The following is a 72,089-nucleotide window of genomic DNA, read 5'->3' on the forward strand; positions in this document are numbered from 1 at the left end:
TCAAATATTGTTTCAAAAAACTAGATGAAGTGAACAGGATATAAAAGGCAAGAGAGTATTTATGCAAAATGTGCAGAGTGAGTTGCAGCCCTTCTAGGCAGTGGTGAGAGAGAATGATATCAGTAAACAGATTAGATGCCCAGGTGGACAAAGCTTTCAGCCAGATGGATGGAGCACAGCTGCTGGGGCAGCAACTGTGCATTTATGACAAACTTTTAAAAGGATGTGAGCAGAATTTAATAATGATGAGCATGGATAATATGAGAGATTGAGACAGGAACACAAGACACTCTGCAAAAGATCAGTGAGGAGCAAGATCAACACATGAAGAGAAATTAAGGTTGTTACAACAGCTGTCCATGCCTCAGAAAGAACTCTCCTTAGCAAAAGTGGAGTCTAGTTAGGCTCAGGAGATGGCAGAGCTGGATCTGCTTCATGTGCAGGGCAGGAAGCTGGAAAAAACCCATTTTGTTATTTCAGAGACAGCAGAGAAAGGCCTACATGTCTGTATCCTCACCAGTAGTACCACATAACTTAAACATTGTATGAAATATAAAAGGAATTCTTTTGGATATTCTTCAAAGTCTAAAAGCAATTTTAAAAGTAGAGTTGCAAAAAAATAAATAGAATATAAGATAGGGCTTCACAATTTGCAAAATAATGTAGTGAGCTATTTGTAAATATATTTAGTTTTTCCATAAAGTATACCAATTTTAGGTAAAACAGATGACCAAGGACTTAAACTATGAATATGCACAATGCCAATATAGTATTCTTCTCTGACACCACTAGAACTGAAATGACAAGACAGCTGTAATTTCACAGTGTCTCCCGACACACCTAGTGTCTTGCTGAGCTGTTTCCTATTATTTGTTTTAACTCAAACTCTCTCTCTTTCTCTCTCTCCCTCTCTCTCTCTCTGTCTCTCACCTTTGGGCTATTACTTATAACAATATAAGAATGTCAGTGCATGCATTCAATGTGATAAAGTACTTGTTCATCTAGATTTTGATAAAGCATATCTTCATTTTTCATAATTGAAAGAGAAAATAAAGATTGACATAATGTTGTTTGCATTCTGATCTGTGTTTCTATTTCCCTACATGCGTACACATGTAATCTAATTGATGAGTCTGAAACCACCCACATGCTCAGCTATGAGCAGGAAGGTGTGGCTTTCCAGGAAGAACACAGATTGCAATATTTTGTAAACATATGAATTCATTGAAATTTCAAGGTTTTATCTACAAAGAAAGTGTGTAATTTTTAAGCCTGTATTGTAGTAAAATATAAATTTCCTTTAATCTCCCTCAGAATTCTCCCTCACTTTTAAACATGCTCATCATCTCTCCAGTTTCCTGAAGCAGTCCTGGAAGTCCCTTTCTGAGGATGTCTTTAGTTATGCTGCTATGGATCCTCAAGCTCTTGAATCAACTCAAAGTTTTTCCTTTCTTTTCCAGTTTGACCTTGGGGAAAGGTAGAAGCTGTTGCCAGATGCCAGATTCAGTGAACAGTTGAAGAATAAGGTGAAAGGGATACAGAAAGTTAAGTAGCACAGTTTCCCTTACATTCATTTAGGCACTCAAAAGTTCAGTAACTTTAAGACCAAAGTGAAAGATAATGCTATGACATGGGAGGTAGACTTTGTGGAAATGGGAAGTGGACCTGAGCATGGGAAGGAGAGGAGGGGAAGGGGAAGGAAAAGGAATCAATATGTGACACATATGTACTAGTTCCCTTCATGTATGTTATGTATGGCAAGCATATACTAATAAACTTATTAAGAATAAAACCTGGGTCCAGTCATCTCTCTCCTCTCCCACTGCTGCTAACAATCCTGCTCTTTGTCTTTGCCCTGCTCACCACCATTAGGGACCAGCAGAGAGAACCCCCAGAACTTCCTGAACTGCCCTATCCAGTACCAGGGTATTCAGCAGATGGATAAGAAAGCCGAGGACTCCTTTTGAGGGGCTGAGGAGGTGGATCTTGCCAAAGACAATTGGCCTGGGAAGCACTAAGGCCTGATGAGAGATTCTATTTCACATGTCCTGGCTTGCTCTGCTGCCAGCAATGACATAGTCAGTGAGAACCTGGTGGAGCAATTTAGCCAGAAGTTCAAATTACAGAAGCCTACTGTTTTTTTGGCTTCCAAATTGCCATGGAAAACCTCCATTCTGAAATGTACAGCCTCCTTATATTAAAGACTCCAAAGAAAGGGAGTTTCTCTTCAAGGACATCCAGACCATGTCCTGTGTAGAGAAGAAGGTGAACTGGGCCTTGCACTGGAATGGTCCTCAATTTTCTTGCCCAAGAAACCTGGCCTCATGCCCGGCCTCACCTTTTCCAGTGAACTTATTAACAGAGATGATGCTTGCACTGTGATTTCACCTGCCTGATATTCAAGCACCCGGTGCTCAAACCCTGGGAGTAGAGAGTGAAGGAGATCATTGTCAGCACCATCAGGATCCAGTAGGAGTTCTTGCTGAGGCCTTGAGTGTGCACTGTAGTGAAGCAGTACATTGAATTCGAGGCTGAGAGGCTTATGCTGCAACTGGGCTTCAGCAAGTTTTTCTGAGTGGAAAATACTTTCAACTTCATGGAGAATACTTCTCCGGAAGGCAAGACGAACTTCTTTGAGAAGAGAGTAGGTGAGAATTAGAGGATGGGAGTTATGTCCAGTCCCACGGAGAATTCTTTTATTTTGGATGCTGGCTTTTAAATGAGCTGGAAATGGGCTCTTATTTTGCTGAATATTTTTCCCTTTGTCATGAAAAAAAAATCAGCTCAAGTAAATTAACCAGCTACACCACGCATTGTCCACAGTTTTCATTGATGGCACCTGTAGCACTGTGTAGCTACCTCAGTTAGTCCTGTTTAATAGTGCTCTCAGTGTCAACTAGAGAAGGACACTGAAGCCCAGCCCCCTGGATTCTTTGGAAGATGGGGTCCTGCTTTGCTGGCAGCTGGTGGCTGTTATGCCTCTGTAGCCCTATACCCGGGGGACCCCTGCAGCTCACAGTACAATTAAACATGTTCCAGGACAGATGAGGCTGGTGGCCTTGCTGCTTGCATGCAGGCTAAAGTTTGCTGAACTTGTGGTAAATCAGACTGGCACTTTACACACAAATCAGAAACTTTACTGTTGAGGGGAAAGCCTGATAGAAGTACAAAAGTGTTTCATTTCCGATGAATGGTAGCTAAGGCAAAATTTACTAAATGACTGAAAGAAGGTTATTTGTGTTGACTGAACATGTAATTTGGAAGCTTTTTAATGAATTGAAAAACTCTTTACTTTTGAAGTCTGTTCTGGGAAAATCTACACAGAGTGTGCCCAGAGGAGATGGGCTGTGATTTTTGCTAAAGTAGGAGCTCCTAAAAGTATTGCTTATTCCGATTTTGTTTGTGAGTAGGTAATGTTGAGATCTAGTGTATCCATGTCTCTTCAATTAGAATTTTTTTATTACATCCATCCTTTTCAGATATTACACGTAATTTATACTTTGTAAACAGTCACCTGTTATAATCTTAATGAGAAAAATATCTTAAGGAGACATCTTTTTTTTATTAAATTCTTTTATTGGTACATTGTAAGTATACAACACAATTACATTTTTCATTGGGAATTGTACCTTTATATAATGCATCTTGGTTCTTATTTTTTCCCCATTCCTAGCCCTCCCTTCATGCCCTCCACCCTTCCCTATTTACAAAGTCTTTATTTCCATTTTTTCCATTTCTCATCATTTTTCCATTCTCTTCTTTCATTCCCCCTACTCCTCCCACTACCCCTACCACTTTGGACCTTTTCTTCTGATTTTGCATTATCGATTATTCATTCTAATCATTGGTACATTTTAGGTATACAATATAATGACATTCATCATTGGAAATTTGCAACTTTACATAGTCTCTCTTGGTTTTTATTTTTCACCTTTGCCCACCCCTCCCTTCAACCCATCCATTCCTCCCTATTTACAAAGATTTTGTTCTTATTTTTCCACTTCCTCATATTAATCCCATTCCCATCTATCCTTTCCCCTAGCCCTCCCACTTCCTTCCCTTTTGCCCCTTTTCTTCCTATTTCACATTACCTATTATACACTTTAGTCCTTATATACACTTTCAGTTTCTCACACCAGAGAAACTATTCAGCAATTATACATGTGCGTCTTATTTATTTCACTTAAGAGTATCACCTCAATGTGCATCCACTTAGCTATAAATGTCTCTAATTTCTCATTTTTGATGGCTGAGTAGTACTCCATTTTATAAAATCCCCACATTTTCTTTATCCAGTCTCCAGTTGATGTGCATTTGGGCTATTTCCAAGTTATAGCTATCACAAACTGTGCTGCTATGAACATGGGTGCACATATATCACTGTGGTATGATTCTTTTAATTCTTTGGGAAAGATCCCCAGCAGTGGAATAGGGGGGTCAAATGGGACTTCCAGTCCTAGTTCTTTGAGGTATCTTCATACTGATTTCTACAGTGGTTGCACCAGTCTACAGTACCACCAGCCATGGAGCAGGGTTCATCTTTCCTCACAGCCCTGCCAGCATTTGTTATTGGTTGATTTCATGATAGCAGCCATTCTGTCTGGAGTGAAGTGGAATCTCAGCATTGTTTTCATTTGCATCTCTCAAATGACCAGTGATGTTGAACATTTTTTCATGTATTTATTTGCTATTTCTACTTCTTTGTCTGAGAAATGTCTGTTCATTTCAGATGCCCATTTTTGGATTGGGTCTTTAAATTTGGGAGGTCTGATCTTTTGAAGTCCTTTAAAGATTTGAGATAGTAGACCTTTGTCTGAGGAAGAGCAGGTGAAAATTTTTTCCCAGATTGTGGGTTGTCTCTTCACACTGCTGGTGGTTTCTCTTGCTGTGCAGAAGCCTTTTAACAAGAAGAGATCACACTTGTTGATTGTTTGTGCTAGTTCATGGGCAACTGAGGTTTTGTTCATAAAATCTTTTCCTACACCGATGTCATCAAGAGTTCTACCTAACCTCCATTCCAACTGGTTCAGACTTTCTATTTTAATATTTAGATCTTTAATACAGTTTGATTTTAGTTTAGTGCATGGTGAGAGATATAGCTGTAGTTTTAATCTTTGGGAAGTTGAAGCCCAATTTTTCCAGCACCATTTATTAAAGAGGCCGTCTTTCCTCCAGTGAGGGTGTTTGGCTCCTTTATCAAACATGAGATGGCTGAGTGTGTCTGGTGTTGTTTCTGCATCTTCTAATCTGTTCTACTGGTCCTCAGATCTGTTTCTTTTCCAGCACCATGCTATTTTTATCACAGTAGCTTTGTAGTATAGTTGCAGGTTGGGGACTGTGATACTCCTTGCCATGTCTCTGTTACCTAGAATTGCTTTTGTATTCTGGGTCTCTTCTTGTTCGAAATGAATTTTTGGATTGTTTTCTAGAGGTGTATGAAGTATGCTGCTGGGATCTCAATTGGAATTGCATTAACTTTATATAGCAGTTTTGGAAGTATGGCCATTTTCACTATATTGATCCTTCCTTCCCAGGAGCAGGGGATGTCTGTCCATTTTCTGATATCATCTTCAATCTCTCTTTTCAGAGTGCCATAGTTTTCAAAGAGGCTTTGATTTCTTTTGTTAGGTTGATTCCTAGGTATTTCAGTTTTTTGGATGCTACTGAGAAAGGAAGTATTTGGCCTATTTCTCTCTCAGTGAGTCTGTCATTTGTGTAGAGGAAAGCTATTGATTTTTTTGTTGTTGACCTTGTAACCAGCTACTTGACTGAATTTAGTTATTAAATCTAGAAGACTTTTGGTGGAGTTCTTGGGGTCTTCTATATAGAGTATCATGTCATCTGCAAATAATGACAATTTGACTTCTTCATTTCCTATCTTTATTCCTTTTATTTCTTTCTCTTGTCTAATCACCATGGCTAATGTTTCCAGAACTACATTGAACAAGGGTGGTGATAGTGGACATCCTTGTATTGTTCCTGATTTTAGTGCACCCATAAAATTTGTAATTTGTTTGAGAAACTCTCCAACATTTTTACTAATTTAGGATCAGAAAGGAGGAGGAAGGAGGTAGATGGGATGGGGTGGGGGGAAATGCCTTAATGAAAACATTTACACACAAGGAGAAAAGAGGGATGGAGGGGATACTCCAGGTGTGGGAGGTGGAAGAATAAAGAAAAGAAAAGGGCAATATAAATGAAAAAGGAGAGAAGTAGGGGAGAGTGGATCCAGTTACAGAATTAGCAGACACACATGTGCTAGAATGTTAGAAAGCCTGTGAAACAAGTCTGGCAGGAGAGAACCTAACAAAACAAGGTAAGACCCTCTAGGAGCACACACAATAGCATAATGCTTGCATAATCACACACACAGTGATTCCGCCATCTTGTGGGGGCATCTTTACTGGAGACCAGTATTTCCTGTAGAATTCCACTGTGGGACAAAGCCTAGTAGAAGGAGCAACATGGAAATCCCATTGTCTTTCCCTGTGTCTCCTTCTCAGCCTCTGCCAAGGTGGAAGAGGCCATTTCCTGCAGTCTGCAGCTGAGCTCTACCCTCCATAGTGAGCTACGTGCTCTGCAAGGTTTGCCCTTGGGGATCCTGTACCACAGCTGCCCTCAACCACTCTGCTCTGGGAGCCAGGGTAAGGAGAAAACGTGGGTTCTGCATAATCTGTGGGGAGGTCCTGACCATGGCCCCAGCTCCTCAATTCCCAGGCCTGGGTTCCAGGTGCTTGGATATCCAATGTTTATGTGCTGCCCTGGTTACTCTGACAGCCTCAAAGCATAGCAGAGGGGCTCTGGATTCAGGGTCTTCACTGAGAGAAGGAGCTTCAAACCCCTTGCCTTCCACACCCATCTCCAGCCCTGCTCCCAGCCTCAGATTCCCACCTCCCACAAATCCTTCTGTGCTTGTGCTCTGGCCTACAGCAGTATTCAGATCACCTTGTTTTCTATATCCTGGACTTTTGTGTTCTGTTGTTTCCCTTCACTGAGCTGGATGTGCTCACCACCAGCTGGGCTCAAGCTCTCTGTCTCACTCCACAGAGAATTTCCCACCCTGGCATCTACTCTCCAGCAAGCCAGGCACTAGACAAATTTCCTCTGTCCCTTGATTTCACTCTTTTGTGTCATGGCTGTCTTCCTTTGGGATCCAACCTAACTCTTAAGAATGTCTCATTCTCTGTCTGGAAAGAAGTGGTTGTTTCATTCTGATGACAAGAAAACATGTATGTGTCTGGTTTCCTACTCCATTTACCAAAATGGAGAAAGTTATTCCAGATACCTCTCAGCATGAGTGTTGTTGAGTTTTGTCAAATTCCTTCTCCTGCCTGCTCTACTTAGGCAGAAGGAGAGGGGGCTTCCAAGATGTTGCCAGATCCAAGGTTGTCTCACTGCATAGGAAAATACTGGGAACCATCATTACCTTCCTATGTGCTAGGCTCAACTTAGGTCTCTTTCTCCTCAGGCTCTTTCTCTGGTAACAAATTTTTCACTTGTAATATGGGGAGGTTTCTCTCTTATCAGCATTAGCATAGACAAATTCTCCTCCACAATAAGCAACCATCTATTCTGTGCCTGTGAAGTACTTCAGTTACTTGTCTTTTTAAATACCACATGTCCAAGTTTTACCTGATTGTTACCTCTCTCATGTATGACCCTATGCCTCCCCAATCTCCTCACAGATCTGGTGGACTGGACAAATATCTTTGAATACATGTCTTCTCTTGTATGAGAAAAACAACATGTAAATAATGTGAAGAATAAAGAAAAAAAGAAAGAAAAACTAGGCATAGTGTTGCATTTCTGTAATCGTAGAACAAGAGAAACCAAGGCAGGAGGATAACTGAGTTTTGAGGCCAACCTGGACAGCATAGCAAAGACATTTTGTCAAATGCTTTCCCCATCAAAAAACAAAAGAGGATGAAAACACAGAAACAGGTGTCACAGAGGTAGGTGACATAAAGGTAGGTGACATCAGTCTGTAATCTAAGCATTCAGGAATCTGGGGTAGGAGGGTCATCTCCAGTGGCTTCCATCAGGAGTCTTTGGTCTAAACTAAACTATGTAGTGAGACCCTGTCAGAGGGAGAGAGAGAGAGAAAGAGAGAGAGAGAGAGAGAATAAGACAGAGGAGAGAGGGAGAATGAGAGAGGGAGGACAGAGAGAGGGAGGCAGAGAGAGAGGGATAGAGAGGGAGAGAGAGGGGAGAGAGGTGAGAGTGAAAGGGAGAGAGAGGAGAAAGAGAATATGAAATAACAAAAAAGATCTTTATTGTTCTTTGATGATGGCACAGGGTATCAGGGAGAGGTAAAAAAAGAGAGGGCAGGGCTGAAGATTTACTCAGTGGCTCCAGACTTGCCTGCCAAGTGCAAGGTAATGAGTTCTGTCCCTGGTACAGAAAAAAAAAGAAGCCATGAGGTCTAGGGTGATGAAAATGATCAATAGTTATATGCACCAATTAAAAATCTTCTGAAATGAATTGTCCAGGGTGTTTGCCTTGGACTGTCCATTTTCTAGTCTATTGTCATGCAAAATTTTATGGAATAAATTTGCATACTCACCATAGTTAAATTGTTTTTGTCTTAATGTTTTTACAACTAGCCAGAAATCCTAAGACAATGAGGAAAATTTCTTCCTTTCCAACAGTAATAATGTGGATATCTATGGAGATTATTAGCTACTGGACAGCTTTATTCATGCCTGTACTTTCTGTGGTTATATCTACATGAATTTTTGTACTATTTCATTGTATCCAAAATGAGAAAATCTTATACAAAAATTTTAAATATATGGCTCAATGCCACATAGCTCTATTCAATGATGTCCAAATTATGTTACATTGCCTAGCAACAGAGCTCTGGTTCTTAAATTTACTTTACATAAAGAAATGAAGGAATTGCCTGATATTTTCACTTTATTATTGAAGATCTTCATTAACTCCGTGACAGAAATAACACAGAGAACTAATGCATACAAAATACTTTGTAGAAATGATTTCCATTGGATTTGATAAGTCATTGCTGTCATTACAACATTAAACATTTTGCTTGAGTTAATAGCATATAGTCCCAAAAATATAAGAAAAAGGAAGGAAGAAGGGAGTGAAGGAAGGAAAGACAGAGGGAGGGAAGGAAGGAAGGAAGATGTCATGGAACAGGGACAACAGAGAGATAGAGAGGAAGGAAGGCTAGAGAAAACATGAAAGGATGAATAAAAGAAGGAATGAGCAAAGAAAGAATGTAGCAGCAGAAAAACAGAGTGGATAGGATCAGTTAGAAAAGGGCCGAATTGAGGTACTATTACTTTTTCATTTTCAGAAATTGATAGTGCACTGGTAAATGTGGTGTTATAGACAAAAAAAGATTTTCAAAGTCACAGAATGGATAAGACAGGTTCCATTTGCACATAAGTTGTAACAACCTACAATAAAACTTCCTTTAACCTTGTTTAAAAATCCAGCTAATCTACAAAATCATAATTTTCAGTGAGCCTTTTGCAAGTTTGAATTCACATTCATTCACATAATCTAAATTCCAAAGACAAGTTTCTTCCAAGAATTTGTGGAACCCATTGAATTGCTCACTTTGTGCAAAGTGTGAAGGCAAGTTGTAAGCACTGCAAGCTCAGAGGAATCTCAGCTGCATATTAAACCATAGTTAAAGCCAACCATAAGAAGATGGGGAAACTAGTGAAGCTGTAATTGAGAGAGCTTATATTAGCTCTCCAAGTCTTCTGTGTTCATCACTATCAAACATGTACAAGAATAATTAATATGATCAACTTGTTCAAATACAGCATTCCCAGTAGTATTTGTCTAAAGGCATTCAGAGTCATTTTAAAAAGTATTTTTTGTTGAGAGGAGAAACAACAGGCATGATTTTGTCAGAATTTACAATAGGAAGATAAAAGTTATAGAAAGTATTCAGTATCACGTTGGAAATACACATGCAAACACATGCACATAAGCACTCACACACAAAATCAGATACATGGAATCCCACAGCAGTGGAGTCACTACAGATTAAGAAATAATCATGAAGTTGAAGAAGAGACAATAGAACTTTTCTAAGCAGAATTAATGTTAAGAAAATGGAATGAATAAAAGCATAAAGTAATGATACAAAAAATATCATTGAAGCAAAGAGTTGGTTCTTCAAACAGAATATACAAAATTGACCAACACTTAGAATAAAAGGAAGAAAAATCCAAATCCATGCAATCAGGAATGAAAAGGTAAATTACAACAGACCCAGGAGCAATCAGAGGATCATCAATGCCTATTTCAAAAGTACCTATATGCCAATAAGATGGAAAACAGAAGAAATGGGCAAATTCCTAGATACATATAAATTAACAAAGGTGATAAGATGTGACCTAAAAATTCTAAACAACCCAATATTCAACAGAATTGAAAATGTAGTAAAAAGTGTACCAACTAAGAAAAGCCCAGGTCCTGATTTCTTCACTCCTGGGGCTGGGGATTTAGCTCAGTGGTTCCAGTGCATGCCTCACAAGGACAAGTTCCCAAGTTCAATCCCCTGGTACCTACCAAAAAATTCACTAAATTCACTACTGATTTCTACAAGAGATTTAGAGAAGAACTATTGGCACTACTGTATAAATGCTTCAATGAAATTGAAAGGGAAGCAATACTCCCAAATTCATTCCTGGAAGCAAGTATCATCTTGATTTCCAAAGCAGAGAAAGACCCAACTGAAAAAGAGAACTATAGGCCAATCCCACTAGTGAACATAAATTCAAAAATTCTCAATAAGATACTGGCAAACAGAATGCAGAAAATCATCAAGAAGATCATAAATGCTGACCAAGTGGAATTCACCCCACAGATGCAAGGATGGTTCAACATATGCAAATCAATCAATGTAATACACTATATTAATAGAGCCAGGGACAAAAACCATAAGATCCTCTCAATAGATGAAGAAAAAGCATTCAACAATATCCAGCACATATTCATGATAAAAACCCTACAGGAAATTGGAATAGTTGGTCTCTATCTCAACCTGATAAAAGCCATTAAAAAAGCCAAACCAGCAATATCATACTAAATGGCCAAAAATTGAATTCCTTCATACTATAAGCAAGAACACAACAAGGATGTCCACTATTACCACTCCTGTTCAACATAGTTTTGGAAATATTAGGCACAGCAATTAGACAAGGGAAAGAAATGAAAGAAATAAAAATAGAAAATGAAGAAGTCAAATTATCATTATTTGCAGATGACTTGATACTCAATATAAAAGACCCAAAGAACTCCACCAAAAGTCTTCTAGACTTGATAACCAAATTCAGTAAAGTAGCTGGACACAAGGTAAACATGGAAAAGTCAATAGCTTTCCTACACATGAACAACAGACTCACTAAAAGAGAAACTGGTGAAACAACTTCATTCACAATAGCATTTAAAAAATGAAATTTCTAGGAATCAACCTAATAAAATAAATCAAAGACTTCTACTCTGTAAACTATAACACTCTGAAAATAGAGATTGAAGAGAATATCAGAAAATGGAAAAACATCCCTTGCTGCTGAGTAGAAACACATAATATAGTGAAAATGGCAATAGAAGAAAATGTTCAAAGGGGAAGGGGAACAAGGAAGGATGAGTGGGAGAAAGAAATGAGGGTAAGGAAAAAAGAATAAAAAGGGGGGACAAGGTAAAAATGGAAACCAAGCTAATGTAAATAGGGAGGAGTGGAGGCATTGAAGGGAGGGAAGGGGAATTGGATAAAATAAGAACTGAGATCTAATAATCTGTCCATTTCTTTGGAAAGACATCCCTTGATCCTGGGTAGGAAGAACAAATGTAGTGGAAATGGGCATACTTCCAAAACTTCTACATAGATTCAATGCAATCCCAATTAAAATTCCAACAGCATACTTCACAGAACTTGAGAAAACATTCTAAAAATTCATCTGGGACAAGAAGAGATCTACAATACCAAAAGTAATTCTAGGCAACAAAGACAAGTTAGGGGATATCACAATCACCAACTTGAAACTACACTACAAAGCTATGGTGATTTGAAAAACACCATCATACTGGCAAAGAAACAGAACCAAGGATGAATGGAACAGATTAGAAGATGCAGAAAGAACTCCAGACACACTCAGCCACCTCATCTTTGACAAATGAGCCAAACAACTTCATTGGAGGAAATATAGCCTCTTTTTAAGTGGTACTGGAAACACTGGGTTTCAACTTGCCAAAGATTAAAACTAGTCCTATATCTCTCACCATGCACTAAACTAAAATGGGTTAAAATGGGTTAAAGATCTAAATATTAAAACAGAAACACTCTTCTGGAAGAGAGGTTAGATAGAACTTTTGAAGACAATTTAGTGTAGGAAAAGATTTCATGAACAAAACCTCAATCACACCTGAACTAGCACAAAGAATCAACAAGTGGGATCTCTTGTCATTAAAAAGCTTCTGGTCAGCAACACAAACCACTAACAGCATGAAAGGACAACACACAATGTGGGAAAAAATTTTCCCAGCGCTTCCTCAGACAAAGGTCTACTATCTAAAATATATAAAGAACTTACAAAAATCAAACTTCCTAAATTTAAAGACCCAATCCAAAAATGAGCATCAGAAATGAACAGACTTTTCTCAGACAAAGTTGAAATAGCAAATAAAAATATGAGAAAAGTTTCAACATCACTGATCATTTGAGAGATGCAAATGAAAACAAGGCTGAGATTCTACCTCACCCTGGAAAGAATGGCTGCTATCAAGAAATCAACCAATAACAAATGCTGGTGGGTCTGTGAGGAGAAAGGTACCCTTCTTCTCCACTGCTGGTAGGAGTGTAGACTGGAGCAACCACTGTGGAAATCAGTATGGAGATACCTCAAAGAACTAGGACTAGAGGTCCCATTTGACTCAGCTATTCCCTATCAAGTATGGGGAGGTAGAGATTTGAGGTATAACAGGCCCCATTACCTACTTTGGAGCTAATGATTAATAAACACCTTTCTTTCAAACAAATTAAACCCTCCCCCAATTTGTGAGGGTTAGTGATGGGAGTGAGGGCAGTATGGATGTCTGTCTCGTACCACCTTTTCCTAACTTGATGGGTCAAAATGACATTTCTTCAAAATATTACAGCTTCAAAATATGTATACTGCTTGCAGATTTTGAAACCACCAACTCTATATTCTTGCTTCACATATCTAAATATTATTCATAGTAAGGCCTAAGAGATATGTAAATACAAGATTTCTGATCAAATAACCATTTTTTTTTTTAGGATCCAATCTACTCCAATGTGAAGATTGAAACTTTCTGTGACAAAATGTTGCTGAAAAATAAAACTTCTTCAAGATTATCCAGGGAGAAACTCTTCAAACTCAACTTACTCTGAGAAAGAACACATGAAATCCATACAACCAGCTGAAAATTTCTGATACATTTATTTTTCTTGATACAGCTTGTTGTTAGGATTTAGTGCTTTCATTTTCTTAATGATATAAATTATATCACAGTAGAATATTATTTTCAAGACCTGGTCACATGGAAACTTCACTGGGAAGTCTTGTCTGAAAAGAATGGAGGAAGTAACAGTGAATATACAGTGAAGAGTGTACACCTTCCCTCCCATCTGGTGACCTTAGGGGACCTCATTTAATGGGCACTCAGAACACTGGATCATTTGGTCATCTTCAGGGCACAGTTTCCTAGGAAGGATTACTTGCCCTGGTTCCAAAGACCAGGCCAAGTAAGTAAACAAAAACTTTGCTTATTCCATCAGAAGCCACACCCTGGAAGCCAAAATCACTTCATGTTCTTGAGAAACTCTAAACAGTGGCTGAACTGCATTTTATTGACTTCTTAAAATGATAAACAACTACATTAATTTGCAAAGAATAATGTTTATATTCAAGTGATCAATCTGGAATTTTGTGGATCAGGGTGTTGGAGAATGCATTTCCAGAGACACATTTACTTAATGACAGACTCTAAAGGAGGGAACAATACAATTTTAGCCAGGAAACCTTTTTTCCTTGGAAGCATGACCTGATGTTTGAAGTAAGGCATATTCATTAGAAAAAAACAGAAAACAGAAAATTCATTAGTGACAAGGAATGCAGGACTTGTTAATATTTTGTTTGCATGTCAACTGCATCAACTACAATCTATACATGTGGAATGTGTTTTCTTGTTGTGTGGCACTTGATTTTGTTTTCTATTTTACAAAAGCTAAATGATAAGAAAGAGAAAATCAGCATGGAAGCAAACTTAGATTTTTGTAATGAATTCAGTGGACAAAAACTTCCTTTGGTTATTTATAATCAAGTCATATGTTTTAAAAAGATAAAAATAAATTAAAATACAACAATACAACTGAAATATTTTATTGACTATTATCTGTCCATGAGAGGGAGCAAACGTAGGGTTGGAAAAAGTATGCAGAGAGAATCAAGCAGCATAAACATTGTGAATCTTGCATTAAATCTCATAAAATCAACTGTGATTTACAGAGAAAAGTGACCCTCTCTGGACAAAAGTGTTCTGGAAATTTCAAGAGAATATTTGTCATGGTGAATAAGAGCTACTTCTGTTTAGTATTATAATGTTTATGCACTTATAGAAAGGCAATCCTGTTCATTCACATTTTAACCCTAACAATCTTAATCCCAACTCTAACCCTAACCTTAACAACCCTCACCCTAAACTTAAACCTTAACCCTAACCCCAACCCTAAACCATAACCCCAACCCTAACCCTAACCCTCACCCTAGCCTTAACCTTAAAGTTGAGGCTTAAGCCAAATGAGAGGCTGATGGTGAGTATCTTAGCCAATATCACCTTCATAGGCAAGAGATTGCAAGGTACTATGAGGATTTTTTTACTTAAGATGTTCTAACATTGAGACATATTCAGGACATGTGTAGTGGTGCTTAAGACAGCAGAGCAATTCTTGTAATTTCTGTTTCATAGCAGCAACCAAAGTCACACCAAGGATTTATAATCCCTTTCACTGTAAACATTCGTGTAGTTTAACTTAACTCCAAGTTCATCATAGTTTAAATACCTACTTTGATTAACTTGCTTATTCTTTTCTCTTTCTGTGATTCACTCACTCTCTGTAATATTATCATGGTAGTTTTTCTTTCAGTTTGAACTGGTTAAAGAATCAAATGTTTGTTTATCTTATTTTCATTCCTGAATGACAATATTTGCACAAATTAATGAGGTGGAATGTGGTAAATTGATTTATGCATATGAGTAGCAATGAACTCAACTGTACTAGCATATCCATCAAAATACACACTTATAATTTCTTTGTGGTGAGTAATTTGATATGCTTTTCACTTTCTGATAAAGGCAGTATGTAAGTTTTGGCAAATATTTATGTTCATTGCTCTACATCATTTCCCCAATTTTACTAGGTTTAAATTATTTTTCTTTTTAGCAACTGGTCCTAATAGCTGCTTTTCTTGATTTGTATGTTTCTTGGTACTGAAATACTGCTATTCATTGGGTGCATGTCACTGGATTTTTCACCTATGTGTTTTGGTTTGGCTACTATTCTTGTACATTACCTATGCAAAGTGTGTTTTCCATTTTCATGGCAAATTAGAATATGAAGTTCTTAATTAATTTTTAAAATACTTATTATTTAACTGTTTTTTATCTCTGAAATATTGACTTTATGTTCTATTTCATTGTGGATAGAAAATATGACTCATTGTAATTAAGCTTTGCAAACTTAGAAATCTATGGAACACTTGTCATCAACTGGTATAAATAACTCACATCAGGAAAGGATTTGAAAAGTGATGGTGGGGATCTGGTTTTGACAACCATACTAGTCATAGATGTTAGATTCCCCTCAATGCAGAAAATACAAAAACAAGTGATACAACATATTAGATAATGAAATGTACTACAGTTGAAGAAATAACATGTGAAAGAACACAGTAGTGAAAGGGGTTCAGTAGCTGGAGCAATACAAAGCAATGGACAACAGTGTGATCAAGGTAAAATTCAATGGAAAGGTGTCAAAGAAGCAAACAATTGATAGAGGTGTCTTACAAGTAACTGGGAGGAAGTTGTTCCAGATGGACACCTCTCAGTCAAAAAGACTGCACAGATGTTGGGCTACAGAGTTTGAGGAAATCCAGGGAGGAATATATAGTCAGGGTAAAAGGATCTGGAGTTATGATATTATATGCTATGAAAAAATAAGAAAAAAGAAAAGAGGAGGCAGTACAAAAGTGGAGATATTTGCTTTACTTTTGATATCTCTGTTTCTTAGAAATGGGTGATTGATTGGTGACTCTGCCAGAAAAATAGCATCAGTACATGGGAATCCATGCAAAATTCTTTTTAAGAGTTTATTTCTAAACATTCATTTGCAATTAAACATAATATTTTTTATTTCAATTTCTAATTTCTTCTGGTTGGTTATCCAAAATGGATTCACACATCTTTATTGGAAGAAGCCGTTTGGCAGCAGAATGTATATGCAAAATTTCTATAAAACTAAAACACATTAATTTTCACGTACACAGCATTCACTACATTATAGGCAAAATTTTATGTAATGAAAACAAAGCTAATCACAGTCATAGTTACTTCAAATTCATTTTCCAGATCATAATATTTTTATTCCTTGTTTATTGTTACATTTTAGGTATATATTATGATTTAATTCATCCTTGGGAATTTGAACCTGTACATGATATATCTGGGTTCTTTCCCATTCCCCTTCTCTCCCATTCACCTCTCCACCCTTCCCAATTTACACAAAAAAATTTATTTCGGATTTTTACTTTTTTTCCTCATATTTTTTTCCTTCTTTCCTTTCCCCTTCCCACCTGCCATACTTCCTCTTCCTTTTGAATCTTTTCTTCCTATTTCTCATTGTCTATTATACATCTTTGTCCTCATTTACACTTTCAATTTCTCACAGCAAAGAAACTATTGGGTATTTACAGGTGTGTCCTATTTAATTCAATTATGATTTTGGTCTCAATGTACATCCATTTAGCTATAAATTTCTCTAGTTTATTGTTCTTCATGGCTAAGTAGTACTGTACTTTATAAGAAAAAACACATCTTATTTATCCAGTCACCAGTTGATGGATATTTGTGCTGTTTTCAAGGCAAATGCTGCTGGGATTGTGGGGAAAAATGAACACATCTCCACTGTTGGTAGGAGTGTGGACTGGTGCAATCACTGTGGAGATTCCTCAAAAAAACTAGAATTAGAGTTTCCATCATACTCAGCTATTCCTCTGCTGAGTATCTTCCCCAAAGAATTAAAAGCTTCATACCACAGGGATATATGTGCACCCATGTCTACAGTGACACAATTTGTAATAGCAAAATCTCAGACCATAATAACTTAAAGTTTTCTTCAAGAAAGAAATAAACTAACTGTGCTATATTTCTGCATATTGCTGTATTATGAAATTCAAAAATTGTCCAGCATTCCAGTTTCTTTCTTTAGACTTCTTTCATGGAGCAGTTCAATAAATGTTTTAGTCAAGGTTGTCTTCTTGAACATTAGTGTGTGGTTCTTTGACATTAAGCCTAATAAACATTAGATAATGAGAAGAGAGAATGAGAAACTGTGATAATCTCATTATATTTAAGAATCTGGCTAGCATTAGTAACATTCATCAAGTATTGATGTTCAGTTAACTTGCAATAAAATTCAAGTATCATTTTATATATGTCACTCCCATTGAAATCAAATATTGGAAAAAGCAGTTTCTCATTATCTGTTGTTTTCTAGATCAATATAAAATAATGTAAACAAATGAGTTTATTCAATATTCAGTTTAATAAAGTTTCATTCAAGGCTAAGTCAATTTTCCATTTAAAAAATTATTTGATTTTCACTATTCTTATGCACTTTCTTTCTGATCACTTAACAGCTTTATATTATTATTTTTTTCTTCTTAAATTTTTTTATTGGTACACTTTAAGTGTACAATACAGTTCTGTTAATCATTAGGAACTTGTACCTTTACATGATGTATTTTAGTTCTTATTTTTTCCCCATTCCCCCTCCCTCCCTTCAACCCCTCCACCTCTCCCTATTTATAAAGGCTTTGTTTTCATTTTTCTCTCATATTCTTTCCTTTCCCTTCATTCATTTCTCCTACCCCTCCAATTTCCCCCAGCCATTTGGGCCTTTTCTTCCTATTTCCCACTATCAACTATTCATTTTCATCTTTATTTACATTTTCAGTTTCTCATACCAGAGAAAATATTCAGTATTTACACGTGTCCTATTTATCTCACTTAAGAGTATGTCCTTAATATACATCCATTTAGCTATAAATGTCTCTAATTTCTCATTCTTTATGGCTGAGTAGTACTACATTTTATATAAAAAATATTTTCTTTATCCAGTCTCCAGTTGATGGGCACTTGGGCAGTTTCCAAGCTTTAGCTATTACACACTGTGTGGCTGTAAACATGAGTGTACACATATCTCTGTGATATGATTCTTTTAATTCTTTTGAAAAGATACCCAGCAGGGGAATAGCTGGATCAAATGGGACCTCGAATCCTAGTTTTTTCAGATATCTCCACATTGATTTCCACAGTGATTGCACCAGTCTTTACTTCCACCAACAATGGAGAAGGGTTCCTTTCTGCCAACAACCCCACCAACATTTGTTAATTCTTGATTTCTTGATAGCAGCCATTCTTTCTGGGGTGAGGTGGAATATCAGTGTTGTTTTCATCTGCATCTCTGGAATGACCAGTGATGTTGAACATTTTTCCATATATTTGTTTGCTGCTTTTCTTTGTCTGAGAAATGTCTGTTCATTTCAGATGCCCATTTTTGAATTGGGTCTTTGAATTTGGGATGTCTGATTTTTTTCAATTCTTTGTATATTCTTTTTTTGTTGTTGGGGAGGGATTGAACTCAGGACCTTGCACTTGTGAGGCAGGAGGCAGAATCACTGAGCTAAATCCCTGGCCCAACTTTTTTGTGTATATTCTAGATAGTAATCCTTTGTCTGATGTACAGCTGCTAAAATTTTTCCCACATTGTAGGTTGTCTATTGGCTCTGTTGGTGGTTTCTTTTGCAGTGCAGAAGCTTTTTAATAAGATGAGATCCCAGTTGTTGATTCTTTGTGCTAGTTCCCATGCTACTGAGGTTTTGTTCATGAAGTCTTTTCCTTTGCCAATGTCTTCAAGAGTTCTACCTAATTTATCTTCCAGCTAGCTTAGTTTTTCTGGTTTAATATCTAGATCTTTAATCTACTTCAATTTTATTTTAGTTCATGGTGATAGATATGAGTCTAATTTTAATCTTTGGCAAGATGAAATTCAGTTTTTCCACCACCATTTATTAAATAGGCTATCTTCGCTCCAGTGAGGATGGTTGGCTCCTTTTTCAAAGATGAGGTGGTTCAGTATGTCTACATTTGTTTCTGCATCTTCTAAGCTATTCCACTGATCCTGGGGCCTGTTTCTTTGCCAATACCATGCTCTTTTTCCACAGTGGCTTTGTTTCAAATTGGGGATTGTGCTGCCCCCTGCTATGTCTGTGTTGCTTAGAATAGCTTTTGTTTTCTAGGTCTCTTCTGGTTCCAAATGAATTTTTTGATTGGTTTCTATAGCTCTGTGAAATATAGTGTTGTCTTTTCAATTGCAATTGCGTTGAATCTATATACCAGTTTTGGAAGTATGGCCATTTTCACTATACTTGTTCTTCCTACACAGGAACACTGGATGTCTTTCCAATTCTTATATCCTGTTCAATCTCTTTTTTCAGAGTGCTGCAGTTTTCAATGTAGAGGTCTTCTGCTTCCTTCTTTAGATCAAGTCCTAGATATTTCATTTGTGGGGGGTGCTATTGTGAAAGGAAGTGTTTCTCTCATTTCTCTCTCAGTGAGTCTGTGATTTGTGTACAAGAATGCTGTTGATTTTTGAGTGTTGACCTTGCATCCATCTGATCAACTGAATCTGTCAATTAAGTCTAGGAGTCTCTTGGCAGAATTTTTGGGTCTCTTATGTAGAGTATCATATCATCAGCAAATAATGACACCTTAACTTCTTCCTTTCCTGTCATTATTCCTTTTATTTCTTTCTCTTGTCTAATTGCTGCGGCTAATGTTTCAAGTACTATATTGAACAGGAGTCATGATAGTGCACATCCTTGTCTTATTCCTGATTTTACTGTGAAAGTTTTCAGTTTTTGACCATTTAGTATTATGTTGGCTGCTCGTTTTTTATAGATAGCCTTAGTTGGGTTGAGATAATGACATTTTATTTCTATTTTCTGTAGGGTTTTTATCATAAATGGGTGTTTGATTTTGTTAAATTCTTTTTCTGCATCTATTGAGATGATCATATGGTTTTTGTCTTTGGCTCTGTTAACATAGTGTATTACATTTTTTGTTTTATGTATGTTGAACCATCCTTGCATCCCTGGGGTAAATCCAAGTTGGTCTGGGTATATGATCTTCTTGATGACCCTCTGTATTCTGCTTGCCAGTATCTTATTGAGGATTTTTGCATTTATGTTCATTAGGGTGATTGGCCCATAGTTGCCTGTTTTGGATGGGTCTTACCCTGGTTTGGAAATCAAAGTAACACTTGCTTCTAGGAATGAATTTGGGAGTATTTCATCCCTTTAAATTTCATTGAAGAGTTTAAAGTGTTGTGGCAATAATTCTCTAAATATCTTATAGAATTCAACAGTGAAGCCATCAGGACCTGGGCTTTTCTTTGTTGGTTAATTTTAAATTACCTTTTCAATTTCACTGATTGTAATTGGGGTGTTTAGAATTTTTATGTCTTCTTTGTTCAATTTTGGTAATTCATATATATCTAGGAATCTGTCAATTTCTTCTGTGTGTATAGTTTCTTGAAGTAGATATTGATGATCCTCTGGATTTCGAATGGATCTGTTGTGACTTCTTTTTTGTTCTTAATTGCATGGATTTGAGCATTTTCTTCCCTTTTTTGATGATTTGCTAAGGGTTTATCGATTTTATTTCTTTGAAAAAATCGCTTTGAGTCATTGATTTTTTGGATTGTTCTCAGTCTCCATTGCATTGTTTTCTGCTCTGATCTTTATAACTTCCTTCCTTTTATGAGCATTTGGGTTTGCCTTGCTCTTCATATCATAGAAGCTTTAGGTTCAGCATTAGGTTGTTTATTTGAGCTCTCTGTTTTCCTGGTATGGACATTCGCTGCTATGAATTTCCCTCTTTGAACAGCCTTCATTGTGTCCCATAGATTCGTGTAAATTGTACTGGAAATATCATTTACTTGTAGAAACTCTCTAATTTCTTCTTTAATTTCCTCTGTGACCCTTTGGTTGCTCTGGAGAGTGTTATTCAATTTCTATGAGTTTGTGGGGTTCTTGTGGTTTCTTATGCTATTGTCCTCCAATTTTTGGTCTGATAATATACAGGGGATATTCCTTTGCATTCATTTAAGCATGCCTTATGAGTTACCATGTGGTCTACTTTAAACAATGATCTGTGAGCAGCCATAAAGAATGTATATTCTGATTTTATGGGGTGGAACACTTTGTAGTCATCTATTAAGCCCATTTGTTCAAAAGTTTGGTTCTTTTCTATTATTTCATTGTTGATTTTCTATCTAGATGTTATGTCTATTTGTGACAGTGGAGTATTGGGATCTCCTACTACTATTGTATTACTGCTTATTTGATTTTTCATGTCCCTTAATACTGTTTTGTATAGTGAGGAGCACTAGTGTTTGGTGTATATATATTTATGAGTGTCATCTCTTCTTCTTAGATTGTTTCTTTTACAAGGATGTAGTGACCTTTGTCCCTCTTAGTTTTAGTTTGAAATCTACCTTGTCTGCAAATGAAATAGCTACCCCTGCTTTTTGTGGGTTCCTGTCACAATGAGAACTGTTTTGTATCCTTTTACTTTCAGTCTATGAATTTCTTTTTCAATTAAGTGGGTTTTTTTGTATATAGCATACTGTTGGATTTTGCTTTTTAATCCATTCTGCCAGTCTATTTGTTTTTTCACAATGAAGTCAGAATTAGATTTTATTTCACATTGATAGAAACTATGAAAAACATTTACATTGTCACACATTGCAGCACAACATTTCAACAGGATATTTGCTGCTGTAAATAAGATCTTACTGATTTGTAAAACTGAAATAAGTCTACAGTTCTTCAAGGTAAAGCGGAATGACATAGTAAATGATTGTTTAAAACTTTTAAATACAGATAAACATGTGGCTTCAGTATAAACATTCTATGTAGTCTATTACCATATTATTTTCATGATCAATTTGCACCATAAAGATGCTAAGTTGAAATATAGTAGAAATTAACATAGTTCAGAAATATTAAGCATATATTTTTGCTACATTTTAAACTGCATTGTAACTAAACCTTATTTATTTATTTATTTATTTATTTATTTATTTTTCATTACTGGGGATCAAACTCAAGACCTTGTGCTTTCTAGGCAGGCAGCAGAATCACTGAGCTAAATCCTGGCCCTATACCATATTTATAGGATTCTGATTAACCTTTATTATCCCAAAATATGTTTTCAAATAATTTTTTACTATTAATCTGGAAACTTTGACTATTTAAAATCAAATGATTTGCTTTTATGTTTGCACAAAAGATTAATTTTTAAAAGTGATTTGAAGTGAAAATTTCAAATAAGACCATTGCCAGACAAAAATAAAGCAATTTTTTTTCTAATGGATTGTTTTCTACAGTAGTTGGTTTCAAACATATGTACAGAAAATAATGCAGCAAGGAGACTCAAGAAGGAATTACTTTTTAAAATCAGTCTTAAATAATTCTGTACATAAAAGAATATGATCTAATTATTCATTCAACTGCTTACTGAAAAAATAAGATTTTATCATCCAAATTGAAGATTCTAAATTACTAAATAAGCCTAAATTTGAACTAAAGTATAATCATTTGAAATATACAATATAAGTAGTTTAAGTAATGTTTGGTTTCTTTTAAAGTTATAGGGATTTCAAACACCATGTGTCTGTAATTCAGAATGTAAAATTACAGCATGTGTTAACATTACATGTATATGGCAGGGAGGCAATATATTTGGTCTGTTATGAATGATAATCATGAAAATTTTTTTCTTGAGAAGAGAGAATATTAAATAGAAATACTATCAAAAAAAGAAAAACTGGTCCTCCAAATAAAGAGGCCATAAAATGAAAAAAGACATGTTACTCTTTACTGACAAAAGTATTATCCCTATTATCAAGAATAATATAATAACATGTAATTCTTATGTATTAAATCATTATGTGCAATGAACATATATAGAAAAACACAGACATTGCCTGGTGACTAAGTAATTTTGGAATAAATCCATACACTAAGTCACAGCATGCATAAATCACTTATACCTAAACTGTTCATTTTACCTGAACAAGTTATCATTAACATATTGTTAATTTTCAAGTGATGTAATAAAAAAATCTTGTTGCAGAATTGTATTCTTTTATTGAATTATTTTTGGGAAAAAACAACCTAGCTACCTCACCTATTTTAATACTAGTATATTCTGGATCACATTATACAAATACATGTATAGAAACTTAAAAATCATAAATTTCCCACAAGGAAATGTTATTATTATATAACATTGATGTGTATTTCCAAAATATTTTAACACTGCAAACATTAGAAGTTTTAAGATTGGGAATGGGAAAAAGTTTAGACTCTACTACAATGCTGCTGGTGTACTTCTACACAAGGTCTCTGTAGTCAGTCAATTGGAGGTAGAAGTTTATCAATGAATTGCTTGACATCCATCATTTCCTGTTGACATGAACTATGTGTCATACCTCCATACATTTTGAAGATTACATTGGCTGGATTTAGCAACAATTTTAGTTTTTCAACAATAAGGGAACCAAACAATAGAGGAACTAAAGGGTTGAAATCTCCATGGGACTGGAGAATAGAAACATCTTTGTTAACATCACTGATAGGTCCCTGAGAAATGAAGCCCAAAGTGGAAGCCAGCAACTAAGTCCAGTGACACCTGCCAGTTTCTGCTATGTGGTTAGAGCAGTGTATAAAAGTAAAGCTCCTCCTGGAGAAAATCCTCCCAAAATAATTCTGTTAGATGGAATGTCATTCTGCACCTCTTGCTCTATTAAGGCTTTTACATTTTTTGCTGCCCATTTACTTCCAGGTTTATTCTCCTGAGAATCTGGTGAAAGCCCAATGATATCAAACCAACAAGAAATAGCCATGTTCATATTTAATATTACAGGCATAACTGGTGCATGTGGGCAGATATATTTGATATGTGAACTTCTGATACCTGCAAAGGCTTCTGCCCATCCATGCCCAGTATCTCCAAATCCATGAAGGAAAATAACCATGTCAGTGGCCTTCTAGGCAGTGGGCATGATGGCTGGCATCAGAGCAGACATATTATTGCTGCACATCCACTGGCTTGGCAGACAGCACGATGGAAGTGGAAGCCAGTCTATTTATTTTGATTGGTGAGTTGAGACCATTAACATTGATAGTTATAACTGATACGTATTGACTCATCCTTTCATGATATTTTACTGTTATTGGCTCTTATATTTTTTATTTTTTTCTCCTTTCCCTTTAATTTCTTGCCTTGCCTAATTGCTTTGCTCTGTTGGTCCTCATGGAGTTATGACTCTCATTGTCTTTTCCTAGGCTATTGTTTAGAATTGTTTGGAGTGCTTGTTTGCTATTCATGAAGTTTCTCAGGTGTTCTTTGTCATGGAAGTACCTAATTTCTCCATCAATTTTGAAAGACAATTTTGCAGGATACAACAGTCTAGGTTGGAGGTTATTTTATTTTAGGGCTTGAAATACTTTGCCCCAAGTTCTCCTTGACTTGAGGGTTTTGTGTTGAAAAGTCCACTCTGATTCTGATGGGGTTTTCTTTGTGTGTGATTTGTTTCTTTTCTCTAACTGCTTGTAGAATTTTGTTTTTCTGTTGAGTTTTCTTTGTGTCTAGGTGTAGATTTTTTTGATCATGGCTAGTTGGAGTTGTATATGCCTCACTTATCTATATGTCAAATTTTTTCCTCTGTTTGGAAAGTTTTCTGACATTGATTCTGTGAACAGATTTTTTAAGTCATTTGTCTTTTCTTCTGCTTTTTTTTGTGGACTCCTATCTGTCTTACATTATTCTTCTTTGCATCATCTAGCAGCTGCTGGATGGGTTTGTTAAGGTCCCTTACTAATTTTAAAAATCTCTCTTTTCATGGTCACTAAGTGCAATGTTGTCTTCTATATTTGATATTCTATCTTCTCATTCATTCAATCTGCAGTGAATACTTTCAATAGAGTTTTTAATCTCCTGAATACCTGTTTGAATCTGTCTCATGGATTCCATTTCTTTCCTATGCTGGGCATTCATGGCTTCCATCATGGTCCTGAGCTCATCTATTTTTTTGTCTGTTTTTGTTCTAGAGCCTTTAATCATGCCTTTCACTCTGGTCACCATCTTTGTAGTTATCTGGGAAATTATTTCTGTTTTGAATTTTTCTGGAGCCTCATTCATCTTTTTTGTTACTTCCAGTGCTATCAGTTCAGGGTGTCCAGGTGGTTGATTATCATATTTTTCCACCTCGTTTCCCTGAGAATTTCCTTTGGTGAGCTGGAAGTCTGTGTTTGTGTCCTGCCAAGGTGTCTTCTCATTTTTAATTCTGTTGTTGGTGCTGTTTTTTGTTTTAAATCCTGGGCTTATACTCCAATATTTCTTATTTTGAGTATCTTTATTACTGGTATTTAGAGCCTCTATGGAGTGATTGCTTCTCAGAGATATATTTCAGGTATAGCTGTTCTTTTTAGGCTTTGAGTCTCTAATGACTCTTAGGCAATCTCATTTTCAGTATACCAGGGAGGACAGCTGATTAGATCAAACATGACACATTAGCCCAATTGCTACATCAGCATTAACAATAGTTTCAAACACAGCTTGTAAAATGACAATTTATGGTAGCAATTAATCTGTCACCTTTGACCATGTGAGGTAGATCAAAGTGGAGGATCAGCTCAAAATATGTAGTAAATAAACCCTTCAATACAGCAAATTTACCCTTCAGGATAAGCATTTAGGAGGGGTTGGGGAAGGAGATATAGAGAGATAGAAGGAGAGAACAAGGTTAGAAGTGAGGCTAGAGTACACAGAAAGGTCTTGCAAATTTTGGGAGACTGTTGGAGACAAGAGGAAAAGACAGAATGAAGGAACAGAGACAAGAGCAGAACAAACAAAGAGCCACAGGGAAGGTAGAAACTGTCACCTTCCTGTAAGAATAGTGACAGTTGACAGAAGGGAAGAGAGAGAAAAACAATCCAAAATAGGACAGGAACAGGAACAAAGAGAGAGATGCAGAACAAGAAGGGAGAGAGAGAAAAAAGAAAAGAAAAAAGAAAAAAATATAAAGGACCTCCCTCAAAGTATGTCTTTGTTGTCCTGGCAGGCAATGTGGGCAGCAGTGCACAGACCCTAAGTTGATTAGTGTCAGTAAGCCAGCTGTAGTTCACTGAGATTCAGGCTTATTTCTGGCTGCAAGGCCCACGTTGAGCTCCCTGACCCCTTGTAGGATTGAACTCTGCAAGGTTCTACTGCAGGATCCAGCTGTTCTATCTATCCAAGTGAGCCTGGGTTTCTATGGGAGGTGCTGATCCCATCAATTTACCAATCACGGTGGTACAGTGTACCTTTATTGCATAGATTTTCTTCACTTTCCCAGTAGGCTTCAATTTTCATTGAGGATCCTGGGACAGGCCCTCTCTCTGATGTTCATTTCTGCTCTATCTTACCATGACATTAATGGTCCCTCTGTGCCTCTTCAGTGTGGATTAAGATACCAAGAAGCACATGTGGTGAGCTCTGAGGGCTCTGGTGTCCACGTGATGGAGGTTCTCTATACTATTACTTTAGTTGAGTGTTTTGGTTACAATTTACATCAACTAATATGCTGCTGTCAAGTTGATGAAGCTAGATAATGTGTCTGATCAGCCACAGAGTTGTATCTTGAAGACTTGCAAATGTGCCTGGGATGTGTGATTGACTTACAAATTTATTAAAAGAAATGTAATTGAATGAAGGAGTTATGCTTGTCCTTATGTGCTTGGATTGGATAATATTCTTCAGTCAGTTCTTTTCTGTTTCCCTATTCTTCTTCCTATATCTGCCTCTGTTCCTGTATGAATAGTTTACCATCCATTTACTAACCCCACTATCCTGCCCATACTAATTGCTAAACTCAATTTTTGTGAAATGTCTATGGGAGCTCCATTTGGAAAAATTATTACACATCAGAACATAGCACCACAAAGTACATCTCTTTGGAAGGCTGAGAACTTTGATATTAAGCAGTTGGGAAGCACCTCAGCAGCAATATCTCTCTAACCTTCCTCTAGTAACACTTCTCAGGATCTGCTTTCACCCTCAAAGGTGGCTCTATCAATTTCCATTCATTCTTAAAGTCATACACAGTAAAATGCCTGTCCTAGCAAATACCTCATAACCTGGAAATAGCTCTCTGGCCTTCTACCACCATTTCTGTGCACAAGCTGTCCACAAAGAAATTCTATGACCTAACTCATGTGGAAGTAGGTCATCTAAGCACAACTCTAGAAGTGCTTTGAAGTGTACTCATGGAAGGAACTGCTGTATAAAGAGGCCTGGGAGAACATGGAAAATGAGACCACATGAGGTCTTCTTCCTTCACAGGTGATTATTATGCCATCAATCACCATTTTCTAATGCCAATTCTATAGAGCAGTCCATTCTTAATTTTGCATTTAGATAAAATTGTTGTTTCCTCATATCTTTGTGCCTTCCTTTCAGCAGTTGAATATGCAATGTACAATGTTTTTAAATAGTAGCAAAATTAGTAACACAGTATAATTTTTGTTTTGCTATATGAATATATGAATATGATACATTTTCATCTAATTACAAATTTACCTCCCCTATTCCCAGATTCATTTCCTCAATTGTGCAAAGTGATTTTCTAGTTTCCTTCCATCTCTTATTCATTTATTTTTAAATTCTAAATATAAGAGGCAGTGTGATATATATAGTATTCTGAGAATGGCTTATTTTGTTAGTATTATGGGCTGCTGTATCATCCATTTGACATTTTCTCATAACTGAATAAAATAGCATTTCCCTGTTTATTTATTTTAATTCCATACAGATTTCCAAACTGATTGTACTAGTTTACCTTCCCAACAAAAGAGAGGGCACATTTCTCTCTCATCCTTGCCAACCTTCATTTATTTTATTAACTTTGTTAGGCATTCTGATTGGTATGAGATGGACTGTTATTGTTTTAATTAGCATATTCATAATTGTTAGAGTTGTTGAATATTGTTTCACAGACATATTAGATATTTTTAATTCTCTTTTTTAAAATTATCTGCTCAATTACCATTTTATTGTTTGGGATTTTTTTTTCTTTTACAGGTATTAATTTTTTGATAAAACATAATTGTATTCTACCAGAAGAATAGCTAGCTTTAATTTCCTTTCATTCTGTGTGTTGCCTCTTCAGTTGACTTTTTAATTTGATATAGTCCCTTTTGAGCATTCATTATATTACCTCCTGATGCCACTGTGTGCTGTTTAGAAAGTCTGTGACTGTGCCTACAACTTCTAGGGTTTCCTATGAGTTATTTCAGCAGTTTTCAAGTTTCCAGATTTACATCTAGTCTCTGATCATATTTATTTCAGTACAGGAAGAGAGTGAGAGATCCTATCTCTACCTTCTGCATGTGGATATCCAGGCTTCCTTTGGCTTTTATTAAAGAGGTTGTCATTTTTCCAGAATAAATTTTTGTTCCCTTTGTCAACAATCAGGTGTCTGGTGGTGCATGTGGTTGTTTCCCTGTTTTCTGTCCTATTCTCGTGATGTTCATATTTGTTGTGTCAGTATTAAATTTGTGTGTTTTTTCTCCACCATGGTATTGGATTTTAATTTGAAATCAAGTAGTGAGATGCCTTCAGATTTATTCTTTTGGCTCAGGAATATTTCAGAATTTCTGTGTCTTTTGAGTTTTCATATGATTTTCAGGGTTGTTTTTTCAAGAATGGTGAACAATTGTGGTATTTTAGTAGAAATTATATTCAATCTCCTGATCACTTTTGTGATATCATGTTTTTAACAATGTAAACTATGCCCATCCAAGAACAATTGGGTTCTATTCACTTCCAATATCATTTCCATTTTTAAAAAGTTTTCCATAATTTTCATTTGTATATTTTTATTGGTATATATTTGTAATACATAATGATTAGCTTAAGCTCTGGGAGCTGGTACATATACCTGACATTTTGTAACTCTTTTATGTAAGCTCCTCCCCAACCCATCCCTGCCTCACATCAATGTCTTCTTTGACATATATATTTCTTTCCATCCATTGGATTTCAATTTTATTACTGCTTGTTGTTCTAGAAACTTTAGTTACATCATTAGGTTATTTATTTATAATCTTTTTTTCTGTAACCTAGACATAGCTCTACATTTTCTTCAAAACTATTTTCATTGTTTCCTTCAGATTCTGATATATTGCAATTTGCATTATCAGTTATTAGAAGGAATTATTGAATTTATTTTTTTATACCTTCAGGAACCTGTTCATTATTCAGTAATGTAATTTTCAATCACTATGTCAGTCTTTTCTTTGTGGTTTCTTTGGTGTTGCTTTATAGAGTCATTATATCATGATACTATTGGACACCTGAGATTTTTTAAAATTTGAAGTTCAATAACACTTACTTTATGGGTTTAAAATATTTTCTGTTTTGAAGAAATTTCCATGAAATTCTACAAAGAATGTGGACTGTTCTGTTTTTTAATGAAAATATCTGTAGTATTCTATTAAGTCTATTTGAATTATAGCAAAGTCTAATTTTTCTTAGTTGTGTTAATTCTAGTTGACCATCTATTTGTGAGAGTAGGATATTGAAAACAGCCAAAATTATTGCCTTGAATTGTATGTGACCTTTTATGTCAAGAAATGTTTCATGAAACTGGGTACATCAGTGTTGGGTACATACTTGTTTATAATGGTTGTCTCTTGGTAAATTGCTCCCTTTGCCAATAGGCAGTGGCCTTCTTTCACTCCATTGAATAATGTCTATTGATGTCTACATTGGTGGATCTAAGCATATCACCTCCATCTTGTTTTATTCTTCAAACTGACTAAAGTTTCTTTAACTTTCAATCAGTGTCTTTTGGAGACACGTGATTCTTTCAGGCACCAGATATCTGGATGTTGTGTTTTCATTCAATCTGTAATTTTATGTCACTCAATGAAGACTGAAGACAATTTTAATAAATATTGTTAAGTGTTTTGTACTAATATATTTTATTTTGTTCTTTTTTGTGTTTGTTTGATATCAGATATTTCTTTCTTTCTTTTTTTAATATATTACCACAATGAGATTCATTTTTTCCCTTAATCTCATGATTGTGCCTGCCCTCTTTATCTATTTGGAAAATTCCTTTAAGAACTTTTGTAACAATTTTTATTCAGTAAATATTTCTTTAGACTTACTTTTGAACATCTTTACTTTTCCTTCAATTTGACTAGGTATAGAACAGTAAGTTTGTATTTATTTTCTTCATAGCTTGAAATACATCAATTCAACCCTCTGGCTTTTAGATTTACAGTTGAAAAAATTTGCTTATGCCTCTGAGTTAATAATTCTAAATGATTTAGCATTTTTTTGTATCTGCCCTTAATCTTCTATGTTTAAAATTTTGGTACTTTGACCAGAATATTCTATAAGGAGTTTCATTTTTGGTCATGTTTATTTGCCTCTGTTCCCTAGTAGAAGATTCTCCTACAATTCTAGTGAATAAGTTTTCTATGCCATTGCCCTGTACTTTATCATGCTACTTGAGTCTTCATTTATTTTCTGAGATTTTCAAATGTTTCTCAAATAATCTTCTCATTGCTTCTCTTTCTTCATTCTTCTTACTGGGCCATTGTTGCAGCACATTCACTTTGTCATTATTTATGATGTTTTTTGTTGTTATTCATCTTAACTATTGTTGAGACTTTCAGTTAAATTTTTCATTTGACTGTTTAAGGATTGACTTCTAGGATTTCTTAGTTCTTTTCCCAGAATTTCTATTTTCAGTGAAGCAGTCTATCATATGTTGTATGATGATTTCCTCCTTGATTCATTCAGGTCTCTATTATATCTTTTTGATCTCATTAAATATTTAAGTATTTCATTAATTCAGCTAACATTTCTACCATTTTTGCTATCATTAATCATTTTCACAATCATTTTTTAAAATTCTTTCAAATTTCTTCCAGTGAAACAGCAGTGTGATCAGTTTTGGGGAGGGATTTATGAATTTGGGAAACATACTGTTTCCTTGTTTTCTGATGATTCTTTGTGCATGTATGTGTGTGTGTGTGTGGTAAAGTTTGAAGATCACAGGGAATGAAGAGTGGAAGACCTATTGTGTGGAGATGTTTTGAGTAATTGGCTTTGTTGTAATGTGTCTTAGTCCATGCTATCTCAGCATGGAACTATGCAATCTGCTCCTTTGTTTTCAACTTTGGCAACATGTTGAACTCTTAGCAATATTTTTTGCACATAATAACCCCCAATAATGTCAATATCTGTTGAACATCCATATATCAACATATAATTTAAAATTTCTTTGCAATCACTTCTCAGTCTTTTGGCTATGATCAAGTGTAAAACTTCTTTGCAAAATTCACTACCTAAGAACAGGAAGGGAGAGTGAAAAGGTAGGAAGGGAGAGTGAAAAGGTGGGAAAGGAGGAAAATAGGCCTTCATGAGGTAATTTATGTACAAAAAACATGGAAGGAAGGGATATATGAGTGAATATGAGAATAGAAGAAATAAAAAAGATAAGAGAAGGGAGTATAAATTCAAAATGATAAAAATGCAGGGAGGTTGAACCAAATTAATAAACTAGCAGATGTGTGCATCTGACAAAGTTTATGGGGGGCTTCACAGGCAGGGAAAGGCCAAATTAGGCTTAAGGGACTTAGGGAAAGTAATTATCTATGTCATGGCGTGATGCAATATCTTAGATATTTTTCTGACAAACAATGTTTCTGATATTTCATTCTAGAATCTAACACTTATAGAATACTTCAATCATATATATCATCTTAAGGCACAGTAGAAAATATGACTGAAAAATTTCTATCTGTAATGAATGTTGCAAAAGTTCCATTCATAATTTCTTTCTAAATAATTTTGGAAAACTTCACTTGTAAGAACTTCTAAATCTCAAGTCATCACTAAGTACAATTATTCTAAGTACAATACTTAGTTTACAGAAGAATATGTGTAAATAGATAACAATTTAATAGCTGATAGGTGGTAAAATATTTTTGAGGACTATCAAATCATTACCCTGACAAAATGATTTCTTGCAAATTAATGATCATTTCTTTACTCAGACAGCAGTATGTTTGGAAAATATGAGCAGGCACACTGGACCAGATATTCGGTGTCATGTATAAAGCAAAATTCAAAATGAACACTTGCTCACCATTACATGAAGGTTCTCACCATAAAAAGTTGCCTACATTATAAGCCATTGGAAGAAATATTAGAAAGCTTTCACATAGAAACTCTTTTGAAAATATACATCCACTCTGAAATGCAAAACAAACTATGAGGCAAATATTTCATGATACTGACTACATAATTATTTATGAAAATGGTCCTTATTAATATAGGATAGCGTGGTTACCTAGAAATATCAAATATGGATGTGTGGAAGAAATTAATTAACATTCCAAAACACAAATTCAATACAACTCATGTACAGAATACAAAACTGTGATTTTAATTATTTAACTAATAAAACATTAGGAAAAATTATTAGAATTTCAAATAGTAGTTATTTCTATAATCATATGATTGGAGTAAAGCAATTAGTGTAATAATTTTTAAACAATTTGAAATAAATTAGCTTACTTTGGAATTGGTACTGTACATTATACAATAACCTTAAAATATCAAACAGAATTTGTAAATTTACATTATAAATGTAGAGATAAAATATTTTAAAAATAGGAGATTTTGATCCCTCTTTTTGATCTAAGCTTATGGATGCCACATATTATAAATTCATTGTCAGTTCTTTCCTTTGCAACAGGTTTAGTTTAAAACTATATCATATGAGGCAAAAGTGATAATCATTCATTTATTTTGAAAGAAAATTATGAATCTGAAGACATCAAGAGAAAGTCAAATAAGCCAATGGCTGAAGCTCATTGTCATGTCACAAAAAGGTTTGGTCTCCACATGGCTCACAGGAACACACCTAAGAGCTATCATTTCTCACTAATTTTCAAATTAGTAAATTCAGTACATTTCAGGTTCAAAGCACTGTACTATGAAAATAGTCATTTTTCTCATATGCTGAGTACATGGTAATCTTACATATTTTAATTATGCAGAGTTTATTAGATAGTAAACTTAAGGTGAATAAATAAAGCAGCAAACATTATACAAGAAAGGACAAGAATTGTGCTAAATATATATAAACATAAATTAAGAACCACTGATTTACAAAAACATGCAGAAAAGAGGCAACAATGCATATGTATTACTCTTTTATATATAATCATCATTTTCTAAAATGTCTTCAACGTTAAGATTTATCACTTCCCTATAACTTAATTCTACTCCAATATATTACCTAATGCTAAAGTAGGAATTGCTACCTTATTTTTTTTTTAGCTGTGTGCTAGTTTGTAAATTAAATTGAATAAAAGAGATTTGAAAACATAATGGAATACTACTCAGAAATATGTGGTGTTTATAATGTTAAAATATTATAGGATTCCAAGTCTTCTGGTGATAATGGTCAGCACATTTTTTATTATCCTACAAGTTTTATGTCCATCTTCTGATGAGACATGGAATTATTATATATTGTGCAGGTGGGCATACAGAAACTTATTATTTCAGTGAATTAGTGTGTGTCAAATGCTAGAGAAGCACAAGATCTAGAATATAATGGGAGTAATTGTGACTTGAAAGCAATTGCCCAAAACTTCATTGCTTAAAATCACTATAAACAGAATCATATATGAAAAATGAAGTACTTTTTCATTGTAAAATTATTTTAAATTTGAGGTTTACAGAAATATTACACTGATGTAGTTTATAAAGTTACAAAATTTTCCCTTTTTGCATGAAAGTTTTCCTTAATAGTGCACATTTTTACACCTTAGATTTAACATTTAATTGATGATTCCAAATATAATATGAAATTGTAAGTACGTCTCTCAAAATATCCAAGATTGCATTTGTTAAATAAAGAGCAGCTGGAAAGGGAAAAGAAAGATTTATTTATTTTTTTGAATGAGAACAAAGAATTTCTTAGAAGAAAAAAGACAAGGTGAAAATTGTAAATGCCTAGCATCACTCCTCTTTTAATTGTCTAGAACCCACTCTCTCTGCAGGAGATGGGGCAGCTTTCTTCACCTCCTTGTTTCTGAGACTGTAAATGAGAGGGTTCAGCATGGGGATCACAATCCTGTAAAACACAGAAGCCACCTGATACCTTCCCAAGGAGTAGGATGTCTTTGGTTTTAGATAAGTAAGGATCATAGTGCTGTAGAAGATGGTGACTCCCAGGAGATGGGAGGCACAGGTGGAGAAGGCTTTTTTCTTCCCAGCAGTGGAATTAATTTTCTGGACAGTGGAGAGGATGAACACATAGGATCCAGATGTGGTGATGAGGGACAGCACTATATTAGATCCAGCACAAATGAATATAATGATTTCAACCTCAGAGGTGTCACTGCAGGACAGGGCTAAAATAGGGGATGTGTCACAGAAGAAGTGCTGGATGACATTGGAGTTGCAGAAGTGCAGTTGGCTCATGGAAACCATAATCACAGTGCAATATAAAAAGGCAGTAACATATGAGCCAGTGAGCAGGGCATGGCACAGTCCTGGGGACATAATGATTGGATTGTGCAGGGGGCAGTAGATAGCTACATAGCAATCATAGGCCACTGAGGAAGGAAGGAAACATTCAGCAGCACCAAAGACTATAAAAAAGAACATCTGGGTGAAGCAGCTAAGGAAGGAGATGCTCTTGGTGGAAGTCAGTAAGTTCTGTAAGGTTTTAGGAGTGATGACACTTGAGTAGCTGAGGTTGAGAAGTGACAAGTGAGTGAGAAAAAAGTACATGGAAGTGTGAAGCTGAGGATCCAGGCAAATGATCACTATCATCCTGGCATTCTCCAGCACCATGATCAGGTAAATCAGGAGAAAGAGCATGGAGAGGACCAGCTGTGTCTCTGTAGAGTCTGTCAGCCCCATAAGGATGAAGTCAGCCAAAAGTATTTTATTTATGTGAATTGATCAGTATTTTTCATAGCCTTCCTAAAACTTAATGAAAACCATTGTGAAGAATGAAAAAATACAATCATATATAGATATGACTATAAAATGACTTTTGTTTCTCATACATTAAAAGGTTACATTCTGTTTTTACCATGAAACCCATGCTGTTCTAAACTACTTCCATTATTACCATATTCGATTTTCAGGAAAATATTATACCATAAGGACTCATCCACATACATTATTTCTGAAAAAGGGAATATTAATTTTCTATGTAAAAAAGATCAGTTACATATTGCCACTGATTCAACCTAGATATTTTTACATCTGATAACAGACTTACAATATGTGTTGTTGATCAGAATTTGTTTTACCAATTGTGATTGCAAATATATAATTGACCATGATAAAATCCATTTTTACTGCCTTATACATTGTCCTTTTGTTCCCAATGACTTACTATACTAGTTAAAGTGATTTGTATCTTGGGACTTAGGTGATTCACATTATTAGTTAATTTCTGAAGATATAGTAACTCAGCCAAAAATCAATCTTTAAAACTTTTGGATTTTTAAAAATAGCCTTCTTCTCCAGCTTCCCCTGGCCAAGAGCAGGAATACTCTTCCTGTCCTCACTCACCTGACTGCACAGCAAATTAATACTCATCTGAGAAATATCATGACTACCTGAGAAGAACATTCAGATACCACCCCAGGAGGTCAAGTTTCCTTTAACTTGGAAAAGTGAGGCAGGGAGCTTGGAGTCACCTGGACATAAAAGACCTGGCAGAAATTAACACAGGGAGATGGAGATTTGTGGGGAGCAGAGGCTCCTGTCTCTCTTGTGGAGTAAATAAACCCTTTTATTTCCAACAAAATAACTTTTCCCCATTTTGTTGAGGCAGCCAGAGGCAGTATGGGCCTTTAGCTCTGGTAACAATGTATTCTTAATTTGCCCATTCAAAATCAATTTTCTTCACAACATTACATTTTCATAATGTGTACATCACTTATATACTTTGATTTCACAAACTCTGTATTCCTTTTTCTGCAAATCTTAATATTACTTATGTGGACATACAAATGGTACACATCTACATTTTTTATAAAATCCCCTATATTTTATCTAGTATAATGTCATCTAATTCTCAGAATGATACTTACTATGCACAAAAGTTGTTTTAAAAACTGTCTTCCAATGTTGTCTGTTTAAAACTTGTCAAACATAAAATATTTTCAGAAATAATACAGGAAACCTTATAGTGAGCTGGAAATTATTGGAATTTGTTTGTTTTTCTATGGGTACTTTATACTTTTCTGCATTCATATTTTTATTCTGAGGTAAATTGTATCACCCTAGAAATTTTGTTCAAGTCTTGAGCAGATTGACAGGTCACCCCAAAGTTTCCACTGGAAAGACTCTGAGGGAAGAAACAGACCAGTGTGTGCCTCTCCTCCCAGTCGGCCTTATATACTGTGCATTCAGAGCACTGCAGCCTTTGGTCATCCTCAGGGAGCAATTTTCAGGGAAGATTTCTTACCCCGATTCCAAGGAGAAAAGATCAAGGATTTAAATGAGCACAAGATTTAGTGTTTTCCCTTAGAATTCCCACATTGAGAGCATAAACACTTCACCTCCTCATGTGATGCTCCACCTTTCTGCTGAACTTCATTTATTTATTTTTTAAATTAACATATAGTTACATAAACTTGCCAGGACTAATGTTTACATTTGAGTGATTAATCAGTATATTTTTCACTAGGAAGTTAGAGAAAAAATTACTCGAGTCAAACTTTTTTTTACAAGTGACACTATGAATGATAGAAAAATAAAATTTTTTGCCTGGAAATGTTTTATAAATAAATGAATTATTTGGCCACAAATATAATGCTTATTCATTAGAGAAAAAGAAGAAAACATTAAAATGCAAAGAAAAAATAAAGCAGTTAAGGTATTCTTACACGTTCTTATGTAATAGTAATTTCCTACAGTCTTTTTCTGGGGGGGGTAAAAACTAATTTTGATTTGTACTTTTAAGTCTGCATAATTATTATACTACAGTTCATTGAGTACTTTATCCTAATTTTTTAACTCAATATATTCTGCCAGGATCTGGTATGTTAGCTTATTACTAAGGAGCTACCTCATGTCTCATGCATTGGACAGGATTCCAGTCTTCACTGAGAGAACTGAGAGGATAAATGGGCATCCTAAGGCCCCACAGGAATGGGCAAGAACCTACATTCTGGTAGGTCCATTTGGCTGATTTCAGGTAAAGGCTATATTCACGTAATATATTTTATCATATATTTTACTTGTTTTTTATTTATTTTATAAAAGAAAAAATAAGCAGAAAGATGTAACCAGCCTGGATAATACCACAAAATTGGTAATGATTAGTGGGAAAATATCTGCTTTGTTATATATAGTCATGTAAGATGTCTTGAGAAGAATAACAAGAAAGATAAACATAATAATAAAGCTGAAATATTTTATTAGGGGTGAATTGAGAATTAGGGTTCTTTCCTGTTACAGAAGTTTTCTGTGAGGTTGAATTGTTATCACTTCATTCTGAAAACAGAATAATCATCAGTAATGTCAATATCTAGAGAACAAATCATTCACCAATGTAAAATTTATATTTTGTTTGAGAAACTCTCCCATTTTTCCTAAATTAGGATGAAAAAGGAGGAGGGAGGAAGTAGGTGGAATAAGGTAAGGGGGAAAGGCCTTAATGAGAACATTTACATATAAGAAAAGAGGGAGGGAGGGGATACTCAATAGGTGTGGGAGGGGGAGAATTAAAGAAGAGAATGGAGGGGAATATAAATGAAAAAGGGGAGAAATAGGGGAGAGTGAATCCAGTTAAAGAATTAGCAGATACACATGTGCTAGAATGTTAGAAAGCCTGTGAAACAAGCCTGGCAGGAGAGAACCTAACAAAACAAGGTAAGACCCTCTAGGAGCTCACACAATAGCATAATGGTTACATAATCACACACACAGTGATTCTGTGTCCTTGTGGGGGCATCTGTACCAGAGACCAGTATTTCCTCTATAATTCCACAGTGTGACAAAGCCTAATAGAAGGAGCAACATGGAAACCACTTTGTCTTTCCCTGTGTCTCCTTCTCAGGCTCTGTCCAGGTAGGAGAGTCCATTTCCTGTAGTATAGACTCAGCCCTCACTGGTGACCTCGGTCCTCTGACAGGTTTGCCTTGGTGATCCTGGACCACATCTACCCTCTACCCCTCTGTTCTTGGGAACCAGGGTGAGGGGAAAAAGTAGCGTCTACATAATCTGAGCACAGGTACTGACCGTGGCACCAATGCCTTAATTCACAGGCCTGTTTCCCAGATGCTTGTATGCCTAGTGTTTATGTGCTGCCCTGGTTACTCTAAAAGTCTCCAAGCAGAGCAGAGGTCCTGGAGATTCAGGGTCTTCACTGAGATAAGGATCTGCACACCCCCTGCCTTCCACATCCCTCTGAAGCCCTGCTTCCAGCCTCAGACTCCCACCTCACACAAATACTCCTGTGCCTGTTGTCTGACCTGTAGCAGTGTCCAGAGCACCTTGTTTTCTATAGCCTGGCCTTTTGGGTTCTGCTGTTTCCCTTCACCGGACAGGATGTGCTCACCACCACCTGGGCTCATGCTCACTGTCTCATTCCAAGGAGAATTTCAGACCCTGGAAATTGCTTTCCAGTTATCCAGGCAAAAAGCTATCTTCTTTATTTGCTTGATTTCACTCTTTTGTGTCTCAACTGCTCTTCTTTGTGATTCAACCTAATAATTAAGAGTGTCTCACTGTTTGTCTGAAGTGAAAAGACTGTTGTATCTTGCAGAATAGATAATATGGGAGTGTCTGGTCTCCCACTCCCCCTCCCAAAATAGAGAAAGTTATTCCAGATAAGAATGTTGTTGAATTTCTTCTCTTGGTTTTTCTACTTAGGCAGGGTGAAATTGGATATCCAAGATGGCACCAGGCCTAAGGCTGTCTCATTACACAAGGAAATTCTGGGAAGCATCATTACCTTCCTATATGTTAGGCTCAACTCAGGTCTCCTCCTCAGGCTGGAACTCTCATAGCAGACTTTGTGTTTGTAATATGGGGAGGATTCTCTCTTATTAGCAAGGGCAAATTGTCCTCCATACTGAGTAACCATTTATTCTGTGCCTGTTAAGTACTTCAGTTTCTCTGCTTTTTAAATACCATATGTCTTATTTTTACCTCATCACTAGATCTCTCATGTATCAACCAAGTGACACTATTGCTTCCCAATCTCCTCACTGAGCTGAGTATCTGTTGCCTTGGACAAATATCTTTGGAAGTATGACTTCTCTTACATGAGAAACACAATATGTAAAGAATGAGAAGAGCAAAGGAAAAAAAAAGAAAAGCAAGGTATACTGCTGCATTTCTGCAATCACAACACAAGGGAAACTGAGGCAGGAGGAAAAGTGAAATTTAAGGTCCCCCTGAACTACATAGCAAGACCTTTTTTAACATGCTCTCCCTGTGAAAAAATAAAAGAAGAAAACCTAAAGGTAGTTGTGACAGCCAACCAGACTCCATCTTGAGCCTCAGCATCAGCTTATACCTGTGAATGGACAAAATCCTTGAGCTTGGAAAAAACACACAAAACCCCCACATGGTGTTTGTCAGTAAACTTGCAGCAGTTACAGGATGCTGTGTAGCTCACTTAGTGTGTGAAATTTCCAAGAGCCCCCCAATAATCTGGCATGGTTGTGCCTCTGTAAGATGCTGCTTATTCTCCCCTGAGCCCTCCCAAATGACAGCATGATTTAAAAGGAGAAATCAAACTGCTTCCCATTGCCAAGGAAACTTCCTGGGCACTAACCCACCTCAGCCACTGGTTTAATAAAAGAACTGAAATCTGGAACAGAGGCTGGCACATCTCCATTGTTCTAACTAACTCATCCATAACAGCTGGAGGCCCCAGCAAGGTGGTCCCAATGGGTGGACTGGCCTTGGTATGGTTCCTCCTGTCTTCAGCAGCTAACTATAAGGGAGGTAACCCCTGAGACCTCCAGGGTTACATAATCTCATTTCTGACACCAAGGGACTTCAAAGATGCCTTAGAAAAATTCCAAATTTTCTGCAGTATATCTTGTCTGGTGTACAGGTAAGGGTCTTTCTTGCTCTGGTTGGAAAAATAGTCCGTGATGAAGGCATAACCTGGACCCCACCTATGGTCAGGACACTGACAGGTGGCTGTCTGTTGTGTGCTCAGGTCAGGTCTGCTCTGTCTGCAAGTCAGCCAATTTGGTAAATCCCTGGTGATGGGTGTTGAAAGGTTTTGGCCTCTAAATGATGGCTGTTTGAATGTGTGAATAAATGGTAACACACAGTGTAAATAATAGAATCTTCCCTCTGTTCTCAGTGACAAAGAGGGAGAGTCCCACTCAGAGTTGCAGAGTCTAGTCTGAATGAGTTCATGCTGTGGTTTGTTGGCACATCTAAGAAAGTCCAAATGGGATCTCACATGATGAGGTAAATGTACCCTAAACCCTGGACAGTCCTTAAAGTGACTTAGAGGGCTCGGACAGTCAACCAAGTGGTTCCTCACAAAGAATAACACACCCTTCCTTTGTGTGTCATGACATCATTCAAGGGTGCACCACATGAACACTAAGACTTCTTTCTCTATGTCTAGGGATCTTCTCTTTTTATTTGTTGCAGTTCCTATTCTTGTCTATCTCATGCTGGCCCTAAGATTCTCTAATATGGGCTCATCATCTTCACAATCTGTTATACCCATGGTCTTCATGTAGTCATTTCTTCGACAGTCATAAGCTAAGGAAGTCCTCCCCCATCCACCTCCAGATAACCCTAGTTCAGCCCCCTCTCCAGTCCTTCCAGACCCTCGTGCCACCAACTCACTCATGTTTTTCTATACTTCTTCTGCCACCTCTCCCCCCATAGGAGAGCATCTCCCATCCTGGCAGAAGGTCACCACCTCAGGAAGACACAATCCAGAGACTTTCTTGCCTTTGAGGGAGGCCCCTCCACCCAATGTGGCAGGTCTGGGAACTGGCCCATTCTGGTATATGTTCCCTTGTCCACTTCTAACCTCTACCACCAGAAAATGCAGAGTCCACCATTCTCTGAGAAACCCAAGGTTTTGATTTCTCATATACAGACCATCTCTAGGACTTTTCTACAAAACTGGGATGACTGGCAGCAGTTGTTATTGACACTGTTCATGGCTGAGGAATGGGACAGGATGAGGAAAAGAGGCTAGAAAGCTCTTATTGGTGGGGCATTCAGAGGAAGAGGCCCACAAATTGCTGAAACAAAGTTTCTCCTTGGAGGAGCCTGAATGGGATCCAAATTCTTCAGGGGGAAAACAGGCTTTCATCACTTTTTACCAGAACTTTTTGAATAGGATACAAGCAGCAGTTTGGAAACCCATAAATCTGCTCAAAACCACTGATGTAACACAGGGATCAGAGAAGTCCCCTCACTGCATTCCTGGAGATCCTCAAATAGGCATTCCAGGTTTATACCCTGTTTGACCCCTCTGCTCCAGAGAACAATAGAGCTGTAAGTTAGGCTTATGTTACTGTCTGCACCAAATATAAGGAGAAAATTACAAAAACTGGAGGGGTCCCAAGGAATGAACACACTTCAGCTGTTAGAAGTAGCTCATGAGGTGTTTGACAATAGGCCCTCAGAAAAACAAAAATAGACCATAGTTGTGACAGAAAGATCAGCCAGGAAATGAGCAAAGATCTAGGCAGCTGCTATCTGAGTGGACCCCAAGGGACACAACCCCAGGAAGCCCTCAGGGCAGGCACTCAGGGCATAGGCACAAATCAATGTGCCTATTGAAAGGAAGAAGGGCACCTGAAAAATGAATGCCCCCACAGGCCTTCTGCCAATATCCCTCTCCACATCCAAGAGTAAGAAAGATTCAGACTGAGGGGGCAAGTACTCCTTCTCTCTTAGTCTCTGGGAGCCCATGGTAAATGTTGAAGTAGAGGGTCAACTGGTCCATTTCCTGGTGCACACTGGTGCCCGAAAGTGTTAAAAAAATCTTCTGGAAGAGCTTTCATCAAAAACCATCCCCATGTTGGGGGGCATGGGAGCAGTCAAAAACTGCAATACTGGACTGAGCATTTCCCTGGGTGGGATGAGACCTGTGCAATACCCCCATCTCTCAGAAGGCAAGACATGAGATAGCCCCCCACAGTAAGTTTCTTTTTTTTTTTTTTTTTTTTTTGGTACCAGGGATTGATCTCGGGTCCTTGCACTTGTGCAGCAGACAGCAAAACCACTGAGCTAAATCCTCAGCAGCCCATCACATTAGGAGGTTGGTGGACTTTGGGATATCAAGAACTTGTTGGTCTCCATGGAAGAGACTCCTGTTCTTCTCAGTACAAAAATTGGGGACTACAGATTACAATCAGGTTCAGGACTTGAGAAAAGTTAACCAGCGAGTGATAATTTTGCATCCTATTGTCCCTAACCCCTATACCCTCTTGATTTTGCTGTCTCCTGAGCACCAATTGTATACTGCATTAGATTTAAAGGATGCTTTTTTCACTGTGCCCTTTGCCCCAGCTACCTGGCCTATTGTCACCTTCTAGTGTACTGACCCTTTTTCCTGGGACTCATGCCAGCTCATCTTGGCCAGGCTTCCTCAAGGATTCAAGAATACACCCACCCTGTTCAGTAAGACCCTTCAGAATACCTTGATGAGTTTTTCTTCCCACCACCCTAAGCTCACCCTGGTTCCATATGTGGATGATTTGTTATTAGCTGCTACTAGCTATTCAGAGTGTCTGTAGGGGACACATGAGCTTCTTCAGTTACTAGAGGAGTCTGGCTACTTCATCATGGCCAAGAAGGCACAACTCTCTGCCCGTAAGGTATTGTACCTGGGGTATGAATTCTCAGAAGGAAGAAGAGCTTTGTCCCAGGCTAGGAAAAAAGGCCAACCTCCAGACACCCACACCAACTACCAAGAATCAGGTATGAGAATTCCTACTTCCAGCTGGATACTGTCACCTATGGATACCTGGGTTTGCTGAGATAGCTTCCAACCTCCATTCTGCAACAGAAATAAATCAACCCCTAGAGTGGAGAAAAGATAAAGAAAAATCTTCCATAATCTGAAAAGAGCTCTGGTATCAGCCCTAGCTCTGGCTTTACCTGAAGTTACTAAGCTCTTTCATCTATTCATCCATGAAGTAAGAAGAATGGCTAAGTCCTAATGCAGTCCTTGGGACTCTGGAAGTGCCCTGTGGTATATCTCTCTAAAAGTTTAGATCCTGTGGCCTCAGGGTAGCCTTCATGTCTTTGGGCTGTAGCATCCACAGCTTTATTCGTCAAGGAGGCTGATAAGTTGACCTTCAGACAGGACCTAACCCTAACTGCCCCTCATTCAGTAGGGACTCTCCTTCAGGACTAACAAATGGATTTCAAATGGCTGTCTCACTCAGTATCTCAGCCTCTTGCTCAACATAGTCTTCTCAGCAGGACAGGTTCTCAATCTGGCTATACTCATGCCAAGTGATGAACCCAACAGCCCAGTTCTTGACTGTGAAGTGGTACTGGAGCAGACACAGTGGTATGAGTATTTGGGACTTAATAGACACCCCCTTGGTTGAGTCAGTTGACACCCTCTTCACAGATGGAAGATACATGGTGATAAGCAGGGTGCAGATGGTGGGGACTGTAGTGACTACAATTGATCAAGTTATTTGGGCTCAGCCTCTGGCCAAGAGGATCTTGGCCCAAAAAAACAGAACTGAGCACTTTGGCCCAGGCCTTGAGATGGGGAAAGGAAGAGAAGATAAATGTATACCCTGGCAGTAGGTATGCCTTTGCTACTTTACATGCCCACATGAGCATTTATAAGGACAGGGCTTTTGACAGCAACATGAAAAACTGTCAAGAACAAAGAGTAGATATTGTCTTTCCTAGAGTTGGTATGGCTTCCCAAGGAGGTGGTCATCATTCATGTTCATTGTCACCAATGTGACAATACACCCAAGACTAAGGGAAATCAACTTGCAGATCACACAGCCAGAGAGGCAGCACTAAGCCAGCTGAACTCTTAGTCATTCTGCCTACCATGAGTCCTCTTCCCCCTTTGCTCCTGACTAGTCCCATTTAAAATACAAAAGAAGATAAAGAAGCATGACAACTGCAAGCAAAGAACACTCCCCAAGGCTGGTGGAAATGTCCACATGGTCACATCTTTCTCCCTCAGGCATTAGGACTACAACTCCTCTAGCCACTACATTCGGTGTTTCAAGATGGATGAGTTTCTAGCTCTAAGATACTTCTTTCCAAAGCTACCATCACTGGCCCACCAGGCCTCTCTCAGGTGCCCAACCTCTGTACAAGTAAATTCCCACCAAGGCCCATCTTCACCCCTCAGGGTCTGATTCTGAGGTTGGAATCCTGGAGAACACTGGGAAGTGGATTTCTCAGAGATCAAAATACCAGTGGGTGGCTATTAATATCTCCTGGTTTTTCTATATACTTTCACAGGTTCTTTAGAGGTCTATGTTACTTGGTGGGAGACTGCCACTGTGGTGGCAAAGAAGCTTCTGAAGGAATTAATTCCCAAATTAGGACTACAGGTATCCATTGGATCTGATGATGGCCCTGCATTTGTAGCCTCTATGTCAGTCAGTCAGTAGGGCACTGGGCATAAATTGGAAACCCCACTGTGCCTATTAATTCCAAAGCTTGGGGCAAGTGCAATGGTTGAATTGGACCCTAAAATCTACTCTAACTGAATAGACTTTGGAAACTGGTGAAGCATGGGTCAGCCTGCTGCCCTTGTCTGTCCTTAGAGTAAGGTGTACCCCTTATAAAGCATGTTTTTATTTCTTATAAAATTATGTTGGAATTCTCCATCCCCTGCTCCCCAAAGTTAAAAGTGAGATATTAGAAGAATTTTCTAACCATTTGCTATTAAAGTATCTCCAGTCTCTCCAACAGGTACAAACAACTGTTCACTCCCAGCTCCCAAATACTCAGCCCCTGCCCAGCTCTATACCATGCCACCTGTTTCAGCCTGGGGATAATATCTTCATGAAGTCCTTTCAGAGTTCAGGACTGACTCCAGGCTGGAAGGGACCCTACAAGGTCTTCCACATGAAGCCCTCTGTTCTCAAGATTGATGGAACCTCCACATGGGTTCATCATTTGCATGTAAAGCCAGCAAAAGAGTGGACTTCTGAGCTGAGACCTGGTCCTTTAATGTAAGGCTAGTCTGATCATGATTGTGATGCTTGTCTTTATTGTCTTTGGGCTGAAGAGGCTGAACTTTGGGGGCAATGCAAGGAGGAGATTTGCACTCCCTTCTCCTCACCTCCTTTAGCTCAGGAGAAATTCTAGGTAATGTCACTTTTCTTACCATTTGACCACTGGAACCTTTCAGGTTCCCTGAAGTTGATCTGTGTAAATTAGTTAAGAGAGACTGGGGAAGCTACTACTATCAATTCATCAACCTGGGAAATCATGATTTTTATGTGTGTCCAGGATTCAATCCATTTGGAGGGTTGTGAGTCCCAAGCTGATTTCTAATGCTCTAACTGGGGCTGTGTAAATATTGCCTCCTATATTGGGGGACCAAATGTCACTAATGATATCATAGATTGGAAACACAGGTGCTGAGTCATGATTCTGATACAAAGGCCCCTGGACTCTAAATGGACCATAGGATAGAATTGGTTTCTCTTTCTGGCTCCTGGAGGACAAATTCCTAACCCAGGGGAAATCATTACCTTTCAGACCAGGTTGCTAAGCTGGGCAACAAAAAACTGCATAACCTCTGTTAAACTGATGTATATGAAATCCTACTACAATCCCTTATATAATTCCTTGCCCAATCAAGAGGCTCTAATTGAGTCAATGCTTTGACATCATGCTTATAGGAGTTGGGAATGTGACAGCCATCCTGACTCCATCTTGAGACTCAACATCATTTTATTCCTGTGCCTGGAGTAAGTTCTTGTGCTTGGAAAAACCACCCAAAACCTACACCCTGTTTGGCAGTAAAGTTGCTGAATTTGCAGGATGTTGTGGAGCTCACCTTGTGTATATGAGACTTTCTTGTGCCCCCCCTCCAATAAGCTGGCATGGTTTTGCCCCTGTAAGATTCTGCTTGCCCTCCCCCAAACCCTCCCCAACTGAAAGCTTGATTTAAAATGTGAAATCAAATTGCTTTCCATTGTGGAGAGAACAGTACAGGGATTAACCCCCCTTAGCCAATGGCTTTAATAAACAGATTCAAATCTGGCACAGAATGTGGTCCATCTCCATTGTTCTAACTTGCTTGTCCATATCATAGGCATGGTGACATCAGCCTATAATCTAAGCACTTAGGAATCTGGCATGGGAGGATCGTCCACAGTGGCCTACATTGTGAGTACACCACCTAAACTACAAACTAAACTAGTGAGACCCTGTCTCAGAGAAAGAGAGAGATGGGGGGAGAATATGAAATAATAATAAAGAATTTCTTTGATGATGGGACAGGGGATCAGGGAAAGGTAAGAAAGGAGAGGTCAGGAGAGCCAGGGTGATTAAAAAGATCAATATTTATATGTATTAAAAATTAAAAATACTCAGAAATGTAAAAATAATCTCAATTAAACATACTTTGAAATGAATTTTGAGGGATGCTGGCCTTAGTCTTGCCATTTTCTAGCCTATTGTCATGTAAAATTTTATGGAATAAATTTGCATATTCATCAGAGTTAAATTGTCTTTCTCCTAACATATTCACAGCTAACCAGAAAACCTAAGACAATGAGGAAAATTTCCTCACTTGCAACAGTAATAATGTGCATATTTATGCTGCTTATTAGCTACTGGACAGCTTTGTTTGTGCCTCTACTTTTTGTGGTTATATCTCCATGAAATTGTTGTACTATTTCATTGTATCTCAGAAGAGAAAAACTTATACAAAAATTTTAAATACTTGACTCAAGGCCACATATCTCTATAGAATGATGTCCAAAGTATAAGGGAAGTTGCCTAGCAACAGAGCTCAGGTTTTTATGTTTACTTTGCCTAAAGAAATGAAGGAATTTCCTGGTATTTTCACTTTAGTATTGAAGATCTTCATTAACTCAGTGACAGAAATAACAGTGATATTATATCAATATATAAAAAATACTTTGTGGAAATGATTTCCACTGGATTTGTTAAGTTATTGCAGTGATTAGGGTATTACACATTTTGGCTTGAGTTGATAAGATACAGCCCCCAAAATATAAGAAAAACAAGGAAGGAAAGGAGGAAGGAGGGAAGGAAGGAAGGAAGGGGAGGGGGAGGGAAGGAGGGAAGCACAGAGGGAAGGAAGGCAGATAGTAGGGAATGGGGACAACAGGGTGATAAAGAAGGAAGGATGGAGGAAACATGAAAGAATGAATAAAAGAAGGAATGAGCAAAGAAACAATGTAGCAGCAAAAGAACAGAGTGGATAGGGTTAGTTTAAAAAAGGGCTGAGCTCAGGTATCATTCCATTTTCAAGATTCAGAAGTGGATGGTGCACTGGTAAATGTGGTGTTTTATATATAGAAAAGATTCTCCACATAACAGCAATGGATAAGAGAGGTTCAAATTGAACATAAGTTGTAAAAATGTACAATAAAATTTCCTCAACCCTTGTTTTAAAGTCCAGTTAATCTACAAAATCATAATTTTCAGTGAGCTTTTCCCATTTGAATTTACATTTATTTACATAATCTAAACTCCAAAGATAAGTCTATTCCCAGAAGAGGTGGAACCCATGAAATTGCTCACTTTGTGCAATGAGTGGCAACAAGATATAACCACTGCAAGCGTGGAGGAATCTCAGCCACATATTAAACCTTAGTTAAAGCCAACCATGTACAGATATGAAAATCGGTGAACTTGTAATTGAAAGAGCTTACGTTAACTCTCCAAGTCTTCTCTGTTGATCACTATCAAACATGTATAAGACTAAGGATCAAAATGTATAATAGATAATATGAAATTGGGACAAATGTTGTAAAGGGGTAGAAGAAGTGGGAGGGGTAGGGGAAAGGAAAGAAGGGAAAAGAAAAAATATGAGAAAAGGAAACAAATGGAATCAGTGTCTTTGTAAGATTGGATGGGGAGAGGGTTTGAAGGGAGGGCAGGGGAATAGGGAAAAAATAAGAACCAAGAAACATCATGTGCAGGTGCTTGTTCCCAATAATGACTGTAACTCTATTGTGTACCTAAAATATACTGATAAACTTAATGAAAAAAAGAAAAACTAGTATGATCAACTCGTTCAAATACATGCATTTTTGGTAGTATTTGTCTAAAGATGTCCAGAGTCATCTAGAGTCTCATCAAGAGCCTTAACAATATGCATGAACTTGTCAGAGTTTGCATTAGGTAGATGGTAGTTATGAAACGTATTCAGTATCGTACTGGAAATACACATGCAAACACATGCACACACACATTATCATACAAAATCAGATACATGGAATCCTACAACAGTCAACAGTGGAGCCACTGCAGATTAAGAAATAATCATGAATTTTAAAATGAAACAATGGAATTTATCTAAGTGGAATTATTGTTGAGAAAATGGAATGAATAAAAATATAAGGTAGCTACAGGGCACTACCAAATAGTCTAAAATAAGGCAGCAATGAAAGAGGATTAATGTGAGGATATATATGTTAACACTTTTTTGAAAATAAGTAATTTATTAAGCCATTGGTTAAGGAATTCAAAGGATCCTGGGAAGGATAGGTATGAAGGACATTTGAGTCCATGCAGAAAAAGAAATGACAAATGTAAAAATGTAAATTGAAGCATGACAAATAATGGAAATTTTAATTTCAATTACTTTAAAACTAAAGGACTGAAGAAAAATAATACTACTGCATTTTGAATTTAAGCTACATTATGAATTTAAGCCACATTATGAATGTAAGCCCAAAGTAACATTTATGAGAAAAATAACAAAGAATTGAGGAAAATTGATCAATATTTTCAAGCTGTCATTTCTTGCTGCTTGTTCAATAAGGGTTGAATATGTAGTTTAATGGTACAGCATTTGCCTACTGTTCATGGCATGGGTTCAATCATCAGCATATATATATGTGTATATATATATTTGGTAGCCTTTATTATCATATGGGGTTCAAAACAAAGGTCGTTACTCCATGGAGAACAACAAAATATAATATCAAGAATAAAATAAAGATATCACCAAGTCCTCACAAAAATTAAAATTGAAAGAAAAATATATTATGAAAATATTCTACTGATGAATTTGATGATGAAACAATACATTTTCTTAAAGGTACATTAGAAGACAAAAGTAATATGACTACTTAATAAATTAAAGTATTTTATGATAAGCATTCATACGAATAAAATCTGCGTAATCATTTTTCCTTTGTAAAACAAATTCTCACCTGTGCTTCACACTGAATATTGGATGAACTCCCTCTTGATTATGTGGAAGAAGATAACAGAGCTAAAAGATAGGAGAACTCGAGCACTGAGTTACCTGTCAAAACCAGCTGAATGAAAACTAATCTAAGCAACAGGCTGAATATGAAACACCAATAAATTCAGATGATAGCCATGAATATTGTTATGTGTTAAGCGAGCCTATTCATGAATGTTTCATTACACTAGGTAACTGTTTCCTAATACAATTACCCTGCTTGTCATCATCCACCACCTGATGTTATTCTTTCCTTTACCAAATTCATTTTCTGTATCTAAATTTATACTTGTGACTTTGAAGTTTTAGCCCCAATGCCAAGCACAGTGTCTTCTAGTAGCAACTGTACAAAACATTAAATAAAGCACCCATTTCAGTGACCACTGTTTTAGTAAAGTATAATTGCAGTGTTGCCATCTAGCCATTCATTATTAGGAAGCAAAATCAGGTGTTTGTATTTTGTTTTGATGCATTATGGTCTTTTGAAGTATCATATATATACATATATGTGTGTGTGTGTGTGTATATATATATATATATATATAAAATTACATAGCACACTGACCTGGCATCTTGAAAGAGGGCATGCGATCTCACATTATTTCAAAGAAATACCTTCTACTACATGAGTTATGTAGTGATACGAGAAGTAAAATATTGGGTAAATGCAAATAGTTCAAATGTTTCTTATGGCCAAGAGATTATCATATTTATTTAATACCATGATATAAATGCTTTATACCCTATGTAATAAAGAAAATGGAATAACACTAATTTAACTTAAAATTTAGGAATTTCTTTAATTTAAATATTGTCTTCCAATTCAGAGATTCTGACAGGTTTGCCAACAAAAATCTATAGTATAAATTTTCTAACTAACAAAAATACATTAAAATGATGGTAAGAAAAAAACACATCTCACAAATGTATCAAAGTGCTTTAGATAAGAGTTTGAATATAGCTCATATACTTAAAACGTCAATATTGCACAATACAATTACAACTTTAAAGTAGCAAATATTATACAAGAAGATGCATAAAAATTATATTAAATGTATAGACATATTCATAACCACTGATCTACAAGAACATGAATAGGAATGCCAATAATTAATACAAAGTTTTTCTTTTCTCTAGTAATTGTCATTTTCCAAATTGTCTTCAATGTTAGGATGTACTACTTACCAATAACTTAATTCTAATTCAATATTAACTATATGCTGAATCCAAAATTGCTAACTCCTGGCTTCTGTTTTTTCCTTTTCAGGTGTTGTGTTTATAATATTAAATTAACAAAAAATTCAAAAAACATGAACAAATGTTATTAAAAATGTATTAAGTATTAAATATCATAGTAATGAAAGGCAAAACAGTCAGTATTCAGTGTTATTGCCCTCAACCTTTTACAACCTCCTTCTGAGCAGATGGACTTGGAATTATTATATATCTTGAGAAGATGATACGGATTGTTAGAATTTCAGTGAATTAATGTGGGTGGTATGCCAGAAAGGTGGCAGAGCTAGAATCTAAATGGCCAATTCATGATTTTAAAGCCATTTCCTAAAAACTTTGTTTCTATTAATCTCTATTATAAGCAGAATGACTAATATAACAGTCTCTAAAATTAGAGCATGCTTGAATATATGATGCTGTTTTCAATATGACGAACATATTTTCTTCTTTTGTATATTAGTAGCCCTTGAAGCCACCTGTATTTACTCACAGATTTAACTTATCTTTCATGATTGCCAATGAAATATAAAAGTCTAGGAATCTTTGCCTGGAAATGGCCACTATCATGTTTGTTAAGGAAAGGAAAGTTGGAGAGGAAAAAAACCAGTAAATGAAACTAGAATTTTTGGCTCAAAAACATAAATAATTTCCCACTACAAAAGAAAAAGACAAGTGTAAATGATTAGCACTGTGATATTAACTGCCTGCACCCCTCTCTCTTCTGCAGGACTGTAATAGCATTTTTCACTTCTTTGTTTCTAAGACTGTAAATGAGAGGATTTAGCATGGGGATCACAATTGTGTAAAACACAGAAGCCACCTGATCCTTTCCCAAGGAGTAGGATGACTTAGGTTTTAGGTAAGCAAAAATTGTAGTGCTGTAGAACATGGTGACTCCAAGGAGATGGGAGGCACAGGTGGAGAAGGCTTTTTCCCTACCTGCAGTGGAATTAATTTTCAGGATAGTGGAGAGGATGGACACATAGGATCCAGATATGATAATGAGGGACAGCACTAGTGTGGATCCAGCACAAATGAATATAATGAGTTCAACTTCAAATGTGTCACTGCAGGACAGGGCTAAAATTGGGGATGAGTCACAGAAAAAGTGCTGGATGACATTAGAGTTGCAGAAATGCAGTCTGCTCATGAAAACCACACTCACAGTGGAATCCACAAAGCCAATCACATAGGATCCAGTGAGCAGGGCACGGGACAGTCCTGGGGACATAATGACTGGATAGCGCAGGGGCCAACAGATAGCTACATAGCGATCATAGCCCATCGAGGAGAGAAGGAAACATTCAGTGCCAGCCAAGAGGATAAAAAAGAACATCTGGGTGAAGCATCCCAGGAAGGAGATGCTCTTGGTGGAAGTCAGTAAGGTCTGTAAGGTTTTAGGGATGAAGACACTTGAGTAGCTGAGGTCAACAAGTGACAGGTGAGTGAGAAAAAAGTACATGGGAGTGTGAAGCTGGTGATCCAGGTGAATGATCAGTATCATCCCCACATTCCCCAGCACCGTGATCAGGTAAATCAGGAGAAAGAGCACAGAGAGGACCAGCTGTGTCTCTGCATAGTCCGTCAGCCCCATGAGGATGAAGTCAGACACACTGCTGGAGTTCCTTCTACTCATGGTTTAATGTTTTAAACTATGGAGATATCAATTACATACTCAGCTTGAGTGATTGAAAACATGTTTTGTTTGAATGAGTGGCCCAGCCATTATTTTAATTACTTTACTTTTCTTTGGAATTGACAAAAACTTACTGAATATGAGCAAAAAAATTAATATGTCAGATATGAAGGATATCATAAGAATTGACATTTGCTTCTGACATAATGAAAAGCTATGTCCTCTAGAATTAGCTTTAATATGATATACCCTAAATGTTTTCTTCATTAACTCATTTCATCCACATATTAGTTTTACACCACAGTCACTGCAATCCAGAGTTTTGGATCACAAGAAGGGCGCAGAAAAGAACTTTCATGAAATCAGAGCAGGTACTTCTTATCAGTGGAATTCTACCAAGATATTTCACCTCCTGAGAGAATGCTAAAATTTCCCCATTCCTGTTTATAACTTCTTTTGCAAACTTGAGCAAGGGTATGTAATGAACTATAAGAAAAATAACTTCAGCTTACCGTTTACTCTCATTTAGTTCCTAGTGCTCCTGGGCATTAATTACAAATCAATTTCACATTTTAGGAAACTTAGGTGAGGCCCACTCATAGTATAAACTGCATGTATGAATGAATGGCTGAATATAGCTATCAAGACTGAGGGGTTAAAAAAAACTTTTCGAACATTAAGATATTTTTAACCATAGGCTACTGCTCCACAATCCTGAGGCAGACTCTTTATGCTTTTGACTTTTGGAATCCACTTCAATCTAAAAAAGAAAAGAAACTAAGATTTTAGGTTACATTTTGCAGTGCTGATTACAATTCAATCATCTCTCTATTCCTGCTTTGGATATATTAATATCACTTTCATAAGTTTTAAATGTATATATATATGTGTTATGATAAAATCCCTATATAATTTTACCTTTTCTAAAACACTCCAATTATAAATATACTTACTGAGAGTCAAGGTTGGTGAAAAACATTTTTCCTATACTGTCTGTCTAGAAATTTGAAAATTACAAATTTTTTTCTGACAGAAAATATGATATCAATATAAGAACCTGAGACATTACATGATATTTCTTTATCTTGATAAAAATTACTTTTATATTTTTTAATGTAAGTAACTGTTATATTTTTGTGCATTCCTCTTTTTTATTTCTGAGGTAAATTAAATCACCCCAGCAGATTTCTTCAGGTCTTGATCAAATGGACACTTAGCCAGGAAGTCTCATCTGAAAAGAGTCACAGTGAGCAAGTGTCCATTTAACCAGAGAATTGTTCACTTCCCCTCTTGATGATTCCAGAGCCCATCACGGAGCACACAGGGCCCTACAGCACATGGTCACCCTCTTGGCCCCAGTCCAAGGACAAATACTGGGCATGAGGCCAAGGACCAATGTTCTAAGAGAAAATGAGCAAAGGATTACCCCTCTTCCCTAGGAAGTTCCACACAGGAGAGCAGAAACACATTCCCTCATGATTCTCTGAGTTGTAGCTAAACTTTATTCATTTACTTTTAATTTGTCACATAATTATTTAAATTAGCATACAATAATGTTTACACTCAATAGTGGTCTGCCAGCATTGTGTTTTGTTGTGTTGTGTTGTGTTGTGCTTTTGTTGTTGTTGTTGTTGACTGAGTAGATGAAATTTCCAGACACATATTTATTTTATGACTGACATTATCATGGATGGAATGATAAAAAATTTCATCAGGAAATATATTTTAAATAAAAGCACAATTCTATTACAGGAGTATCACATCAACCCTGATCAAGAACTCAAGACCAATAAGGAACTAGAGGGAAGAGGTTAAAGAAAGGAAAATGCTTTATTTCTGGGAAGGAAGAAAAAAAAGCAGACAGAAATAAGCTGAGGAGGACACAGGGCATGGAAAAAGATGGGCAGATGCAGGACTCTGTCTCTAGGCCTCTTTAATTAGGGTTAGGGACCCTCCCTCCCAGGCCACAGCACCTGGACAGGTCACAGTGTGTCCCCTAGCCTGTCTTTGGCTGGATCTCAGGCCCCAGGATCCTGAGCCAGGTACCCTTGCCTACCTGTAGGCTCCTTGTGGGAGGCTTTGTTGGACTCCTTCCTGCCCTGTGTGATGTATGAGAAAGTGTGGGCTTGCAAGGGAGCTTCTAGAGTTAGTGAGGTGATGTGTGTGTACCTGGTGTGGTAACACAGATGCTACAGGGAACATATATGTGTTTGTATTTTGTAAATGAAACAAATGTTTTCTCTTACTTTAGGTAGCTGCCCCTTCCATGTACCCTCTGAATTTTACTGAAAATGGGGGCTTTCCTGCTCTGGCTTCCTCCTTTGCCTGTCATCATCTTCTCTGATCAGTATCTTCCTTAGAGAGCCTTCCATCCTTAGCTGTAAATTCTTATTCCCATCACACTGTCTGGTGCCTTGTAGGTCTGCTTTCTCTCTGCTTATCTACCTGTGTTCTTTCAATCCCTCCTGAGAAATTCCTCTAGTAAAGTTGTGACATTTTAGCTCAGGATTAGCCAGTGAATCTGACTACAGAGGGCAAAGCCACCTTGAGTAAGATTTCCTACTAATTTCTCTAATAAAGCCTAATGCAGCCTTTCTATTCTTTCCATTCATACAGTCCTGTATCCCTCCAAGAGAGAATGAGAAGAGAAGAAATAAACAAGAGAAGGGAAAGGGATATAAATTGAAAGTGAGAAAAATTATAGGGAGTTTGAACCCAATTACTAAACTACCAGCTATGTGTATCTGAGAGAATGATAGAAAACCAGATGAAACAAACCCAGCTATGAGAGAAACTAACAAAACAAGGTAATGCTCTAAAGGGACAAAAACAATAGCACAGACACACACACACACATACACACAAGTGATTCTGCCTCCTTGTGGGGGCATCTGGACTGGAGACCAGTATTTCCTCTAGAATTCCACTGAGGGATAAGGCCTAATAGATGGAGCAACATGGAAATCTTATTGTCTTTCCCTTCTCAGCCCCTGTCCAGTTGGGAGAGGCCATTTCCTGCAATCTGGATCTGAGCTCCACCCTCCATGGTGACCTCTGTCCTCGGCTAGGTTTGCCCTTGGGAAGCCTGGACCACAGCTGCCCTCATCCCCTCTGTTCTTGGCAGCCAGGGTGAGGGGAAACATCTAATAATCTGTGTGCAGGTCCTGACCATGGCCCCAGTGCCTCAGTTCCCAGATGCTTGGATGTCCAGGGTCTATGTGCTGCCCTGCTTACTCCGAAAGCCTTCAATAGATCAATAGCCCACTAGGTCATATTATGCTCACATAATAACAATATAAATGCTTTCTTCCCTAAGTAATAAAGTGATTTAGCTTTAATTTAATTAAAAGTAAAGAATGTCTTCAATTTAAATGTTGTCTACAAAGTTGTACATTCTGTCAATAAAAACTAAAACAATAAAAACTGACAGAATACATTTTCTAAATCATAAAAATACACATAAATGAAAATAAAGTAAAACTATACCTTTTAAAAACAACTGGAAAGTGAAAAGCACCCATGAGTATGTAAAATTGCTGATGTTTATGTAACATGAGAAGAGCGTACACAATATCCAGAAAATAATATTTATTAAATTCTTAATCATGATAATGAAGAAAGACAATGAAGAATAACTACAAATATAGATTTTAGAAAATATAAATATGAAAGGAAAATAATGATTTGAAGTAATGTTGATATAAGAAAAGATAATTTCATCATTGATTTGAAATTTTGAGTAATATAATGTATTTTAAAAAATACTTGGGCAAACTCATTATCACTTTCAAATTATGAAAACACTGAAGAAACTGAATCCCTAAAAGAGTGATGTAGGCATCTAAAGTATTGAATTATATGTTTACAAAAAAATAACTTAAATTTCAAGCAATAAGTAATTTTTATAATCATCAGTTTGGAGTAAAATGATCAATATAATAATTGTTACACAAATTTAAATGAAATAGCTTACTTGTGAAGTGGAGCTATTTATTATACAATAACTTTAAAATAGCAAAGAGAAAGTTTAAATGACAACTATAATTGTTGAGGTAAATATTTTTAGCAAATATGGAGATTTTTATATTTTGTCTTGATCTAAGCATATAGAGTTTCACATATTCTAAATTCATCGTCAAATCTTTCATTTAAATCAGCTCTATTTAAAAAGTATAAGAAGTGAGGCAAACAAGACAATCATGAATTTATTTTTTGGGAAAACTACACACTAGGAGACATGAGGAGAAAGGCAAAGAAGTTGGTGCTGAAACTCCTTATGTCACAGAAAGGTTTGGTATCCACATGGCTCACAGGAAGACACCTACCAGCTACTACTGCTCACTGAGTAAATTCACACCATTTCAGGATCCAGCACTACACAATGAGAGTGGTATCTTTGCTCACAAACAGAGTATATGAAATCTGACAGGTTTTAATTACACAGAGGCTAATAGATTTTAAAATTTAAAATGAGTAAAGAAAACCAGCAAATGTTGTACAAGAAATGACAGGAATTAAATTGAAGCATATAAATATACATTCATAAGCAATGATGTAGAAAAATGTGCACAAAACTGTGAACAATGGAAATAGTGTTTCTCTTTTCTTTAATAATTATTTTCCAAATTGCCTTGAACATTAAGATATATCACTTTCCTAAAATTTTACTCTAATTTGATGTATTACTTTATTTATAATTCAAAATGAAGAATTCCTGCCTTATTTTTTCTTTTTGCTGTTTGTAAATTAAATTGAATTATACAGATTGGTAAAACATGAAGGACTACTGTTCAGAAATATGGAAATATTACAGAACTGCAGTTCCTCTGATGATATTTGTCAGCATTTATTGCTATTGTTTGAAAAGTTTTACATCCACCTTCTGCTTAGAAGGACATGGAATTACCATGCAGATGGGAACACTGGACCTTTGCAGTGCACTGAATTCATGGAGGTTGAAATGTACCAGATCTAGAATCTAAATGCTGTAATCTTGACTTGAAAGACAGTGCTCCAAACCTTGCTGCTGATAATCTCTATAAACAGAATTATTTTGGAAAATTTAGTGCTTTTTCATTCTAAATTCTCTATCATTGGAGTATGCACAGATACTATATAATATTTTAAAATTACAACATTTTCTTGTTTTGCCCAGTAATTGCATTTAAATCACAGGTTTATTACATCATAGATGTAACATTTAATACAGACTGAAAATTACAAGATTAATTTGTAAAAATATGTCCTTTGAAATGTCTATGCCTAAGTCAAGGGCAAGCAGAGAGGAAAAAATAGCAGCTATTTACAGAAAGAGACCAAAGAATTTCCTGGAAAAGAATAAATAAAAAAAAAAGACAAGTGGACAAGGGTAAATGCTTAGTGTCCCTCTTATTGTAATTTCCTGCACCTCTATCTCTCCTGCAGGACTCTAACAACAGCACTTTTCACCTCTTTGTTTCTGAGACTGTAAATGAGAGGGCTCAGCATGGGGATAACAATCATGTAAAACACAGAAGTCACCTGATCCCTTCCCAAGGAGCAGGAAGTCTTGGATTTGAGGTAAGTAAAGATCATAGTGCTATAGAAGATGGTGACTCCCAGGAAATGGGAGGCACAGGTGGAGAGGTTTTCTTTTTTCCAGCAGTGGAATTAATTTTCAGGATGGTGGAGAGGAATGACACATAGGATCCAGATATGATAAAGAGGGACAGCACTATGGTGGATCCAGCACACATGAATATGATGAGTTCAACCTCAAATGTGTCACGGCATGACAGGGTTAAAATGTGTCAAAGAAGAAGTGCTGGATGACACTAAACTTGCAGAAATACAGTCTGCTGATGAAAACAACATTGAGAGTGGAACCCACAAAGCCAATCACATAGGAGCCAACAAGCAGGGCATGGCACAGTCCTGGGGACATAATAACTGGATAGTGCAGAGGGCTGGAGATAGCTACATAGCAATCATAGGCCATGGAGGAGAGAAGGAAACATTCAGCAGCAACAAAGATAACACAAAAGAATGTCTGTGTGAAGCAGCCCAGGAAGGAGATGCTCTTGGTTGAAGTCAGTAAGTTCTGTAAGGTTTTAGGGGTGACTTGAGTAGCTGAGATTGAGAAATGACAGGTGAGTGAGAAAAAAGTACATGGGGGTGTGAAGCTGCGGAACCAGGTAAATGATCAGTATCATCCCCATGTTCCCCAGCATCATGATCAGGTAAATCAGGAGAAAGAGCCTGGAGAGGATCATCTGTGTCTCTGGAGAATCAGTCAATCCCATGAGCATGAAGTCAGGCACACTGGTGGAGTTCCATCTACCCATGGTGTCCTACTGCACTAGTGGTTGAATAATCAAAGTTGATACTTAGCTTATTTGACTGCAAAAAAAGTTTTTATTTTCATGAGTAGAATTTTTTATAATTAGTGTAATGTTTCCATTCGTGCATAAAAACTACACATAACATGAGCAAAAATACTTGATTGTTATGTATAGGTATGGGAATATATTGATGTTTGATTCTTTTTGATTCAAAGATTACATCTTTTGTTCAGAATGAACCTGATACTATTGCAAACCCTTTCCTTCATTAACACATTTAATGCACTTGAAAATATTGTACCACAGAAACTCTTTCCCACATATTTTAGTGCAGAAAAAGGGCACAAAATGTTACTAATGTAAAATCAGAGCAATTACAGGTTGACACTGTGATTCTACCAAGATATTTTCAACCCCACAAACATGCTTATAATATTGTTATTCTGGTATAAGTAGTTTTAGCAAATCTGAGTAAGAATGTGTAATTTTGTATGCTAAAATCAATTTTATGTATTATTTCCTGTGTTTTAATTCCCAATCCCTTCCCATACTAATTGAAATAATTCTAGCCTTGGAATTTTGGAATTTCACTGAGGCACAGTAAGATTATTGGGTGTGTAGAATGTCAAATTCCTGAAGATGTGGTAACTGAGAGAGTGAAATACTTCTTTACTCATTAGGATTTTAAAGATTGGCAACTTCTCCCACATCCTCTGGCCAAAAACAGAAAAAGGCACCCCATCCTGTCCTCCCATCAGCAACTGGACTGAACAGTAATGATCTGACAGAAAAATATTATGTTCCACTGAAAAGAATATACACATATGACACCAGGAGTCCAACATCTGGTTCAATTTGGACAAAGAAGGGAGCTTGAGGTGACCTTGATATAAAAACCCTTGCACCTAAAAACTCAGAGATAGAACTCTGATGCCAAAAGGGAGCTCTCAGTCTCCTTTGGCTTAGGGAGGAATACATTCTTTTCTTTCCATCAAATAAATTTTCTCCATTTTAGAGGGAATAAAGGCAATAAGGACCTTCAATTCTGATAATGATATATTTTCTTAACATCTATTCAAAATCAATTTTCATGCATAAATTACATTTTCAGAAAATGTACATTGCTTGCATACTTTGTTTCCTTGAATTCTATGTTACTGCTTTGCAAATCATAATATTATTCATGGTAAGGTTTAAATAATATGTGTATGCATGCATATTAATCTGATAAAATCCCCATTTTATTTTATCTAGTATAATTCCCTCCAATTTTAAGAATAACACTTACTATTTTATAAAGACTGAAACAAAATCTTCTTCCAATGGTATGTGCTTGGGAATTTGTCAAATTTAGATTTCAGGAGTTGAAATTTCTTTGGTATAATATTTATATTTCTGACACCATTTAACTTTATGTTTCTGTATATTCATTTTTCATTCTGAGGTTAATTATATCATAGTAGAAATTTTGTTCATATGGTAATGAAATAGAAAATTTATTAGGAAGCTTTGTCTGCAGAGTTCAAGGGAGAAACTGTGAAAATAACCAGAGCAGTTCATGACTTCCCTCCCAGGCTGGTAATTGCAGAATCCTTATATAACAGGCATTCAGAATATTGCAGCATTTGGTAGTCTTCAGGGAACCACTTCCAACAAAGACTGATTGGCATAATTCAAAGGACAAAAGTTCAAGGATTAAATAGATGGGATTTTTGTTTGTTTTTCTCCTAGAAGCTCCACATTTAAGAGTATACTCATCTTCTTCTGTGATATTCTAAGTTGTCAAACACCATTTGCTAACTTCTTACATTGACACATAGTTACATAAACTTACAGAGAATAATATTTACATTCAAAGGATGAATTAAGTTTTGACTAGGATACAGGAAAAAAAAATAAATTCAGATGTATCCTTATTTTATGACTGACACACTCAAAAATAGAACAATAAAATTTTCACTTGAACATTTTATGCTTACATGTACAATTTGGCTATAGAAGTAATACATACTCATTAGAAAAATAATACAAAATAAAATAATTCAAAGAAGTAAATGAACCAACTCAAGCTTTTTTAACATTTTGTATACACAAGAGCAATTTTTCCAATGATGCATCCTTTTTGCCTCAATCTTTTTGAATGTGTATTTATAGATCTGCATTATTATTAGAATACTCTGTGTTCAAGATCTTATATTCATGTCATGGCTAGAGTACAACCTACCATGACTTGCTATGTTAGCCTATTATTAACCAACACCCCCATGTATTATGTACTGAAAGATACCCCAGTCTCCCCTAGATGCACCAGTGGTCTCAGCTGAGAATTGCATCTTGAGACCTCTCAGAAGCAGGGCACAACCTCCATTCTGGTTTGGGAGTGTGATGGGCTTCATCTACAGGCCATCTTTTTGTGATGTTTTACTCTTTTAGTGTACTTAATTTTTTTTTCTTAAATTCTTTTATTGGTACATTTTAGGTACACAATTCATTTACATATATCATTGGGTGTTTGTACCTGTACATGATGTATCTTGGTTCTTATTTCTTCCCCATTATCTGTGGACCCTTCACCCCCTCCACCCTTCCTTATTTACACAGACATCATTTCCATTTTTTTCTTTTCTCACAGTTTTTCCTTTCCCTCTTTTCCTTTCTCCTTCCCCTCCCTTCACCCCTTCTTCGGACCTTTTTTCCTATTTCAAATTATCAATTATTCATCTTAATCATTTTACCCCTTGTTTACACTATCAGTTTCTCACACTAGAGAAACTATTCAGTATTTACAAGTGTTTTCTATGTATTTCACTTAAGAATATGGCCTCAATATGCATCCATTTGGCTATAAATGACTCTAGTTTTTCATTCTTTATGGGTGAGAAGTACTCCATTTTATATAAAAAAAATCTTCTTTATCCAGTTTCCAGTTGATGGACACTTAGGCTGCTTCCAAGCTTCAGCTATTACAAACTGTGCTACTATGAACATGAGTGCACATATATCACTGTGGTATGATTCTTTGAATTCTTTGGGGAAGATCCCCAGCAGTGGAATAGCAGGGTCAAATGGGACTTCCAGTCCTAGTTCTTTGAGATATCTGCATACTGATTTCCACAGTGGTTTCACCAGTCTACACTCCCACCAGCAATGGAGAATGGTTCCTTTCTCCCCACACCACCGCCAACATTTGTTATTGGTTGATTTCTTGATAGTAGCCATTCTTTCTGGGGTGAGGTGGAATCTTAGTGCTGTTTTCAACTACATCTCTAGAATGAACAGTGATGTTGCACTCTGAAAAAAGGAGATAAAAGAGGATACAAGAAAATGGAAAAACATCCCTTGCTCCTGGGTAGGAAGAACCAATATAGTGAAAATGGCCATACTTCCAAAACTACTGTTTAGATTCAATGCAATTCCAATTGAAATTCCAACAATATACTTCACAGAACTAGAGAAAACAATCCAAAACTTCATTTGGAATCATAAGAGACCTAGAATAGCTAAAGCAATTTTAAGCAACAGAGACATTGCTGGGGATATCACAATCCCCAACATGAAACTATACTACAAAGCTACTGTGATAAAAACAGCATGGTACTGGCAAAAGAACAGACCTGAGGATCAGTGGAATAGATTAGAAGATGCAGGGGCAACTCCAGACATATTCAGCCTCCTCATCTTTCACAAAGGAGCCAACCACCATAATCGGAGAAAAGATAGCCTATTTAATAAATGGTGTTTGAAAAATGGATTTCAACCTGCCAAATATTAAAACTAGACCCATACCTATCACCATGCACTAAACTAAGATCAAAGTGGATTAAAAATATAAATATTAAGACAGAAACACTAAACTTGCTGGAAGATAAGTTAGGTGGAACTCTTGAATACATTGGCATAGGAAAAGTCTTCATGAACAAAAACCTCAGCAGCACAAGAACTAGCAGAAAGAATCAACAACTGCAACCTCATCTTATTAAAAAGCTTCTGCACTGCAAAAGAAATTACCAACAGAGCTAACAGACAACCTACAATATGGGAAAAATTTTTAGCAGCTGTACCTCAGACAAAAGACTACTATCTAGAATATATAAAGAATGAAAAAATCAGATCCCCCCCAAATTCAATGACCCAATTCAAAATTGGGCATCTAAAATGAACAGACATTTCTCAGACAAAGAAGTAAAAGCAGCAAACAAATACATAGTGTACTTCATTTTATTTTTATTTTATTAAAAACAAATGAGTGGAAATGATTAATTGGTACTGAGACTAACATAACTTTTGTAATGAATTCAGTGGGCAAAAACTCTTGTTCTACATAATCAAGTCATATTTTGTCTTGAAAACAATAAGAAGAAATTAAAATATAATAGTAAAGCTGAAATATATTATTGAGTATGAAAATCCAAGATGATGAAGCAAAGGGAGAATTTGACAATGTACACAATGAGAATTAGAGGCAAATGCTATTGTGAATCTTGCATGAAGTTATGAACAAATCAATTTTCATGTATATATAAAAATGACTCTCTCAGGAAAATGTGCAAATGTCCCTACATTTTCAGAGATGACTACTGTGCATAAAGGAACTGTTTCTGTTAATTATTATATTGTTGGACTTGTAAAAAGCCACTGTTATTCATTAGTAATTTAGTTTATTCAGAGACAGGCTACTTTGGAGATTAAACACCAGTATCCAACCGTTTGTCTAACTGGGCACACTGAGGTTTCAACCAAATGAGGGGGTGAGGTGAATTTCTATGTCAGTAACCTCTCAGTAGGATGTGATTGCAAGATACTGAGGAATGCTTTCTTATCCAAGATTATCTAATGTTGAATCCAAATCAGGTCATGTGTAGTGCTGTTCATGACAGCAGAGAAATTTTTATAAGTAAGTATGAAACCACAGCAGCAACCAAAGTCTCATAAAGGATTTAAAATCCCTTTCAATGTAAATGATAATGTCGCAGGCCGAGACAGGTGGAGAGTCCCTGGGCCTGACTCTATTGATGATTCAGAAGGTTGTGGAACAATCAGATGGAGACTGAAAGTGTAGAAGCAAAGTTTTACTTTTATTCAGCAAGCACACAAGAGTACAGCTGCCTTCTCTCAGAGAGACAGGCAGGGGTGCCTGAAATGGAGCAACCATTGAAGAGGGGCTCAAGATGCTTATTTTATAGTTGAGGGCCTATCCTGCCTCTGGGGTAAGGGTGCCTCTACTTGATTGGATAATGATTAACTTAGCTCATTATTAGGGACAACAGGGAAGGCTCTTTTTGGGGCCTTTTACATCTTAGGGCCAATGTTCTTTTTCCTTTTGATCTTAGCAAACTAAGCTTTGCAGGGTACATAATGAAAAGGAGGTGCAACTGCAGACTGTTAGCTTTTCATGGGTAGTTAAGCCTGTTCTGCCAGCTATCTGAAATCCTTCAGCAGGGTGGGGGTGGTCCCTCATCTCTCCCTCCCTATGGGTCTCTAACCCTATAGTACCACTCTGAGTCACCCTACCAACTGCTGTTGGGACCTTGGGCAACAAGTGCTCAAGGTACTTCCTGCTGATAGTGGCCCCTGGCAGGAAACAGGGTGGGGTACTCATCAGGAGGTTGATGGAAGGGTCCCCAGTAGAAGGAGGACAGGTCCATTTAAGGTTTCATCTGGAGGACCATCTGCATCTTGACAGCATTGATGTGGTCTGCAATGAAGTGAGTTAGGCAATTAATTATACATGGGCCAAAGAGACATATGAGTAGGATGAAGAGGAAGGGTGTTATGAAAGGTAAGACCCAGGACTTGAGGGTTGGAATTAGGCCCTTGACCTGAGTGAAAACTTGGGAAGAGAGTTGGTCTACTTGTTCCTCATCATGGAGCCATTTGACTCTGTCCAAAATGATGTATGTCCTGGTTTCTACCTCCCAGGAGCTATTTATGTACATACAGCAATACCCATTTAGCATGGCACATACTCCTCTCTGGCTAGCAAGTATCCAGCCAAGAACCTGTCTATGTTCTAGATTCACCTCAGCCAGGGAATCCAGAGACTTTTGAGGGTCTCAGAAGTTGCTTCCCATGGACTCAGCAATCTTGGCCATCATGGCTGTGAGGTTTATGATTTGGACTGTTTTGGCAACCACACCTTAGATAATTCTTCCCAAGGCAGCCACAAGTGCTTTTATTCCTAGAACAATGAAGGTTATGGGCTCCCTCTTTCATTGGGAAGACAGATTCTGAGCCTCTCTTCCTGGGTGAGGAAGCCCTTCCCACAGAGAATTGAATAAAATCTGATTGAGTCTCAATATTCCTTCAGGATGGGGACTCAGTTGGACAAGTCCCTGAGCCCCAACACAGGTGTGAGGGTCTAGGTACTGGAGTCCTATGGCTCCATAGGGCTGGGATAGGAGTCCATATGAGCACATATGAGATGGGCTTTGTTACTGGGTGCTCTTAGGCACGAGGTTTTCCTCACTTCAGGGGAGTTGTCCACTTATGACAGGGATCTCAAAAGGAAAAGGAGGGGTGCCAAGTGCATAACCACCCCGTAGTGGTGATATCTGTGCTAAATTCCAGTTCTTACCTTCTATTTTATCCCAAGGAAGGCCAATGGAGACTATCAGGTGGTCAGGGGGTAGGGGTGACATCTGGATGGGCAGGCTGCTTCTGAAAGTCCTGTGTCCTCTTGTAATGGTCTGGACTCAAGTGGTAAAGTGAACCTGTGGAAGTATGAGATCAACATCTTTGCATGTAACTCAGCCAACCTCTCCCCAAAATCCCTGGCATTTAGCTGTCTGCCACTGGTAAGAGTGGTCCTGATAGAAAATCTGAGAGGAACTTCTGGTGCCGGTTCTATCAGGCAAGTCACGTCCTTAGAAGAGGACGATTTATTTGGGGCTGATTGGATAAGGTCCCAGTAGTATCCTTTGACATAAGCTCCCAAGAGTTTTGCAGAGTGGGTATATGGGTGAGGTCTATGTATACATTGGAATAATTAAGTGACCTCACAGATAGGATTACCTCCTCAGGGCTATCTAAACCAAGGAGCTGGAAAGTTGGAAGGTGGGCTGCCATTTTGGGCCCTGGGAAACATAGCCAGAAATTAGGGAATCCAGATGCAAGGGATTGTGTCATCCTTACAACAGAGTTATTATTCCAGGGATTTTCTAAACAGTAATGGTAAGTCTGGAGCAATATCAGTAAGAGGAGTAGAGTGGTAATCTTTCTTACATGCAAAATTGTTCCACCTATTGGGAAAGAGACAAAAAGATTGTAAACAATGTAGGACAATGATGGCAAACCCAAGTGCCACACAAACTCAGAACAAAGGGTGCTTATATCCCTGTGGGTCAAGTGGCATTACTTGTCTTTATGCCTTTGGAAGAGGAAATGGAGGTCCTCCACAGGTTCACAGGAATAGGACATGGGTAGATATCTGCCTGAGATGGTGTTCTTAGAGACTCAGATGATGGATGAGCTTTAGTCTCTCTGGGGGTGGCCCATGGCTTGATTCAGGAATGGTTGATCCAGGGGTTGTGACTTATAACCTTGACAGCTGAGGGCATGGATAAGAGGACCACACAGGGGCCTTCCCATTGGGACTGGGCTAGACTCTGAGTATCCAGAGCCTTTACCAAAACCAATGTTACTGGGTGAAAGAGAGGTTCTCCCATGGGAGTGGGTCCAGGCTTGGTCTGCCTCAGGATGGACAGGATGTGTTGGAACTGGGCTAGATCTTGTACCTGTTGTAAGGCTCTGTGTATCTGCTCATTAATGAGGAGATTATTTCAAAGGAAAGGCCTCCCATAGAAGAGCTCAAAGGGAGACAAACCTTGGAACCTCAGAGTTGTTCTGGACCAGATGACAGCCACAGGCAGGAGTTGCATCCATGATACCTTACATTCCAGTGATAGCTTTAAAAGATGTTGTTTGAGAATCCCATTAGCCCATTCTACCTGTCCAGAGGACTGTGGCCTCCATGCACAATGGAGGTGATAGTCAATCTCAAGGGCTTGGGAGACCACCTGACTGACCTTGGACCAGAATGCCAGTCCATTGTTGCTCTGGAGTGTCCATGGCGCCTCAAACTGAGGGATGATTTCCTGGACTAAGACCTTGACCACCTACTTTGCCTTTTCAGTTCAAGTTGGAAAGGCCTCAATCCACCCAGTGTGAGCATCCACAAATACCAATAAGCATTGGTTGGATTTTCCTGGTATATGGGTAAAGTCAATCTGCCAGTCCTTCCCTGGACAGGATCCATGAAATTGGTGTCCAGAGAGTTGAAAACATTGGTTTTGTGGATTAGTCCTCAGACAGATTTCACACCCCTTAACAACTTGTTGTACTATCTGGTCTAAATCCTTTCCTTGGAAAATATTTTTGACTAGGATAAGAGTATTTTTTTTGCCTATGTGGCAAGTGTCATGAAGGCTCTTGATAACTTGCCATGCCAAAGTGGCTGGTAAGAAAAATCATTTGGTGGAGGTGACCCACTATCTATCTGAGTTCAGATTCCATTCCTGCTCTTGAGCATACTGTGTCTCCTGGTCAGTATTTTGAGGAGGAGTAAGGACGAGCAAGTTAGCTGACCACAGAAGGGGTCCTTTAAAATGTTGGGTAGCAGCTACTTTGGCTTCCCTATTAGCTCCGTTATTTCCCTTGGCAACAGGGCCTTGATGTCCAGGGCAGTGGATGACAGCTACCTCCTGTGGCAGGTGAATGGACTCAATGAGGTAGAGGATCTCTGAAGCATGTTTAATGGGAGATCCTTGTGAGGAAAGCAATCCCTTCTCTTTCCATATAGCTGCATGGATGTGAACTATATGGTAAGCATATTTAGAGTCTGTGTAGATGTTGACTTTCTTACCTTTGGCATAATTATTTATGCTAAAATCAATTTTTGTATATTATTTCCTGTGTTTTAATTCTCAATGCCTTCCCATACTAATTGAAATAATTCTAGTCTTGGGATTTCACTGAGGCACAATAAGATTATTGGATGTATAGAATTTCAAATTCCTGAAGATATGACTGAGAAAGTAAAATAATTCTTTACTCATTAAGATTTTAAAGATTGGCTACTTCTCCCATGTCCTCTGGCCAAGAGCAGGAAAAGGCACCTCTTCCTGTCCTCCCCTCAGCAATTGGGCTGAAAAGTAATGATCTGACAGAAAAATATTGTGTCCTACTTAAAAGAATACTCAGATACAACCCCAGGAGTTCAATATCTGGTTTAATTTGGACATGGGAGGAAGGGAGCTTGGGGTGACCTTGGCATAAAAGCCCTTGCACTTCAAAACTCACAGATAGAACTCTGATGCCAAAAGGGACCTCTCTGTCTCCTTTGGTTTTCTTTCCACCAATTAAATTTTCTCCATCTATTTTGGGGGTAGTAAAGGCAATAAGGACCTTCAATTCTGATAATGATGTATTTTCTTTACATCTATTCAAAATCAATTTTCTTGCATAAATTACATTTTCAGAAAATGTACACTGCTTGCATACTTTGTTTCCACCCATTCTATATTACTGCTTTGCAAACCATAACATTATTCATGGCAAGGTTAAATGATATATGTATCCATCCATGTTAATCTGATAAAATTCCCATTTTATTTCACCTAGTGTAATTTCCTCCAATTTAAGAATGACACTTACTTACACTGGGTTAAAATGATTAAAATGAATAACTGATAATTTGAAATAGGAAGAAAGGTCCAAAGGGGTAGGGGTGGAGGGAGGGGAAGGTGAAAGGAAAGAAGGGAAAAGAAAAATGATGAAAAAAGAAAAAAAACATGGAAATAAAGTCTATGTAAATAGGGAAGTGTTGAGGAGGAGAAGGGGACACAGGTAATGGGGGAAAAAATAAGAACCAAGATACATCATGTACAGGTACAAACACCCAATGATAAATGTAAATGGATTGTATACCTAAAATGTACCAATAAAGAACTTAAGAATTAATGAAAAAAGAAAGACCAAAGAAAAAAGAAAACAAAAAAAGAAAAAAAGAATGATACTTACTGTGAGACAAAGACAGAAAAAAAGAAACTTCTTCCAATAATATCTGCTTGGAAATTTGTAAAATTTAGATTTCAGGAGTTGAAAACTTCATTGGTATAATATTTATTTTTCTGAAATAATTTAACTTAATATTCCTGTGTATTCCTTTTTCATTCTGAGGTTAATTATATCACAGTAGAAATTTTGTTCATGTGGTATTGAACTGCAAAATTTATCAAGAAGATTTGTCTACAGAGAATTCAAGGGAGAAACTGTGAAAATAACCAGAACAGTTCATTCCTTCTCTCCAAGGCTGTTAATTGCAGAGATCCTTATATGATGGACATGTGGAATACTGCAGCATTTGGTCACCCTCAGGGAGCCATTTCCAAGGAAGACTGCTTTGAGTGATTCCAAGGACAAAAGTTTGATGATTAAATGGACAGAATTTTTGGTTTGTTTTTCTCCTAGAAGCTCCACATTAAAGAGCATACTTATCTTCTCCTGTGATACTCTAAGTTGTCAAACTCAATTTACTAACTTCTCACATTGGCACATAATTACATAAACTTACAGAGAATAATATTTACATTAAATGGAAGAATCAAGAAGTTTTGACTAGGGTGCAGGACAAAAAATTTCCAGAGACATGGTCATTTTATGATTGATACACTCAAAGATGGAACAATAAAATTTTCACTAGGAACATTTTTTCTTACAAGTCCAATTTGCCCACAGAAATAACACACACTCATTAGAAAAAATATTTTAGAAATTCAAAGGAAATGAATCAACTAAAGCCTTTTTAACATTTTGTTTACACAAGAGCAATTTTTCCATTGATGCATCCTTTTTGCTCCAATTTTTTGAATGTGTACTTATAGATTTGCATCATTATTAGAATACTGTGTGTTTAGGATCTCATCCTCATCTCATGGCTATAGTACAACCTACCATGACCTGCTACATTAGCCTATTATTAACCAACACCCCCATGTATTATGCATTGGAGCATACCCCAGTCTTTCCTAGATGCATCAGTGGTCACAGATGAGAATTACATGGGGCAGTACCTCCATTCGGGTTTGGGAGGGTGATGGGCTTCATCTGCAGCCCATCTTTGTGTAATGTTTTACTCTTTTAGTGTACTTCATTTGATTTTTATTTTATTAAAGACAAATTAGTGGAAATGATTAATTAGCACTAATATAACTTTTGTAATGAATTCAGTGGGCAAAAAAGTATTCTTGTTCTATATAATCAAGACATATGTTGGGCTGGAGATTTAGCTCAGTGGTTCTGGTGCCTGCCTTGCAAGCACAAGGTCCTGAGTTCAATCCCCAGTATCAAAAAAAAAAAAAGAAGACATATGTTGTCTTGAAAACAATGACAAAATTAAAGTAATAATAGTAAAGCTGGAATATATTATTGAGTATGAAAATCCAAGATGATGAAAGGGAGAATTTGACAATGTATATAATGAGAATTAGAGGCAAATGCTATTGTGAATCTTGCATGAAGTAATGAACAAATCAATTTGCACGAAGTCATGAACAAATCAATTTGCACATATATATAAAAATGACTCTCTCAAGAAAATGTGAAAATGTCCCCACATTTTCAGAAATGACTCCTGTGGACAAAGGAACTGTTTCTGTTAATTATTATATTGTTGGACTTGTGGAAGGACAGTGTTATTTATCAATAAGCTACTTTGGAGATTAAAAGCCAGTATCCAACTGTGTGACTAATTGGTTACATGGAGGTTTCAGCCAAATGAGGGGGTGAGGCTGAATTTCTATGTCACTATCACCTCAGTAGGAGGTGACTGCAAGAAAGTGTGAGCAATATTTTCTTACCCAAGATTTTCTAACATTGAATCCAAATCAGGTCATGTGCAGTGCTGTTCATGACAGCAGAGCAATACTTATAAGTAAGTATGCCTTCACTGCAGCAACCAAAGCCTAATAAAAAATTTAAAATCCCTTTCAGTGTAGACCATGATGTAGTTTAATTACTAGAGCATCACATTTAAATTGTGGCTGTTTTTCACCTCCTCCCACTCTTCCTTTCCCTCTACCTACTTCTCTCTTTTTTTTTTTCCCTATGTATCTTCTCTCTCCTGGATTATTCTTATTTTTTTTAATTTTTATTTTATTTTATTTTTTTGGTACTGAGGATCGAACTCAGGTCCTTGCACTTGCGCAGCAGGTGGCGAAACCACTGACCTAAACCCCTGGCCCTCCTGGATTATTCTTACTATAATTTTTTGTTCATATTTGGCTAATTCAAGAATTGAATGGATATTTAAGTTTTAATTACATATTTATGGAAATTTTGAAGTAGATGTGGATATTTTGATGCATGAATATGAGCAGTATGTGACTGATTTAGATATATTAATATATTTATCATCCTATACCTTTATCATGTCTTTATGTTGAATACATTGCTACTCTTTTCATTTTTTCACAAATACTATTTAATTTTTAAAATTATAACACTTTATGTGCTATATTTTATTATTTTATTTCCCCAACTTGACTAGAAGGGATTCATTTTTCTCTCTAGTATCTAGCAATAATAAATGCTTGTCTTATTATTTTATCAGTTTAATATTACTGAAAATCAATTAGGCACAGCAGTTGTCTACCCCTACTATACCTCAGCACGTCAGTATATTAATGTAAATGATAATTAGATAAAAATTAAAACCTTGATCCAATATGACCTTTGTTCTTACAGAGAAGACAGATTAGGACACAGACACATCAGGCAGAAAGGCTACATGAAGACAGAGGGTAAAGCTGAACACCCAAAATCCACAAGGAGAAGACTCCGAAGAAAGCACCCTGCCAACACCTTGGTTTTTGATTTCTAGTATCCAAAACCAAGAAAATGTATCTGTGCTGTTAAAACAATTCCATCTATGACATTTTCTTATTTCAATCCCAGAAAACTAATGGAACCAGTATTATCATACATGAACATATGCATTCATGTATGTGTGTATGAACTCAGAAAGAAAGAAAGAAATATACACAAGTGTGGAAAACTG

At 36.9% G+C, this 72,089-nt stretch overlaps 2 protein-coding genes and 2 pseudogenes across 2 annotated transcripts in view; 1 reads left to right on the forward strand and 3 right to left on the reverse strand.

Moving 5' to 3' along the window:
- Positions 1-1,886: 1,886 nt before the first annotated feature.
- On the forward strand, positions 1,887-2,719 carry LOC110347370 (ribonucleoside-diphosphate reductase subunit M2 pseudogene; annotated as a pseudogene).
- Positions 2,720-23,762: 21,043 nt separating this feature from the next.
- Positions 23,763-24,454, reverse strand: LOC147828865 (acyl-protein thioesterase 1-like; annotated as a pseudogene).
- A 27,307-nt stretch (positions 24,455-51,761) lies between these two features.
- On the reverse strand, positions 51,762-52,715 carry LOC101700771 (Olfactory receptor 8H3). Its single transcript, XM_013067185.2, has one exon. It carries the CDS (start codon positions 52,713-52,715, stop codon positions 51,762-51,764), a length of 954 nt encoding a protein of 317 aa, XP_012922639.2.
- A 19,330-nt stretch (positions 52,716-72,045) lies between these two features.
- LOC147828866 (olfactory receptor 5T2-like) overlaps positions 72,046-72,089 on the reverse strand; it is a 909-nt gene continuing 865 nt past the window's right edge. The window contains exon 1 of the mRNA XM_087207853.1: positions 72,046-72,089. This exon is cut by the window's right edge and continues 865 nt beyond it. The gene's annotated coding sequence lies outside the window, so the exon portion shown is untranslated.

Source organism: Heterocephalus glaber, unplaced genomic scaffold (assembly GCF_053883595.1).
Source record: "Heterocephalus glaber isolate CG9 unplaced genomic scaffold, H.glaber_assembly_v1.0 deba00000896, whole genome shotgun sequence".
Classification (NCBI taxonomy): domain Eukaryota; kingdom Metazoa; phylum Chordata; class Mammalia; order Rodentia; family Bathyergidae; genus Heterocephalus; species Heterocephalus glaber.

Coding starts and splice junctions, on each gene's coding strand:
- LOC101700771 (XM_013067185.2), bottom strand. CDS start 52,715: ATGAGTAGAAGGAACTCCAGCAGTGTGTCTGACTTCATCCTCATGGGG.